This window comes from Ischnura elegans, assembly GCF_921293095.1.
Source record: "Ischnura elegans chromosome 13 unlocalized genomic scaffold, ioIscEleg1.1 SUPER_13_unloc_4, whole genome shotgun sequence".
NCBI classification, from domain to species: Eukaryota; Metazoa; Arthropoda; class Insecta; order Odonata; family Coenagrionidae; genus Ischnura; species Ischnura elegans.
Window position 1 is genome coordinate 2418532 of NW_025791660.1, and position 70542 is coordinate 2489073.

The window sequence follows — 70542 nt, forward strand, 5'->3', positions numbered from 1 at the left end:
GAAGAGGAAGGCATCGTTGTCTCGCCAAATCTCGAACGAGGAACAAGTCGTCGACGGACGCATGTGGTGCAGAGTTCGGCGGGAGCCAAGGCAAGGCGGGATTCCCTTATATAAAATGAGAACGGCTAATTAATAGGAAAAACTAAACTTATTATGTTTTTCTCTTTCTTTGTTGCATTATACAGCAGTGGCGTGAGGTCTCTCAGACAAGTAATCGATTTCTGTCGGATATGTACAGTAATAAATAATGTTCTATCCGTAGCATACAAAAATATGGGGATGAGGAAATTTATTAAAATTTAAAATTGCAATTTTAAAAGTATTCACATTAAAAAAAACAGCGGTCTATCTGACCGCCAGCCTCCGCCCATGGGTTAAAACTCTGTGAATCAAAATCAAAAATATTCGGCTCATAAGAACTGACTGATGTTGGCCTCCGATTGAGATAGCTAAGTGTGCTCGCAAGGTAATTTGCGCACATTAAGGCTGCAATATGATTATTTCTCGAAGAATAGGAAAATCATGACTCCGAAAGACAGTTTCGGAAGAAATGTCTAGGTCTGTAAACTTTGGAATCAGCATGAGGTATACTGTGGCACAAAAAACATTTTAAAGATATAAAACAAGAAATATTTTCCAGCCATTCTTAGCATATATTACGTTCAAACTCTGTTGATCAATTGTATTATATTAAATCTTGCCTTGATTTAAAGCAAGGCAGTCACGCAATAATGGAACAATCAAGCTAAAGCATATATTAAATGCATTCACAAGTAGGTACTTACCTAGGAAGTAAAGCAGTTTACTTGTAACATATATTATATCCTCCTTTGCCTTTCCTATTCCCAAAAGAGAAAAGGCAACACTAAAACGTAATATAAATTACTTCGGTTGCTGACATGAGAAAAGTATTATTCTAGTATAAAGCAAACCTCGCTCTAACAGAAATCACTATCCAAAATGATGGAAAATACTTCTCAGATAACATGAGATGAGGAAAAAAATGGCGAATCCGTCAGATGCAACTCACACTGAGTCTGCTCGTCCTTCGGCTTAGGAAGGGGCCTTTATACCCACAGAGCTTACGGGCTTACCTTATCTTTTTTGCCATAAAAAGGGGGTTTAGAGATCCACAATTTACGATAATGCCTGCCATCGCTAGGGAAAAACTAATTGCGATTCTCTCAACTGAGTATAATGGATAACAAGGAAGAATTTAACTACTTACGGTTTTAACTTGGGTTTATTTGCTATCCTTAACCGGTTCATGGGGATATGGGATCACGAAATGATGATAAAGATAATAGATTTTCATCTGACTACGCAATCTGGCTGTCTCTGCCTCCCAATAATGTCAGGGAAGCCGTGGCGTAAGAAATGCAATGGTAGGCAAAAGGAGACCTCCACGAAACGAATCTATCACCTATAGGATCAAGGAGGCTTCTCAGTTCGGCGTTGCATCGACGCCACGGCTCGCGAGCCAATCGGAATCCGTCTTTGAAAATTGATGACGTCATATTGCCAGCTCGATGCATTGTCGCAGAAAAATCTGTACGTGAAAAAATAGCCTTATTAGTGTTAACATTAATAAAAGGTAAGACACACATCTGTCTGCATACTATATATTTTATAAAAGGTCTTTATAAATAATCTTTAGTGGATGGGCGCGTGATTTAGTCCACGGATATGAGGAAATTAAACCACGGTTTAATCCGTTATTACCTGATAGCTAAAGTTGGAAATGAAGTCATGCTTTGGCTGTGGCTGGACTCGTCATTTACAGCAAGACATCAAATTGTAACTGTGCAATGCGATGTACTGAAGAGTAATAAGTAATAGTGTATCAAATAGCTTTGCCATGCAATCTCTGTTAGCTGAAATTGATAAAAAAGGAAAGCCTACTCTTTGACCCATTAGAACTACTTTCTATAAATGATTCAAAGCTGAATATTTCATGAATGTGTACGTGACTGAAGACACGATCGTAAAGAAATAAAACAGTTTTTTTCCGTTATCATCAGATGGCTCAATTTGCCATCAATGTTATCTCTGTGATCCATTTCAATTTCTTTGCACGTTTGGTGGGTTACAGAAGTAAGTTGTCACGTACCCAGAATTCTATCGAGAGAAGACGATCGCGAATTTCCGAGAAAGATCAAAAGCTGTTTGAGTGGGAGATAAGAGGTGGACAGCAGGAGAATACAAATAAGATAAGAGATAAACACGATGGAGATAAGCAGAGCGACGGCACATTCTTGAAAGATTGATTCTTGTGAAAGGGGGTCTCCAACACTCCAAGGCAGTGGTGAAGCGACGGTGGAAGGTCGGGGGAGGGTCCGGAACCCCCCTAAATATGAGAACATAATTACTCTCCTTCACAAAAGGAAAAATATTAGGTGGTAGTGCATGAGGTGCGTGGGCAGTTCAGAGAAGGCGTGGCGGCGGACGGGTGATGCCGCAGCACCTGGATGGTATGTAGGGAGCGGAAGCAGTGGGAAAATGGGTCAAGGAATTTTGAGATCCTTCCATGACTCGTGCGTTTGAAAGAAAGTGAACTTCCGAGACGAGATTTTTGTTTGACACAGATTTAATTTGATCCCAAAATTCTTGATATACACAGAAACACATAGGATTCATACTTCTAATGTCAGCGTAAATTAATTAACGAAACTTATCAGAATAATGCGAACAATAGGGTACAAACGAAATAAAAATTGAAATATTTTCTTTCCTATAAGTTTGTTATTGAACTTCATACAAGCTTTCCATGCACTCATAAATCTCCATTGAATAAGTACTCTTTAATTAAACATTGCATGTATTTGACGATAGGAATATTTTAAAAAATAAAAAAAGTACTCTCCCTTTTTTACAATACTACGCAAAATCGTACACACGTTTGCAGTCACACATCACACAAAGAAGGAAAAGGGCAATGAAACGACAAAATAAAAACGGAAAGAACTTTGAAGAATTATGGTTCAAAATGGCGAGTTTTACGGCTTCCTGAGGGATATTTGATTAATCCCATCACTATTCTATAAGTAGCACTGATCCAAAAAAGGAAAATGGTTGAACTTTAAAATTTCTCTTAGCTCGGGGGGCGGGGGGGGTTATCCCCCAAAACCCCCCCTCGCTGCGCCGCTGATTGCCACAGTGGTATCATTTTATCTATTTTTTATTTAGTTTTCATTTGAGTTTGTCTCAACTTGAATTATCACCAAATATTGAACTAAAAGCCTTTGGCGTCAGTGGTTCATATTATCTTATTTAGAAAAGAAATGAATCTGAGACACTGATTGAATGGAAAACGTTCTCCCACAGAATAAATACGATCCCGAATAAGTCATTTTTTCAAGTTGGCAACTTAAAAAACCAAGGAGGAATCGTCTTCTGTGGATAATGATTTCATAGTTGAAGCGAACATCGTCTGCACACTCCGGAGGTAGTGGAAGGAGATGTAAATACACTGACAAGAGGCCAGGGGGCACAGGCTGAACGCCAGGAAAGCGTTTACCCTTCAGCAACCAATGGGCGAGTCTGGTTGTTTAAAATCCTGCTTTTATAAATAAAAATGGCCCCGAAATAATATTAAAGAAGTAGTATGCATTTTCTCGTTCAGAAGTATGTATTCCTGCGCTCGAAGACCTGGAAGAAGTGGTTCCAATGCTTCCAGACCCGAATCCAGAAGAGCAGGAGCCGCAGAGCCAAGACTGATGCACCCCCTCAACTGCTGATGCGTCAGAGACAAACAGCCAGGATGACTGGTACGTAGTAATATGGCGTTGTGTTGTCAAATCTTGGCAATTCACAACGTAAGCCCTAACACATGGCACTCCTTTCGTCTGTCCCGACTAGGTGAGGGAAAAACAACACAAAATGAGAATAATTACCACCACGAGAAACAATTGTATCAAAAAAATACATCTTATGTTAATTATCAACTATTATATGATAGTGAAAAAATTTAACATAACAAGTATTTAGAATGTAGCCATCAACAGCTAATAATCAGAAAAACGAACTTCAATCAATACCAAAAATTAAGTACGAAAGGCGTGTCCGTCTGCACCAAGAGTAAGTTGAGAATCGCCGTTGGAGTAGTTCGAGCGATGATTCTGCGTCTAAGGCTTATATCTACGTCTACATAATGCCCCGCAAGCCGCCTAAAAGGCCTGTGGCAGGGGATGTTAGGACACCAGCTGTATGCACATAAACAATGAAGTGCTCTAACGAAGTTGGGACTAGCGTTTATTTAAGTCCTTAATGGTTCGGGGAAAATAAGAATTCCCATATTTATCCGTTCGGCAATATATCTCTCTTAATTTATCGCTTCTATAGGATTTGGAAATATAGAGTGGCTCTAATATTATGTTCTCTGTGTCGCTCTTACAGATATTCATTCTCAATTGTTCAAGCAATCTTGCGCACCCTCCGAGTCACAAGCGGCTCCCAGCCTAATTTGCTTAACATCTGAGTAACGCAGTCTGTACGCCCGTGGCGGTTTTTGACAATTTGCGCAGCCTTCCTTTGCATTTTATTCATATCTCGTATTAAGTCTTTCTGCACAGGATCCCATACGCTCGTTACATAATGAAGGTGCGGTCGGACGAGTGCGAGATAGAACCTTTCTTTTACTTTCACATCCGAAAATATTTCCACAATGTGCTTGACAAATCCTAACTTCTTCAGGGTTATTCCGAAAATATTCCTTACATATGTTCCCCACGAGAGGTTCGAGATTATCGTAACTCCCGATATGCGAGAGTGAGTTCGGAACGAGACAAAATGCGAGAGTAGATGGGAAAATAGACCAAAGGAGGGAGACTTTTTCGAGGCTGAGGGAAGCCTTCATAAATCCCGGTCGGCCCTGACAGTCCAATTTTCCCTGGAAGCGCCCGTGTTAACAGGAAAACTCTGGAACAGTTCTCGTCGTCCAAGCAGGGGTAACAGCGTAGCACCGGGTTTCCTCTCCTCTATCTTCTGAATGGAGACAAAGCCAAGTGGTGCGATCAACAGGTCAGGCCAGCCAATGTAGTCAAGGAGTGGAAAGACAGGGTAGGATGAGGTATTGGAGGGAGAGAGAGTTTTGATAGGTGAAAAGTGGAGGACTTCTCACTCCAGGCTGCAATTTATGCCTCAGCTCCAACTTCTCCTGGATATCCAGAGGTAGATAGCAGGTATTCATCTGCCATACTTACTATATAAGTCGTGATTTCCTGGTATGGCTAGTTCGGATTGCAGGTTCGGAGAGCGGAGTTCGGAAACAGATTTCAAAGACTGAGAGCCTGCGAGACTTTGAGTCGAAGGCCTTTGTGCAAAAACCCATTGGGCGAAAACCGTTCGAAAAAAAATTTGTGCATAAGTTCGGCCGACGTTTGGAGGATTTCGGAGGAATTTCAGTTCCAGAAATTTCGGAGGAGATAAACTGAAAAACGTCACGTCCTCCTTCACCGGCTATCCCTCATTTTCTTAAATTGAGGTTTGCGGTGTTAAAATTACTCCATTACTTAACTCATGAGGTGGCTGAACAACATGGTGTTCACTACAGGAAATCTGTAAAACTCACATTAATGGAAAACAATTTATAATTAATAAAGCTAAAAAATATTATTTAAATAAGTAAAAAAGGATAAAATGATCCTTGCCATCTTTCTGAATTCTAAACGAATCATTACCGTCAAAAAATTATATAAATCTGTTGCAGAGAATTTAAAATCATTTGAAATCATTAAAAAAAGCAAAACAAGTTACGATCTGAAAATAAATTACAAATAAAATCCTCCTCAACGGGGTCTCTAACTGACACGGCCACCGATTTACCTGCACGTTTGCTCCACTAGGCCACCTCAACTTCTTCCATGATTGGGTTATTAAGTCGTAAAGTTCAAACCAACATTGATAACTGGGGCAAGTGCGCAGTAAAGACACACGAAATAATCATTACATCCTACATAAATCGAAACAAAATGATAAATTTGCAATTGAATTCTCCTTCTGTATACACAAACCTTCGCGCGCAAACGGAGGCATTGCGGGGCGTAGCCAATAACAACAAAAGTAGTAAGGGAAACTAAATTGCCTCGAGAAGCAGAAGTGGTGTCACAAAGTTTGTCTTAAAACTTTTGAATGAGACTTAACGTTCGCCCTAAACTTTGGGTGGTACGGCACAACTCGGAGTTTCATTTCAGATCCATTAACTAATGTGAAAATAAAAAAAACGAACACGGATGGGTTGCTATTGTGATATTAATAATAATAAATATCAAAATTGGCAACAACTGAACTTGTACGGCACGAACGGAACGCACGAGGCAAAAGTCGCAGAAGGAGCGCCTCAAACCACTCGGCCACGCCTCTGTTTGTGATCAGGCGAAGACTCAAGAGAATTCAGGGCACGTGATATATCTAAGTGCGAATATCTCTCGGACAGGGCCTGTGTGGAATATAGCAGCGAAGATTTGACCTCATTGCCTGTATAGTTTCTGAGAATACCATCGTCATTCATATCCGGAACATCACTCTCGCAATTTCTCCTTGATAGTTTTCTTTGCCTCATTTTCGATTTTGTATAATTGTCGCACATTTATAGCATTTTCTATTAGCTAAGACCAGCATTTCTCTCTTTTCTTGAGCTTGCATGTCTCTTTGTCGCTTCGGATCTTTGCGGAAGTTACCATTGTACCATTTCGTATCGGCATTCAAACACTTGAACCTACTTGGTGTCGTATTATTCACGGCCTCTTGCATGGTGTTAACTCATTTGTTTCACGCGTCCAGCCCCAAGGTTAAGAGGGGTGACTTTGAAATTAGTGGTTATAGTATAGTAAGTGGAGGAGGTGACCGACAGCTGAGGTCATTTGCGCCATGAGGAAAGGGTATGGAAGGAAGGGTGGAGAGAAACCCGGCTTTGGCATTCAGGGGCGCAGCTAGGAATGAAGGCTAGGGGCAGTTTAGGTGCAGCTAATACCGGGGTGTGTGAGGGTATGGAATACCTACTAGGATAAGCGGTTGGTGCAAGATTAATAACACTGGACGGCATGAAAATCGGCCCTGACACCATTCCTGCTGATTCTATGTGTTAAATGACCTTCTAAATCCGAATATGAAATCCGTTTTTCTCCATCGCCCACCATTTTCGGGGGAGCTCCCCCTCCAATTTTTAACTATTTTCGGTCATTTGGAGGAATATAAAGGATTATTTTCGCATTAAAATTTTTTCCAGGGGTTTTGAGCGGTGAAAAATCATAAAACAGTAATTTTATTTGGTAAGTATGTAGATTTGGGGTGAATTAGTCTCCGAAAATTGTGTTAAAACGCATTAAAAATTATCAATAATGCCATTTTTCGCAAATTTCCACGTTGTTTTTTTTATTTTACTTTATTTCGCATTTTTTTAAATGTCCAGCTTCCATTTCACATCATCCCCCCGAATGATAAAAAATATGTTACAACAAGAGACAGCAGTAACATATTTCGCTGCATAGCATTGCAACAGTAAATAAAATATGTAGCAATAGCTCGGAAGATTCACTTCACTACGCGGGCCTTCGCAGTACCTCTCTCGCTCAGGCATGGACGGCAATTCTCTTGCTCTCGAAGCTAAAAAAAAATGGAAAAGTAATATTTTCTAATTCCACGAAAAATATTAATTTGAGATTTTATCTTCTCAATCGAGTTAAAACGTATTATTTCTCCTCAATCATGGAATTCCACTAAGAATCAGCGTCTCAAATCAACTATGCATATTGAAGTTGTCGTCATCTTCGATATACCTCTAGCGATCGCAGAGTCAACTCTTTCGGTGTTCTGGACATGGATCCTTATTACCAAGTTATTTAAATTGTACAAAACGGTAATAGTTGTTTTACTCCGGCTGTTTCAAGTGAATGTCAGTATGTGGGCTTGAGTTGTGATCATTACCGTGATTTAATGTGTAATTATGTTGCGCGTGTGTAAAAATCATCCTCATCGCTTTTACTAAGTTTGCGGTGAATTGATTTAAACATCCCCACAATAAACTCTTTCTTCAATTCTTAAAACTTGTTATAAATTTTACTCTGGCTGCGAAATTGGCGGTCGCGGCTATGATTAAGCTCCAAGTGTTTGTTGCACCACAGTCAACGCTGAAATTACTTTTTACGTAAGATGAAGGCTTGGTTGTTTACTTTAATCAAATGCATTGTTGATATAAATGATCCTATGTGACCAGAAAAAGGAGACTGTTTATGAATTCGTCAAGGACAAGCTTGAAAGTGGTCCTATTGGTCAATGGGAATGAGTGATCTTCTGCCCAACCTGCATACTCTGCTGATATGAAGGATACGTGCGGAAATATCAGCCGAATCCCTGAAAATACTAATTATCGTGATTATAGTTGGTAAGTTTGAGCTGATCTGAACGTTTTCGCTCTACCCAAGGGATGGCATTCAAGATAAACAAAATACTGCTGCTTTCTTTGTGAATACAACAGCCGCGCCCGAGAAAACATTATATCTTACAGAAATTTTATTTTTCTCTTTGTGGATGCGTGTGTGGTATTAAGAGCACCAGCGTAGACGCGTACCTTCTGAACTGTTGGCTGACATTTCCATTATTTTTTCCATGACTTTTTATCAAGTATTTTTACTATTGCTGATATAAGCTGTTGATATATTTATGATCATTTTGGGATATTTTGGATAGGGGAAGATGAAATGGGAACTGAAATATGAAGAAAATAAGTGATGAAATTGCGAAAAAAGGGAAAGGTTGTTAATTTTTATTGTTTTTTTTAATCATTAACGGAAACTTATCTCCCCAAATCCACATCCTCACCACTAATTATTATTTCTTATAACTTTTCACCTCTCAAAAGCCAAATATGAAGTATAAATGCTAATAAAATCCTTTTCCTGGAAATATTGCAAAAGTGATGAAAATTAGAGGGGGACTTCCCCCCGAAAATGGTGGGTGATGGAGGGAAAAGATGTCGTATTTGGATTCAGGAGGTAATTTTACATATGAATCAGCAGGAATGGTGTCAGTGCTCCAGAAAAAAAAAAATTTTTTGCCGTCCAGTGTGACTGGCAGAATTTTAAGATAAACGGTTCAAAATGGTGAGTTTTACGGCTTTGTGGGGGATATTTTACTAAGCCTTACACCATTCTATTAGTAATATCAATCCAAGTAAGTAAAATGGATTAAACTTAAAAATTTCTCTGAGCTCTGGGGGGGGGGTTTATCCCCCAAAACCCCCCCTCGCTGCGCCACTGGCCACAACCTCAGTATTTAGCAATTTATTTGGCAGTTTTTCTTTAAATGGGAAGAAGTCGGGTAAGTGAAATTTATAATTGATAGATAATGGGATCAATATCATTCGGGACAGAGTTTATCAGGACGGTAATCCGGTGGAAAATAGAACAGTTAATTATTAGTAATATGGGCATGGTTTTGTACTGAGATGTAGACTTTTCTAAATACTAGGTTTTCAAAGTCGAATGTAAAAAAATTCTGAGAAAACATGGCACACTGAGAAATAATAATAACAAAGATTATTGGATAAATTTACAGGTGACGGCCGCGTTGATTCCTTTTAGCGGACAAAATGAACCAAGTGGCCTTAACCTGGAAAAAAATTATCCATTGCATCACCGTGGAAGACTCCGTGCCAATAAAGATATTTAACGGAATGAGAGTCTGTCTTTTACTATAATTTAGAATACAAACTTATTCTTTAACATTATTCCGGGGCCATTTTTATTTATAAAAGCGGGATTTTAAACAACCAGACTCACCCATTGGTTGCTGAAGGGTAAACGCTTTCCTGGCGTTCAGCCTGTGCCCCCTGGCCTCTTGTCAGTGTATTTACAGCTCCATCCACTACCTCCGGAGTGTGCAGAGGATGTTCGCTTCAACTATGAAATCATTATCCACAGAAGATGATTCCTCCTTGATTTTTGAAGTTGCCAACTTGAAAAATGACTTATTCGGGATCGTATTTACCCTGTGGGAGAAAGTTTTTCATTCAATCAGTGTCTCAGATTCATTTCTTTTCTAAATAAGATAATATGAGCCACTGCCGCCCAAGACTTATTGTTCGATATTTGGTGATAATTCAAGTTGAGACAAACTCCAACGAAAAATAAATGAATAATAGATAAAATAATCACACTGTGGCAATAACGAAAAGTGAGTGGAACTTTCAACATGATATTTACAAATCTCAAGCTCTTTTCTTTAATAATCCACTGCACTTCTTTCATGAACTAAGAGAGGCTAGTATTCTATATTAAAGAGTGTGGTAGAAACCAATCAGATTACCAAAGGTAGATGAAAGTTGAAAGCTCTGCTTGTAAGAATGATATTCTCCTAGTATGAAATAATATATAGGATGAAATAAAATGTCGGACCGTGCTGAGAAGTAGCCATTGGTCAAAATATGTAACAATGTGTCCGGGCCTGCTCTCCGGCTGTGCGCACGATTTGGACTGCTTGTGGCATCATATGCTCTGCAGTCCAGCAACACCTTGTCCGGTGTATCCGCAAGGGAGATTGATGCCTCGGTAGCGTAACTGGCTGAAGCACTCGACCGGAAGATACGGGTTCGAATCCCGGTGAAGGCGGATGATTTTTTCCATTGTGGATCTTTCGCAGCTTATATCGGATTCTTCCTCGAGATAAGCATCTACAATGTCCCCTATTAGCTTCGGCCACACCTATCCCACGAACAGTATTTCTATTGGCTACGCTGCATGACTTGTGTACCACATGATTGTCTCGTGACCAATGATAAGGGAATCAGAACAAGCAATTATCTTGTGGAATAAGTAGCCAAATGTTTACCATAATGGTGGAACAAGTCAATAATTTTGATACCGTTTATTAACTAAATCTTGGGCAGAATCAATAGAGAATTTCCATGTATATTTCACAACGAAACAAATTATATCATTCCCCTGAAAGTTGAGGAGTAAGTATACAAGGAAGGGTATAATTAATAGCGGTGGCGCAGCGAGGGGGGGATAAAACCCCCCCAGAGCTCAGAGAACTTTTTAAGTTTAATCCCTTTTACTTCATTGGATTGATATTACCAATAGAATAGTGTAAGGATTAATAAAATATCCCTCAGAAAGCCAACACATACATAAAAATCACCATTTTGAACCATTCATCTTAAAAATCCGCAATTTATTAATCTCACACATACCGCTTATCCTGGTGGGTACACTATACCCCCCACACACCCCGGTATTTAGTTGCACCTAAACCCCACCCTCCCCGTCTGAATTCGCAGCTGCGCCCCGGATTATTAGCACCGTGAAAACATTGCTATGGTGGATGAATAATGCTAATAATATAAGCACAGTAATAACAATAATAATATATTTATTTATTTTCTGTGGCAAAGCCACCTTAGAAAAACAATACATTTACATTATAATATATCAGTCGGCACTAGTAAATACAAATAATAATATTATAGATGTGCACATTTACATTACAAATGATATTAATTTATAGTGTTCAAGAATATACAAAGGTGGGAGAGACTTTTACAAAGACAAAGTTTTATAAAGATATTTCCAGTATTTATATTTAAAATATTCTAATGATTTCACTTGGGTTAAGTTCGTTGGTAGAGAATGCCATAGTTTTATTGCACTTACAACAAAAGATTTTCCATATACATAACTTTTGTGTGGTGGAAAGTAAAAATAAACTTGTCGTCTAATTTTTAATGAGGATTCAGTAGTCTGTCTTATGGGAAACATATCATACAGATAAGCTGGCATATGATTACGTATTAATTTAAAAATGAACAATCCCAGGAAATATTTTCTCCTAAGAGTAACTGGTAGCAATCCAAGTTCCCGAAGGTGGGGACTGATGTATTCAAACTTCCGTTTACCATAAATAAATCTGGCACATGAATGCATTAGCCGTTGGAGCTTAAGGTTTAGTTCCTCAGTAAGGTCATAATATCTAACGATTTGATCGTTGGATTATTCTTCCTCATAGAATAATCCCCTAAGGTCGTTAGAATATCAATTGCGTACGCATGGTTTCGCTGATGGTAGGACCTGCCCGCCTTGTGACGGTGCAGGATTCCTCGTCCCTTCCTTCCTTCCCCGTCCTTTCCTTGGAGGCGTCATCGGGCTCCTATCGCGGTGGCGCCTCCTTTCCTTGTTCTTTCCCGTCCTTCCCCTTCTGGGGGCAGAGGAGAAAAGCTAATCGCTTATAGTCCTCGCCCCAGGAGTGTATCCAGCGAACCCGACCCAAGGGTTTCGTTTCCATAGTAAGGTCATAATACACTAAGCAGCAATAATCTAGATGAGGAAATATCAACGTGGAAAAAATTTTCTTTCTGGTGTCCATAGCAAGTAAATGTTTATATATTTTCAACTTATATAGTGTGGAATTTATTCTGTTTGAAATTTGGGATACGTTATCTTTCCAGGAAATATTATTACTAATAGTGACACCAAGATTAGGAGCATTCTGGGAATAAATAATTTCATGATTATCAACCTTTGTTTTTGGTATTTGGTCCAAATCAATACGCTGAAGCATACGTGTGCCTCCCATAATTAGGGCTTTAGTTTTGGCACCATTTAAAATGATATTATTTGATGCAGCCCATGAATGCAGTTTTAGCACGTCAGAATTCACTTTGCTTACGGCCTCTGCAATTTCTTGGGGTTTACAGTGGTAGTAAATCTGTAAGTCGTCTGCATAAAGCATATATCTACAATATTTCAGTTGCTGAGGCAAATCTAGAATGTAAATTGAGAAAAGAAGAGGCCCAAGTACCGAACCCTGGGGAACTTTAAGTATGACAGAATTCCATTCTGACAATTTCCCGTCATGTCCCTTGACTGCTTGTTTCCTACCATGAAGGTAAGACAGAAAAGAGTTCAGCACGCTACAAGATAATTTCAGTGACTTAAGTTTTAAAAGAAGCTTAGTATGATCGACACGATCGAAGGCCTTGCTGAAGTCAAACAAAACAATAATATTGACCATTTTGTTTTCAATTGCTAGTCTAATATCATCAGTTACTTAAAGCAGTGCGATTTGCAGTACGTCCACTTGCAGCCATTGCTGGGAAAGTTGAGGAAAAAGTCGTGGAATAAGCCACAGCTCATAGAGGAGAGAAAGTTGGCTGCTTGACGCAGATGTAGTCAGGTGTACATCTGCGTCTAACAGGTTGGGAGCGGAAATCGGGGTATGTATATCGCCAGCATAAACGTCAAAAGAAAACTATACACCTGCGAATGGATTGAATGTATAACAAGCGCTGGTTAGTGAACACTTTACGATCATGTTGACGATTCATGCGTACTGTTTTGCGGGAATATTCATCGTTTTTCCTCATTTTTATATCCTATTTTAATCGATATAGCTATAATATTGCGCTCAGATCACGACAGATCATGATTTATTAATGCCTAGAGATGCGTAAATATCGCAACTGCGATAGAGATGCGATGTGCGCAAATTAATGCGACATAGATGCGATGACTGGGCTTTTATGATATTTTTACCCAAATTTGCTTTTTTACGGCAAAATTCGTACATTTTGTGCCGAGCGCAGTTTAAATGCTCCACCGACACTCACCGCTTAAAGCATGTGAGCGACTGGCAGGCTGCTAGTTGGCTGGGACTCTACGTGGCCGTGAACTACAAGTGGGCGCGGGCAAGCTACACCTCCGCCACTATATGTCTTATTCCTTAATTTATTATTGTTCTACAACATAATTATTGAAAAAATTCTGTGTATTTTGTCGTATAACTGTGTTTCAATAAATTTTATCGTCACCTACCTCATTATGAAAATAAAAAAATAGACGCTACAAAATGCGATAAACTGTTATTGAAAGTGCGAAAAAATAAAAATGAAAGGACGATTTTCACGTATCTCTACTAATGCCCAATTTCTCCTCGCAAAAACATTTCAGTCTTCGTGCATGCCAACAACTTTGTAAAACGCAGAGTCCATCTTTCAATGTTACCAAGGGAACTTTTCTATCCTCTTATTTAATGGCACATAAATAAGCTGAAATGAAGGAACATTAAGGTATCACAAAATTCGCTTAGTATCGGAAGTATACTCACAGTGATATTGGACCTCGCAAATGTAAAGGCAGGCTTATTCAAAAGTTGTCTTCCAGCTTGGTCTATTCACGGAGTGTCTTAACGGCGTCTTCTACGCCCTGAAAAGGAGCGCAGGATTATATCACACTCTTTTCTGATACTTCGTATTATCTGCTATTTATCTATATATACTGCGAGTAAGGGCGATCGCAGATAGATGGCATGACATTCACACGATATCAATATGGCACCAGACGAGAAATTCGATATTGGCGTCTTTTCTGGCAGTGGGTCTAAGATTGCCGAACATAAGGAAGACTTCTTGGAAGAGATGTGGACTCAGCAACTACAGATAATTGGCGTCTCCTTTCGGGAGGTTTTATTAGAATCAAAAAATAATGAGTGAAGTTATGAAAAAATATTTGATGAAATGCAAGTTTGAGATGACTTTGAGACTATATAGCGATTTGATCGTTGGATTATTCTTCCTCGTAGAATAATCCTCCAAGTTTGATAGAACATTAATTGCTTATGCTTGGTTTCGCTAATAGTAGGACCCGCCCGCCTTTGTGACGGTGCGGGATTCCTCGTCCCCTCCCTTCCTTTCCTTTCCTACCCTTGGAGGTGTCGTCGGGCTCTCTTCGCGGCGATGCCTCCCATCCTTATCCTTCCTCTGTCCTTCCCCTCTCGAGGTGGCTTGGGCGGATAAGTCTCGGACTTGGTTCCCGGCCCTGGAGAGCGTATGCTATGCGGGGCCGGTCCTGGGTTCCCACTGACTATGAGACTTCCTACGATTTTAACTCTAAAAATGAACTGCCGTGAGTGAGAAAGGATGGTTCGGAACAAAAGTATTGGAGATATATCTTGATAAAGACCAATTTTCAGCACGAAGTGAATCTATTGAAATTAGGAATGGGCGATAGAGACACTTTATTCGAGGACAAGATTTTTTCTGCCAGGAAGGCCAATGCAATCGAACAAGAAAAGATTCAAGATGCGATATTTGAGGGATTTATTGATAACAGCATGTCTAAAGCGAAAGACATGTGGTCAAGGAATAGCCAGGAGATGTGTCCGTACAGCCCAATTCCTCCCTGGAAAACTCGTGGAATCTATGTCCGTGCCAACACCTTTGTGACAAGTGGAGATTCATCTTTTTCCGATTTTCTAAAACATTGTGAAATCACTATTCTGGCCTCTTAATCAGAGACATGGGAAGTAACTCAAAGACGGGAAAATGAACATATTGATACATTCACTCAGGTTTAAATTTAGGCTTAGAAAATGTACTCACACATAAAGTGGACCTCACAAACTCAATGGCAGTCTTATTGAGAAGTTATCTTCGTACAGCGTCTGAACACGGTCGGCTTTGATGTGACACGAACGCACGGCTTTATCTCCCGCCCATTTCGATAACTCCGTTTTATCTTCTTTTTATCTATAGGTACCGCAAATACGGCGACAAAAGAAAGCATCTGATTCACTCGATCTGAGATGTGAGATCGACCTGAAGACGCCGGTTGGAATACCGAAGAAACTGTCGTCATAAAGAAAACTCCACGCGGTGAAGCCCAGAAACATGGACACATCATGTGATTCACCCGTTATCGGCCTGGCTATCCCACACGAGGAAGGCCACGACTCTCTTGAAAATTTCTTTCGTGCAAACCTACGCCACATGCCCCATCCACCAGCTTCATAACCCGACTGACCGAGCTTGTCTTAACCAAGAATGCCTTTCAGTTTGAAAAACAGTACCCATTTGCAATGCCGAGGAGCACATGAATGGCCCCACTTTATGCCAATTTATTCATGGGTTACCTTGAAACAACTTTCTTTAATGCCTACCCTGTTAAAAATTCCCAATTGAAAACACCCATTAAAATTCCTTAAAGGGAATTGGCAATGGGGACTGCCATTCCCTATAGGGACACCTATTCCCTACAGGGACTGCTATTCCCTATAGGGACTGTAATTCCTTATAAGGACTGTAATTCCCTAATAAAACAGAATGAATACAAACAATTGTTCTATTGATATGAATTTAATACTAAATTAAACATTTTTACATTATATAATATAATTTTGTCGACAGGCTTGCTACGCTTTACGTAATTCGCTACTTTTCAGTAGCTTCTTCCTTCGGTATTTAGCCATGTCACAACTTTTGGTGGCAAATGCCTTGGTGATAACTTGCTTAAGTCTTAGGTATATCCTTTTTCAGGTTGTAATCCTGACTCCAGGCTCTCTCCATTATCCCTGCAAATAAACGTGGAATATTAGTAATAAAAACAATTTTATACCATTTGCTATGTACTATCATTTTCAAAAGTCTTGCAACTAATCGAGCGGCGCCACTTTCGCTCCATTGTCGATTTCTGGCCACCATTAAGTTTGAATGATCACTATCTAGGTATAAATCTTCATGGTACCTCGGGAACGACTCACGAATGGGTCATCGTGAGACGTAGGAAATCATTACGATGTTCAGTTATATAAACGAGCGTAGATGTTGTTAAGTCGTCGCGGCGTTTGAAATTATTTTTGTACCCGTAGTTGACTGGAGTAGATAATTGAAAATATTTACCAGTTAAGAGAGTGGGTACCTATGACGCCTGGCTTCCAATGGTAAACCCCATAAGGCCGGCTGGGGGCACGATTTCGCCATTAGGAACACGGAAATCAACTCGCTCGTAACCCTTTTTTTGGGATTCAACGTCGTTCAGGAGACTTTATGTTAAGTTGTTGAAATATTTGTTCGATATAGAAGAATAAATAAATGAAAAAAATTATCTGGCAATTTTCCGGAAAAAACACGACTCTGTCGTCTCCACCATATTTAATTGATTGGCATTAAATAGTTCTTTACGTAGGTTGAAGCTGATAAAGATAGCAGCATAAGCTTTCTTCTTCATTAATTATCAATTTGCTAATTGGATAAATATATTTACACCGATGGAAATATTTCTTCGGGAAAAAATGGAATTTTGACTGCCAAAAACAATCGCTAGGCCTCATCGTTGCTAGTAAAATGTGTCTCTATTTTTACTGTTTACATATCTAGGAGAGGCTTAAATTTTTACGATAGCACTAACATATTTAGTGATCATGTCGCAGTAATCTTCTTTTTGTCATAATAAATTAGTTATTGTTTCGATTTTATATTTCAGCCATTATTATATTATTAACGACAACCAACTTTTAGAGTGACTTAATAGTACGACTTTTCCCTATCCATGAATGCCTCCATTGGTAAGGTTTCCAATAACAACAACGGACAGAGATTAACACTTAATGTAGGATTGACTTTGAGGTCTTAAGTAGGAGTGGAATGTGAGGAAGTCAGTAATGGGTCAAAAGTGGTGAGCTGCATTAAGAGATTAATTATTAGTTGATAACGTAAGTCATTGAATCATATGTATTGTTAAAGAAAGATATTTTTCGGAAATTTCGCATGTGCTTCATTAATACTGCACCTGTAATGAAATACCAGGCATCATTATTAACTTTGTCTCACCATTCTGACGTAAAATATGACCTAAACCTCGAATTTCACTATTTACCTATTAATTTGATTTAAAAGGTTCGATAAGAAATGCATGTAGAAGATGTTCATTATTAATACCTGCAGATCTTTCTTCTTTCGCATATTTAAATTAGTGATAACGGTAACATATAGTTAAGACAGGTACCATAGGAAGGAAAAATAAACACACGTTCTCAATCTTGCATTCGAGGTTTGTTTTTCAAGTGATTAATTGTGAATTTCGAAAAAAGAACATATAAATGCGTGAACTTTAGCGTTTCTTGCTTACTGTCCCCTTGACGACCATCAGTATCATTTATGTTGTTCTACGTCTCTTTCTAAGTTAACTCAAAAAATAAATCCCTTATTCTATGTATTATTATAGAAAGGTCTTTTCTGTCACTCTGCATGTGTTCCGTTAATACTGCACATATAGTGATATATGACGTATCACTTTAAACTTTGAATCACCGGGGTCAGATGAAAAACACAATCTTAATCTTAACACATTGAGTGCCGGCTGCTAAATTAAAAGCCCTACTGAAAAATCTAGCCATTTTTACTATAATCGTAATTTTTTTCAAAACATTAGCATCAAAAATATATTTATATCGATGTGCATTTCAATAAAAATGGACTTGGCTCTTATAGATGAATGAGTTGAATAACATTTAATACTAATTTTTAAATATATAACTAAACAATGAAAACCTAATGTTTTTGAAAAATAAAAAAGTTGCAACCGCCATATCATGCAAAATAATTTTTAATACGCTCAATTTGAACTATTTAAAACATGGAAATCTTAAAAAAGCAAAGTTTTATAAATCCTGGATGACAAAAATAGTCAATGCACCCTCAACGAACGGTCCATTGGCCCACAGAATTTTCACACGAAGTGGCCAAAGATGAGGATGCCGGTGGCTACAGAGGGCTTTTCGTCCTCAAGACATAAAGTGAACTCTTTTTCTATCGAGCAGCTGATTTTTGAAAAAAAATAGAACCACTAAGCAGTAAACTGGGAAAGTACCACGGGGGAAATATAACGGCTTCACGCATACAAAGCCAATTAAATGGAAAGACGTAATATTACGTCCATGGCAATCCTCAGAAGGATTAGCAGGACGTAATATTACGTCCATGGTACGCAAAGTGTTAAATTGCACTATTTACCTTTTAATGTCACTTGAAATGTTCCATTATTTTCATATAAAAGCATATCGACTCCACACATTTTTCTATTCTAAACTTCAATAAAAAGTTAAAAAACCCACGAAGCACATTACTAAACCAAAGAAAGGAAACTTAACATAAGCACGCAAAAATATTAAAAATAAAACCTAAGAAGTATGAAAAATGTTAAACAACAATGATACTTCTAGTATTATCTTTAAAAAAGTTTTGTGAATTGCGTGCCATTATCCATTAACAGATGCCATTAACAATTCTAGTGGTACAAAACTCTCATGTCTGTAATGTATTCATATATTTTGTGTATTTTTGCAAAAGAAAAAGTACGGAGAAAGTACTTTTAAAGTATGTTACAATTTGTCTCTCTTTGAAACCCAACTATACCGTTTCCTTAACTTACTGATTCCGTGATACGTACCTTGAAAGTGCGGAAATTTTGCTCTTATTATCGAGTATTATTTATTTTCCCTCGATGCAATATGGCCGGCTTGCACCAAACAAAAGGGGTCGCTGCTTTGACTTTTCATTTTCCTGTGCGCCAGACTGCGCGGCGATACAATAGTGAATTTGTGTGCTGCATATACGGCAGGATGCAAATACATACTATTAACACTCGAGCTATGTAGCTTGTCGGCGAATAAAGTTCACCAGTCTTCGAAAACCAAGGATTTTATCATTGTACTTACATTCTGGTATAAATTAGCCTCGTTTATTCCTATATTTTACTTTAACTGTCTAGAGTGTGATTTTTCAAAGCTCGAAGTATTGTAGCAGATTTTTTTACGATCGACCATAGGAACTCAACACCTATGGCATATAAATTATGCCGCACAACCGGCTGTGTATCAAATCTGTACCGACATATCAGTCTCAACTATGAATGTACCAGCTTGAAGTAATTTCTACAAAGAAAGATAAATTTTAACAAAAATCGAGCGTTATCATATAAAATCGTGCTTAAAGTACGCCAAAGGCCCAGCCATGTAAAAATATCATGCTTGCCTGCATGAGGTTTAACGTACAGTACAGTCTCATGACCATGACACTTGGACAATATCTGGATGGATTGTACATTACACCCAGGTACTACGTTTTTCACTAAAAATATACCAATACTCTGAATATTCTCAGGAATTTCTCCATACACAGTCTCAAAAAGATAAATCCAAGTTTTCAATAGAGTCACTATCACAATCAGGCAGGGATGGGCAAAGCAACAGACTTATTTTCAACTTTGATTAGAGAAGTTGCGATCGCTCGAGAACAGACATTTTTGGCTCATGTTTGCTCTTGAACTTCATTCAAATTTTCCCCCTTTTCTGTAGAAGTGAAGGTCTCATTTGTGTTGGAAAGAATGCGGTCCTCTTGCATCAATCGATTCGAATTATGCATCTTCATCAGCCTCCTCGTTACCGTTTCCGGGGATAGCATGCTCCATTTGCACGTCCTCGGGCTACATTCTTCATTCTCCTCCAGGAGCTCCAGAATTTTCCTCTTCCTAATCACGGGGCGATTTGGAGATAATGTGATCTCCTGATCCGTGTATTCTATTACCATTATTCCCAAAGGGTCTTGCATCATTTTCCAGCTCATGTACTGTCTGTAAAAAAGCAAGATACCCGAGTTTGAGGAGCTGTAGCGTCTAAACGAATCAATCAACTTCAATATAACAAAGATCATACGAAAGAGAATTCATTTCTGTGTCGGCTTGTTACAAAAAATCTTCGGCGTCATGGTATTTCCAGTTCTTAATATTTTTCCCCCAAAAGTACCCGTTTTATGCGCGTAAAATCAAGTTTCCCTAATTTGAGCGCTTGACATTACCGTAGTTTTCGTTCCTATAACTACAATCTTGATATGAAGAAGCCACATCTATCACTAGTAGTTAGCCGAAAAAAAGCTGTTTTTACCACTAAACTTAACGGATGTGTTGTATACAACGCAAACCTCCGCTAACTTCCACACCAATTCAATTGGTTTCACAACCCAACACAACACAAGTCAACAACCACAGGGGGGTCAATTGAAAATTGATATGTACAGTTTTCTTCCGTTGAATGTTAGTAATACATATACGTAGATCATACACGTTAAATGTCAGCGGTAAAACAAAAGTAATAAACAGGCAGCGAACCGAGAGCGCAGTCCCCCACCTGTCTACTGGCTGTGGTCCAACAAGTAAGGAGCAGAAAACCCGCTTCCGCAACAGGGAGAGAACAGTCCAAGTAATATTAGCCTCTTGGTGCAGCTTGGCTTCCGACTTGCCCTCAGCGCCGATTCTTCTTTGAACGATAGTTTCGCCAGCGTTGCTGCAGGCGTCTTCAGGTTTGAAATGACGGATGCAGATGTTTCGCAGTCTTATATAAGGCTTGATTATGGTAATATGCGGCAAGCTTTGACAATTGGCTGGTTTGGGGAAGAGTTTCTTCGAGGCGTTGGAGAGCGAGTAGCTGTCCTCCCTGTTGAAACTTGGTGTTTTGGCTATTTCGATAGCCTCTTTAGTCAGCCGGGGAAATTATTGCTTCTGTTTGGTGATGAGTTATCGAAGTACACGATGTGCATTGGCCTTCCCCATACATGCTCGGCGATGGCGGATAAACGAAATAATCTATTGTTGGCAGCTCTTTGGTGATCTTTCATTCTGCATTTCAAGGCTCGTGATGTTTGGCACATGCATGAGTCTCCGCAAAAGCACTCGACTCGGTATATTCGTCTTTATATCTGAATGGCACTAGGCCTTTCATTTGGGGTCGTCTGTCTCCTTGCCACAGGATTCTTGCAGAACACGACAAAGTCACAAAAGTGTCACTATGCCGTGTTTTGCCAGAACCCTCGCACCTTTTTCCGATGTCTCGGATGCATACATCCTTGAAATGCACAATGGAAACGAACTAAAGGCCCACCAAAATAGACAATTTCGTATATACGCCATCGCGAGGCACGCCCAAGATTGACTATGGAAACGCTAGGAAATTTTGGAAGACAAATGGTTCCCGAACTGGCCGCTTTCAGACGCTGATGAGCTGTGCGTCAATTTTTTCCCCCACTATACCTATCTTCAAAACTTCATCGCAGGAGACTATTAAAACCTCTCGGGCAGTCTCTTCCCGGAGATCAGAATGGGGGACTACTTTTACCTCCGGAATGTTTTACCCAAGGTAATTTCATCGTGAGTGATAATTTAACGTTGGAGAGACGGCGACTCCTCGGGATAATAATGTGGTTGTTTCCCCTTGCCTTCCTCATCGCAGTATTACAGCCGTTCACGTAAATGTTCTCACGCCTGCAGTGAAATGAGTGTCGCTGTACTGACCGCCGTGGCCCCTGCCTTTACTCATATGAAGATGACCCGCTGCCTTCTCCTCCAGATGATGCGAGGCATATTTAGAAGCCTCCCATCGCCAAATCGCGGCTTTGTGTATTATTTAGTTGGCCTATCTTGCCCAGGGATAGGCTCATATCTGCTCGAATTACTGCTGCCTTTTCTCCATGACTGCTTATTCGACATATAAACTTGCTTATGTCGCAGCTTAACTTAATGATTAAATGTTGACACAACATCTTCATCTTCGGCGGACGCAGCCGGTAGCTTTAAACCTTAAACTGCGGGAGTGTCAACATTTTTCTGCCACTGTGTGCGGGACCTGAGCGGGAAAGATATTTATTCGTGGACCCCGGGCGTGTGTCTGGCAGGTGATAAACCCTATTAATTCGGGATTGCCCACCCTACCCCCTGACGACAGACCGTATATGTAATATGTCCTTGGTAATTACGCGGGGACGAAAGACTCACCGCCGATAGTACAAGAAGGAGAGACCAATGCATTCAAATAAGTTTCCCTGGCTAATGTACAAGAGCAACATAAATTAATTCCTAGGAAATGGTAGGAATCGTTGGAATTGTTTTCATCGTGAATGCGCCGCGGAAAGTAGGGAGCTCTTTCCCTCTCGGAGAAGGGAAAATCCGGGCAGCGCTCCCCGTGATGAGGGTATCCAGTCCCCGAAAGACACCTTTGTGCTCTCTGCCACTATACCCTTTTTCCGAACTGATGGCGGCTGGGTGGAAAATAGACCATCAGAAGCGCTACCCCTTCCACTTCTCCTTTCTCCTCCATTCCCTTCCCTTTTTCCCTCCATCCGGTCGACCGGCGTTGCCAGCCTTGGGAATAACGGTACTTTCGGGAGCGGCGGAAGGTTCTAGGACGAACGCTGTGCGGTTCCAATGGATTAGATTTGGCAACACTGCGAGCTGGAGAGGGATCAGCACTGCACGGAGCTCGGAGAGAGACTGCGGGCTCCTACACACTTTCTTCTGTCGCACTTCTGTAATTGGCTAGAAGAGTGGGTGGGTTTCGAGCAAGCTCACGGTCAGCCGCCGTCAGTTCAGAAAAAAGGGTATAGGTTTGGCCGAGTTCAAGCGACCGCAGAAAGGACGGCGTTGAAATCTTAAGATATGGCTGCCAGTGGCGAGAAAATTGGTCAAATGTTAACACACGTTCTCCCCGCAATCACAATGCAGACCATTTAAAAACTTTTCCGCAGCCTAAGGTATAACCCATTAGTGCATAGCGTCCGATTCGTCGAACCTCCGTATATAACTTTTTTCTGGGCTCCAATTGACGTGCGCTACATAGTGATACTCTATTAAGTTGACGTGGATGTCTGACTTTACTGCGCTGCTAATATTTCTGCTGACTACTTGAATGTATCGACTTAAGAATGATTTATGTAAGATATGGCATTCAAAGAACTTTCAGTCGTCCCACAGGGTAATTAAATTATTTTTATTGAATTTTTTCTCAATATGTTAATAACTTTTACCTTATCCGATATATCAGACGCCATACACGGGGGTCAGTTCTCGTTGCTTATCTAAAGATGGCTGATCTAATATTTTGGCCACAAACTCTTATGCAAGTATAGTTTATTTAATTTTAAAATTACGTTTATTTTATTTTCCAGTGGAATGTAAGCATAATGTAAGTAACTATCCATAAAAAGATTGTTGGCCTTGGCAATAAATAAATATAAACACCCAATGGCATCTGTGGAGGTGACAAATTATGCAAGGTTACCCTCTAATGTAACATCTTGTAATCTTTGTGAGTGGAGAAAGGGGAAACCTCTAGTTAACCTAAAATGCATATCTTCATTCTGAAAAGGTATTGAAATTTGAAAGTAGACTGGACGTTTTCATCATTTTCCTCAGATAAGTTGTTTAACCACATTTGTATACAAAGTAGCATAAATTCTAATTATAAAAATGTGAACCTAGCTTTTGAGAAGGAGGAACGTGTGGCATTCCTCGGCGATAAGATAATGTAAGGATACGCTTAATCTTTCTTATAAGTAATCTTTAATACATGTTTATCTGTCCGCTATGTGTTTCCAGACGGCTGAACGGATTGCGGCCAAAGTTTGTACATATATGAATCCCTCACTCACTCACTCCGTAGTACTACTTTAGGCTGAGTCCGACGTGTCCTCTGAATCATTTTCTCATTACCAAACCCTGCAAGTGCGCTCAGCTCCACCTAGCATCCACTCCCCACCCTCTGCTTACTCTCCCACCCTCCGATAACATCCCCATGCACTCTGCCAATGTTTGTACATCTTCCACCTCCATTGCTGCCTTTTCTCGCAACTTCACCATTCTAAAGTAAATGGCCCACGATTATCCTTGCTGTCCTATTGACGGTGCATTCCGACAAATCGTGTCCAATCGCTCAGCCGCGAGTGAAAACAGAGAAATAGGAATAAAATTGCATATTTTTTAACAATGAAAATAAATAACATGCTGAATTCATCAAATTAATAAACTCGGCCATAAGCCTTTTATTGTGCACTGATAACACATTATTTAGAAAATGTGGACAAGAATAATTATTTATACAAAGAATATTCAAAGAACACATGATTAATTCTGAGAAAATTCGGAACCAAATAGAAGATGCCAATTAAGACTGGACTTAAGGCCACAAACATTGGAGTGAATACTGTGGACGTGTTTAAACAAAAATGTGTAGTGTAGGCTGCTTCATCCTAATCTGATAGCCTGGGTGTGCCCTTTTCCGCAACTACTCTTGTTTTATATTCATTACGAAAATCCAGTAACACATTACTGGGCACGCATTTCATAGAAACATGTAGATGGCCCATTGACACAATATCATCATTCATTTCTCGTTGTGCAGGCGAAAATTAACTATTACACTCCTCCGTGCAGCTTTGCATGAGGTTTAATTCAAACATTTGTAACATTTATTTAAATTATCCTGTCCGCAAGAAAGTGTTGCATGCGTAAACGTGACTTATCAGAGTGAAACCACGCAACATGAAGAGAGTATCTCACTTATGAACGCATGTGGAAGTTAAAAGAGAAATAACAGTGAAAGACTTAGTGCGAAATACGCAATAATAATAATAATACATCACAATTGTACGCTTACACATGTGGTGGTCAGGGCCACTGTTTGCAGTGATGGACGTGATGCGGACTATGCATAAACAAGGCTGCGCTCACACGTGTGAGCATGTATGTATATCTGTCAAGGTAACCACTCACTGCAAAACACTTCCAACAAATGCTACACTGACAAGGTTTATCTACTGTGTGTACGAATGGGTTACTAGGTCGCATCATGGCGTAACAGACTTGCTGCAGACGTCGCAGAAATAAAGCAAACCCCGTTTTTTTGTACAAATGTACTAAGAGGCTCTTTGTCGAGAGGGACACTCTAATTCGCCGCACGAGAAGGGTTTCTCCTACGTGTTGTTTCGCATGTGACTCTTAAGTGAACGACTCTGAGTGAAAGATAATTTTGGCGGATTCTGCGTAAAAAAGGTGCGTGCGTTTGCATGTGTCCCACCACATAGCTTCTTCTGTAAAAAGAATTTTCGCAGATTCTGCACGACAAAGGCTTCTCTCTCGAGTGTATACGAAAATGTGTCATTAATGGTTCTCATTCGAGAAAGACTTTTCACACTCGTGTCATGATTTAAGGCCTCTCTCTGTCGTATGCAAACGCATGTGAGTGTCGAGATAACGCCTCTTTGTGAAACACTTGCAGCAAATGCTACAAGAATACGGTTTATCCCCCGTATGCGTACGAATATGTCTAACTAAGTCGCCCTTACCCGTGAAAGACTTTTCACACTCGTTGCATGAAAAAGGCTTCTCTCCCGAGTGTTGTCGTAAGTGACGGTTGAGATGACCACTCTGAGTGAAATACTGGCGGCAAATGCTACAAGAATACGGTTTATCCCCCGTGTGGGTACGAATATGTCTAACTAAGCTACTCATATCCGAGAAAGACTTTTCACACACGTTGCATGAAAAAGGCTTCTCTCCCGTGTGTGTTCGCAAGTGACTGTCAAGAATACTCTTCTGAGTGAAACACTTGCGGCAAATGCTACAAGAATACGGTTTATCCCCCGTGTGCGTACAAATATGTCTAACTAAGTTGCTCTTAATCGGGAAAGACTTTTCACACTCGTTGCATGAAAAAGGCTTCTCTCCCGTATGTGTTCGCATGTGACTGTCGAGATGACCTCTCCGAGCGAAAGACTTGCAGCAAGTGCTACAAGAATACGTTTTCCCTCCTGCGTGTGTAAGTTTGTGTACGGTGAGGTCCCTTTTCTGAGTGAAGGACTCAGTGCACTCGCTGCAAGAATATAGTCTCTTTTCCTCTCTCGAACCCACGTGATTGCGTAGATTTCTAGTGCTAGATGACTTTGAAGATGAACTTTGTGAATTTGTTTTCTCTTCTAGAGTATTACTTCTCGTCAATCGTCTTATATTTTTCTCGTCCCCTTTTCCTCCACTGGTTTCCTTAATAAGCACATTTTCTTTTTGCATAGGCTTAAGTCTTTTCCTTTCCAGCCTACTTAAACCCTTTGAGATGGTAGGCTCGCAAGAACTGATACGTCCGCTTGATGTAAGTGCTTCCAGAGACACATCTACGATTGATGATTCTGCTACAGCATCAAAATTATGAGCAACAAAATGAATTTTCATGTGTTTCATTAGCTCCTTTTTGTTGTTGAACACATCTCTGCAGTTGAAGCAATTATATGAATCTTCGTTTGAACTGTAACTGTTCCCTGGATTTTCGATCAAGCATTTTAATACCTCGTTGTTGCCTCCCATGATGGTCTCACTGCCACTTCTGTCACTTCTACTTATTCTGATAAACCTAAGGCTACGCGAGGTATTTGGTGCATCACAACCACTTCTCTCCCCAACAACAGCCATTGCGGCTCCACCTCTGCTGCTTTTAAGTGATTCAATGTATTTGGTATTACCTTGTCTGTCATCAGGAATTGAGCAACTTGATATCTTATCAGAGTCAGAAGCACCACATTTTTCCAAGTCTCTATCTATCAGATTTTTCTCCATCTCTTCATGGGATATTCCAGCCTTGAAATCAATTTGTGTCACCAAAGATGTGGGACCAATGCATTCATCAATTGAATGATTCCTTAGATATCCTTCTGCATGCAGATATGAAGTTGATGTTGTTTGCTCGGGCATTTCTTCGGCAGCTGGGACCCCTAGAAGAAAATTTCAAATAGCAACTAACACAGTCAAACATGAAATTTAAGACTACAACATCTTCTACTTAAAATCCATTGAATGGATGGAAAAATGCACAAGTCAGGTGGAACAATAGCTGCCCAAGTTGGACTTTAACTTAGAGACTTGATGTAAATGAATGGAGGGTAAAAGAAAACATATCATAAAAATGACGAGGGCAACAAGGGTGTAGTAGAACAAAAAAGACGAAATCATGGGTTAAAATGATACGTACACAAATAATTAAGCACACATACGTATCACACATGGCTTCCAATTGCAGAAAAAGAATAAAATTATACCCCTTTCAGAATTGGTCCTATAAAAAGGGAAAAATATTTTTCCCTCAAATCGAATATTTAATGATCGGTGAATATTTTCTAAATTAAAAAGGTTCCTAACAATGGCAATCACAATAAATTTTGAGGTACTACGGATGAGTATCTAGAAAAATTATTTTGAATTTTCCTGGATTAGTTCTTATAGAGGTAATTAAACATTTAAAGATAAAAGCAATGAACAAACAGCCAAAAAAGAACTCCCTTGAGTGAAATATACCCAACTGTCATGAGATAAGCAATGGTTCGGAGGGGCACCAGGGGCAGATATTCCAATTATGGCACGAAAGTCTGAGCTCTTATTTGTGTTGGGACAATAGCATTTCCACTCTTTTTCATTATACGTAGTTTAATCATTTCCCAAGCTATCTTCTGCAGAAAACCACTCCTAATAACTTGAGAAGATATTTAATGAACCTTTAAAATGCCAAGGGCAATGAAAGCAGAAAAAATCAATAATTAGTAAATAAAATGACCAAAGGCTGCCATTTTGTATTACGTCCTGCAGTATAGTTTTTGCCCAGAATTGGTCCACTAGATCAACGTCAATTTTAGTTGTAAGATGTAAGCATTTCAAATTTATTTTGGCTATCCCTTTCAACATCAATGGCAGAATCATAAAGCATTTTAGAAAGAATAAGGACTAATTTATTATTTTGGGTCAGTATGACATTATCGTCAATTCTTCTGGAAACTAAAGAGAGATGAATTCCCTGCTTTGCTTTTGCAAGGGAAAATTTCTCTCCGAATTCACCTCTTATTTCTTCTTTTTGCACCAACGTGTGTAGGCCTTTTTCTTTCAGCAATTATTTTGGCTAAGGGAACAATAGATTTTTTTTCCCTGTTGTTCATTATATACATTGATGAGCTTGGCTCCCGCTTTAGCAGTAAAATACCTTTATTTGCTGAAGACCCTGTCATCTATCGCGAAAATAGTGATCACTCTACAAAATTCTATCATTGGACTGAAACAACGTTCATTTCTTGAGCCAAGAGAGGGAACTTGAACTTAATCTGAGCAAATGCATGATGGTACATTTCTTGCCGAGTTCGTACATCTATACCATGTTTATGCAGTTGATGGTATTAACATAGAGGCAACATAAAAAGTGAAGTACGTGGGAGTTACGATAACCTCGAACCTATTGCGGGGAACACACATAAGAAATATTTGTGGCATAGCCCTGAAGAAATTATGATTTGTCAAGCGTATTGTGGGAAGATTTTCAGATGAGAAAGTAAAAGAAAGGTGCTATTTTGCACTCGTCCGACGGCACCTCGATAATGCAACGAGCGTACGGGATCCATCGAAGAAAGATTTAATCAGTAAACAGAAAAAATACTAAAGAAGGCTTTGTGGTTCGCCAAAAACTGCTATCTTTGGACAGAAAGCATTACCCAGATGTTATGTGAATTGGACTGGGAGCCACTGGAGACTCGAAGGCTGCACGCTAGACTTAGATTTCTTGAACAGTTGAGGATAAATTTCTTTAAAAGCGACACGGAGGACAAAATACTAGAGCCCCACTATATTTCCAGGTCCGATAGAAGCGATAAATTAAAAGAGTTGTTTTGCAGAACGGGTAGATATGGGAATTCGTTTTTCCCCCGAGCCGTAAAGGATTTTAATAAATGCTAGTCCTAATTCCCATAGAGCATCTCCTTTTTATGTAAGAACAGCGGAAGTCCTAACACCCCCTACCACACGCCTTTCAGGGTATTAAACAGATTGAATGTAGAATTATTTGATTGATATCAAGAATTCGGCTGTTTCTTAGCCATACTGATTTCATTTCTAGAGCATACCTATAAATTTAATATTGTCAACCATATTTTCTCCTCCAAGGAAGCTTCATGCCTAGTAGTTAGTAAAACCTAACAAAGCACCATTGCTAATCCCAAGGACAAAAGGGTGAATACGAATGCACTCATTGAAAAGATTTTCGCTAATTTTACCACGAATTCAAATTGGTCCAAAAGCTAAGCCAATTTTTGCCCTCATTTGACCAAGTTCCATGTTTACATTGTCAATGAACCCTGAAATTTACTTTTCATACTCAATTCTCAAACAAAATGCTCCATTCTGGCTTTTTGGGTATATAATTTTGAGGATTCGCACCGCTTTTCACCGGCATTTCTGGAAAAAAGGTGCGTGGCTACTACGAGTAAATGTTTTTCTTTCAATAAACTAGTCTCCAAGCATGGTTGAAGCAAGGCAGCATTCTTTTCATTCATTTGATGTGACTCTTTAACTGTCAAAAATGCCAAATAGAGAAAATGAAGAAAAAATTCTTAGCTATAAATAAAAATTCTTAAAATTAAAAAACTAAATTTCAGTAACATACTCAACAGTTTCAGTGAAACAAAAATATTATGTAAGGGAAGACCATTAAAAACGATACAGATTACTACAAAAAAAGTAAGTAAATATAACACTTCTCCCCTATTCAATTAACATTTAAAATAACGACAACAGGAAATATGTATGGATGACTAATTCAGGCTCTTCATCCTTCTAAATCAGTCACAATAAGGCCGATTTCAGAAGAGACGACTTTTCAAATTCCTACATTCTCCGCATGGCACAAGGAAATCCAGAGTTTTTTCATCTGAAAGCTGATTGGTAGGGACATTAGATTATATTAAAGCACAGCACCGTGCCATCTGAAAGTGACCTAAGCCTTACTTGTATGCAACTATTTGAGGCCCTTAAAAGCACTCATCCATGGCTTCCATTGTGGACTTATGGGACACTGTCAAATTTTCAATAATTGCTTAAGTCATAGTAAAAGTTGGCTAAATAAAAGCATTTACTTGTAAATCTTCCACATTAACATCAATCCCTCCAAGTATAGAGTTATTTGCAACCCGTAAGAGTACTCACCAAATGCAGACTCATGGGCCGTAGTTGAACTCTCAAATGGGTCCCCATCCTCACTTAAAGTAGGCTGGAAGTAATCATCAAGATATTAATCATGCATGAATAGAGATTAAGGACTTTTTTTGAAAGGATTGATTTGAACTTTTTTATAAACCACATTACAACCAAATATAGAATTCCTCACAAATTTTTCCTTACAAAACAAATATATTTTCAACACTTCAGGGAATTAAATATTATTCCATTTTTTTTCAACATGTAAATCGTCTTTGATTTATGTTCCGCCTGCATTGTAATATTATCTTCATTAGATAACTCTGTAATGGATGTAATTTAGTTCATGTGATACCATGTAATAATTAAGATTTCTTTGGCAATGAGTAAACCGAAATAACTAGGAAACTAGGCATCTGTGTAAAAAAAATGGGATAAAATCTGATGGTGCTATATTGCAGAAAAAGATTTCCACACAGAAAACTAAATTCTTCAGTGAAAATCATGGAACTAATGATGAACAGCAGGCTTTTGTACAACTTTGTAAAGTGAAAAGTAGAAACCAATTATTAAAAAAGTGCTGCATGCTAATGTGGAACCTAGGACCTCCAGATAGTAGCCAAACACCATAACCACCACACTACCACTGCTACTTGAAAGGAGACCATTTCTAGGGGAACATATTAGGTATATAAATATTGAACTGCATTCCACTTTTAAAACCATAAGTTATATAACCCAATATGGGAGGATATTTGTGGACAGGTCCCTATGAACTACAACACTACAGAGTTTGATTGAAATGTGAGACCTGATTTTCTTAATGAGCTATGAATTATCAGTCCTAGGATTTCATGTTGTAAAAAAAGTCTTCATGAGGCATGATTTATTGGTGCAGGATATTTTATAGTAAAATAAATATCATATTGATACTTGCATTTTCGGTACCAAGATTTAACATAGAAAAATACAAGGCAAGAAAAATATAAGGCAAGAAATCTACAACAATTAAATTAAAATAAAGAGGAAAAAATAACTTATTTTGAGATAAGAATATGTACTCTTTTCAGTTATAAGTAACTTTGAATCAAGTAGGTAAGACTGCCTGTAAATACTCGTACGTAAGCCTAACTAACAAGGGGAGACCACGAACCTTGCAATGACTTTTTCAATGCCGTATTTTTTATGGCCTTCGGAATGGTAAACACATCTCTGAAATTGCAGTGGTTCTGTTGTATGGGCCTTAGTTTGGCTGCAATTAATTAATTTTCATGCGGTACTTACACAAGCCGCCTATAGATCCATAATATCTCACCTCTTAGCAGACAGGTCAGGTGGGTTAGTGGTAGCATTTCAGGCTACCACACAGGGGACCAGAGCTTCATCATGGCCATGTATTTTGTTGTCTCCATTGTGATCATACGTCGCCACCTTTTTCAATAATTTTAATAGGGTGGTTAACCTCAAACGAAAATATCCATTTAAGTAGATGCTAACGGTGAGCTTTGGCTGATAATTCACATCGGTGAAAAAATTTCTGCAACAGGTGCTTTACATTTTCTTTTGTGCTCCGTTGAAATTTGTGCGCTTTTGAAACAGTCAGTTTCGGCAGTCAGGCTCGATTGGCTCTGACGTCACACACGGCTACTTTGCTGACTGCATGCTTTCATTGAATGCCGTTATCCAAGCCGTGCTTGAATTTGTGGATGCCGTAGTGAGAAATGCCTTCCGATTGTGGTTTTGTGAGGGCTAATTCTAATACTGTGCCTTAAATGAGATAAGTGCCTGATGCTCATTTTTCATTTTCAAGTTTTTTCAGTAAATAGTGGTCAAGGCAAGAAAAAATCTAAATACACAGAAAATAAATCTAATAATGACATTTTTAGCGCTCTGGAAATTCAAGGAGTCAAGCGTGCAAGGTAAGAGTTAATGCATATTTACTATGATAACACTGTAAAATATGTTAAATGCACTTATGAGTATATTTTGTATCAAAGCCTTAATTTTGTTACCATTTACTTGGCCTTGGCTGGCTTCCATTTTTATTTGAATTATACCCTAGTAAACGCCGAAATGGTTCTCGAGGGATACATTTCATATTACATCAACAATCCGTGTTACACAGTGCTCGTTTTTTAAGTTTGAAAGGCTTTTGATAATTTCTCGCCTATAAAAACTATGGTGACTAAAGGGACCTAATATTGTAAAATAAGCAATTATGTTCCTCTCAGATTCGTCCGCATCGTAACATAGAATTGCGAATTGTTGTCAATATTTATTCTTGTGAAGATTACAGAAAGGCCTCTTGCACACGCACCGATTTTGGATAGCAAATAATATACCAGCCATCACCATGCCTTCGGCAACCATCGCATGCTTTCGGAACGTTTGAGCCAACCCTGGTATTCCACACTTTTCGCTTAGCTTTTTAAGGGTTAAATTTTTTGGTAGAACAGCGCTGAAACTGCCGTCAGTATCCCCTCCATGTGTACTTTTATTTAAGACCGTAAAAAAAATAGGTGAACAACCCTATTGCAACAAGCATAGACATGAGACTATTTTTTTATCATCATAATGGTGTTTAGGTATTTAAGCAGTGTCATTTTAAACAAGGAGATGCGAGGACAACAATAGCAAGGGTTGGTGTGTGCCAAAGTTATAATTTTTTCATTGCTTATACTGATCGACTTCCACATTAAAAATAAAAACCACCCTTGCGAGAGCACATGCAATTACAAGCTCGTAGTGATCAACAACATGCGTACAGACATAATTAATAAGAACACAAAAGGATTATAAAATGCCATATTTCTCAAATATTTATTATTCACTTTACTCCAAAGGGAGTTTACTAACACAGTACCTTTGTGCTAAAAGAACCATTCCCAAATATAATTTCAACTAATTAACAGGGTGAAATAAAAGTTGATGGCCCTGGACCGGGCGTGCTGGCATATAAAATACGTCACTCCTCGAAAACCAAGGATTTCAACATTGTACGTATGTATATTCTGGGCTAGAATGGTCTCGCGTATTCCTACAATGTACTTTGACTGTCAAAATTGTGAGTTTTTAAAGTTTGAGGTATTGTACCTAATTTTTTAAGACCAGGAAGAGGAACCCATCACACGTGGCGTATAAATTACGCCGCGTGACCAGCCGTGTACCACCTGTGTACCTTTATATCTGTATCACCTATAAATGTACAAGATTTAACTACTTTATAGAAATAAAGATTAATTGAAACAAAAATCGAGTGTTATCATGTATGCACATAACGTGGGCAAAGTACGCCATTTGCCCAGTTGTGTAGAAATAACAGTCGCACCCGCTAAAAGGTTAAAAGCAACAATTACACCAAATGTGTCTTGTGCTCGCCGCTTCCCTAAATCTTCTGTAGCCCTTCCATTATAATAACAAGAAGCACACCAACAAATGTCATATCTTCAAAAAAAAAGCCACTGTTATAGCTCCCCATTAATCTTTCGGTATGTTTTTGAGGAGAGTAACAAGTGGAGCCTTCACATCTCCACGTTGGAAATGACACTGCTTAAATACCTAAACGCCATTATGATGATAAAAAAAAGTCTCAAGTCTATGTTCGTCGCAATTAGTAATTAATGAAAAAGTTGAAGCCGTATGAGAACAATGAAGACAACAAAATATATAGCCATGACAAAGCCCCGAACCCTGGTCCCCTGGCAGGTAGCCATAATCGCTACCACTACCCCACCTGACCCGTATGCTGAGTAGTAGGATATTATGGAAGTATACGTGGCTTGTGAAAAGTACTCCTTGAAAATTAATTAAGTACAGCCAATCAAATGCCCATTCAACAAAACCACTACTAGTTCAGGGATGTGTTCACCATTACAAAGGCCATAAAAAATACGGCATTGAAAAAGGCAGAGCAAGTTTCATTATCTCCCCTTGTAAGATGAATGGAATTGGATGATGGGTCACTATACTTCCAATAAACAAAACCACTGGGAATCCAGGCTCCTGCATTGCCAGAATACAGCTCTTTATTATCCACCACAGGGAAAAAAGTGGAGCTTGGTCACTTGTAAAGTTACAGCATTAGATCATTTGCATCTCACCCCCCTCCCTTGTGATGAAGGCAAACAAGTAGGCCACTTGCTGAGGTACCAATAAAAGTAGCATATACGTGCCAACCAATTCTAACTTGTGGCCCACTTTCCCACTTTCTTTAGCTATTGAATGCTAACCAGTTACTAACAAGTATCTATGAAAGGCATTTGACACCAAAATAATGGTTAGCTTCTGAAAATCACAGGTATTTTATGTCATCACATGAATAACAGCACACGCATGAAACACTTTGGACCACCGAGGTGCCCCACGTCCCCACTAGAGGGCTAATAAGGTCAACTTTATCGGTCCCAGGATTATATATAGTAATGTATAAGGCAAAAAATCTACTACACAAATGAACAACATAAAGAGGAAAAAACAGATTTTTTATGATGAGAAAACTTATTTGAGTAATTAGTAACTTTGAATCAAATGGGTTACCTTTAATGCTGAGAAAAAATAAAAATGTCCTAGCATTTTCCATGATTAACATTTTTTACCCACTATCTCCTTCAACAGTTAATTAAATTCCATACATACCTGGGCACTCTCCTCAGGAGATGGTTCCTCCTTTGCCCCGACCAGCGTCCAGTCCAGGAAGTTGTTTCAGGTGGAAAAGGAATATATCCATGATAAAATATAAAAAACAAATATTAACGTCTCCACTTTAAAGTATAAATCCACTACTTAACATGGCTTCAATAATATGCGATTTTCATGTTTCATAACCTTTCAAACTCATATGCTAAGCTACACAAACCAGAGCAACCAGTTCATTGAAAAGCCACGGAAAGTCTAGCTACCATTGATGGAGGAAGCAAGAAAGAAGTAGACATTGGAATAGTAAAGGCACACGGAGCATTCTACAAAAAAGAATGATCTATTCACAGCTGAGAATACAAATACAGAGGTAAGGAAACAATGCATCAGATACTAAGTATGGAACATATTTATAAATGGTGGCTTCAAAAGCTTTGAGTCAAAGCAGACCATTTGTGTTGATGCTATTCATATACAACTCGGCCACCACTCCATTTCTACCGCGTGAATACCAATGACCTCAAAGGCTTTAGCATAGACCCTCTACCTGGAAGTCAATCGCCTGATAACCTATGATGGCAAAAATTACATCTCATACCATATTGCTTAAAAAAAACTCATTTCCACTACCTTCACGCATAATTAATGATCTAAATTAACTATTGTCATTCTGTTAAGGAGAGGAGATATATTACTTCTGTAGGCCGACTATCTAGACCCAATGTCAAGTAATGCTTTTGGCAATTGCACAGCAATGGATTTCGATTAATATGTAAACAAAGAAGATTTGAGGAAAGCAATACTATTAAAATGCGTAATTTGATAGCACTTTTGTGTGTACTGAGCGCAAGTTCACGTGTTGTTATGAGAGCGATAAAGTTTTATGATTAGGCTACACTGCATTACTATGTTTCCCCGAGGAACGAATTTGCGCTACATCGAAATTGCACTATACGAGGTATGGGTGTACATCGATGTGAGCCACAAATTTTCTATGGCAGTGGCAAAATACCAATGGCAACACCATTAGAACAAGAAAAATTCATTTTCCTCGTATTTTTTTGGACACATCATGCACAAAAAAATTGAAAGAAAACGGTGGCGTGGGGAAAAAGCAGACCTTGTGCAACCTGCATCACGTGTCTATCCCACTGTGCAGTTGACGGGAAGGAAAAAAAATGGAAGCTGCACAGGGCGATTTTGAGTTTAACATGGTCAGCATTGAAAGTGTTAACATCACAAACAATTGATATCTTTTGGCAGTCGACTAGCATTGCCTACGTCCAACACTCAATTCAAAAATGGTAAAGAAGGTCTAAAATATCCATCATCCCCACAGTAAATTCCTCTTCACTTTCATCACCAAATCCAAATCTGCAACATTTTGATTCCTATGAACATCAATCTCTCATAAGGAATGCGAGTTATGTAGTTGAATCTAGCTAGCAGCTACATTATGATGTCATGGTCAATCTGTTTCACTGAACGTAAGTCAATAGTATTCAGTTTAACTCTAGATTCCTAACATCCCCCCTTCCACTCCATGGCAAACGGAAATGAAACTGTTTGTGCGATCACATAACAAATGACTGCTCAGTGCTGAGATGATAGAAAGCTTACTTGCTCAGTGAGCAAAGTTGAGCAGCCAGTTTAGCAAAATACACCAAATCTGTTCATTACATTTAATTTAAACGATTCAAACATGAAAGCTCTTCTGTAGTTGTTCATTATTGAACAGGCAAGGCAAAATGCAGTACGTTTCTGCAGAAAGGTCTTAGGAATAATGCAAAATAGAATGACATTGTGCCGTAGAAAAATTAAATTACACTTGGCAAAAGTACACTCACCAGGACATCAGTGGCCAATGGGTCAGAGGCATCACTTAAAATTCCAGCTGGATGTGACATGTCGAGAACAGGAGAGTTCCCTTCACTCAGAGGGTCTTCTTTCTCGTCCTTTACATGAAACTAGGAGAGAACAATGGGCGTCACTCAATAAAAGCAAAACAATAATTCCCTCCCTCGATAATGAAAACTCCTCTTTTAATTGAGACCACTCCAGCTGGCCAAAATACTCATGAGAATCTTGCAACTCACAGATCAAACTCAAGAATATTAATGCTCAACTAGGGAGCAGGGAGCTACGCTGCCAAGAGCACATGATTTTAATGAGAGTATTGGCCACTTACATTAAGGGCACCACAGTGGGAACGATACATCGAGGTTCCACTGAAAATTGATTTGTCTTCATCATTTCTTCACCTAGGCTTATAAAAAGGATCCACAATAGTTTATGCTGGTTCCTCAGTTGAAACAATGGAAGATGATGGCTTGAACAAATAGAGGGCAATCATGAGAGACAGCCTTGCAATAGCCACCACTAATGGCTTGAACAGAGATTTGACAAGGGATTCCGAAATTATACTCCATGGGATAAGAGACATTTCTGTCAACAGATTATCAATGCTGTACAACTGCTGTTGACTTGCATGAAAAAAAATTGTGTGTTTCCACTTCCTGCCTCCTGTGTCACTACTAGAAAGAACAACATCTGAAGGTTGCATTATGCCAGTGACTTCACACCAAAATTCTTAAATTTGTAACAGACACATCCCCATTCCTCATACAACCGAGAAATTTGTAAAACTGAAGGTGATTAGACTCAGTGGGTGCTTTCCATTCATGCGACTCATGAGTCGACTTGTGTCGGCTCGCGGCATTTGTTTATAACTCTCCTATTCCTGTGCGTTACCGTTTGTTGACTTGTGTCACAACAGTCGGCGACACACACCGAATGGAACACAAAAACCGCGACGCAAGTTAACTTGTGTCGACGTGTGTCAATGAATGGAAAGCACCCAGTGTTCACTGTGAATGAGATTATAACTTACCAACTTATCCTCCCTGGGCAATAAGCAGTCTGGCACAGGAATGTACACTTCAGTCATTTGGGCTGAGCATGTGAACTCTGAAGTGTTTTCAATGACATCTTGAATGCAGTCCTTAGTCTCCACAAAAGGCTCCGACTCCTCATCTTCTGTCCCTCCTCCTTCAAAACTCTGAGCAAAAAGTAACAGGGATAAACCTTTATCTCTTTAAAACACATACATGGGGTACTCAAAGCATTACGGAGAAAAATGTTACACGTATTGCCTCTGCTATCATATAAAAATAGCCTGGTCTCTTCATGCCTGTTAATCAAATACTGAAAAGCTACAGCACAAACTAAAAAAAATTAACAGGAAGATCGCTGATATTCCAGGTTCACACAGCGTCTTTTCTAAATATCTTAGGGACCATGGAAGCTGCCCCTTCACAGCAATATACACGACAGAGAATGGAGATTATTCAGATGTAACATTTTTCCATTTTTTCAAATCATGAGAAATCAAATGAGAGACTGAAGATTTATTTTTTGCAGTTAATCAAGTTTCTTATTCTTGCACTCAATTTGCTTCTGCAATTATCATTTTTGTAGTAGTAGCTGTTACCTGGCCAATATCACTATTTATTCTTTTCTCAACAGTAGAGCCAAAGGAAAAAAAACAAGTGGAGATTGTTTTCAATGTTCCTATTATGCTCTTATACCTCCTGTTAATACTCAAATATAAACTCTAGAAGAGAATACAGGGTGTAATATTTATGCAGAAAGAAAACAGACATCAAAATCATCTTCTCTTCCATAACTATTTCATGAAATGGATTTTTAAATTACCCTGTTATTATTATCCTTAAAACATGTGAAACCAATCACAGCGCAATTATGTATAATTCTCGAAACAAAGTTCCTACTGCCTGTCAATAGATGGCTATAGCACTGATTGTTGGTCAACTTTGAACTACCAGAATAATCATGACTCAAGCTTAGACATTAGGTAAACAAACTGCTCAACAACCATGATGAATATGTCACAGCATTAGATCCTTATTGTTGAGAGAAGAGCACCATAAAGTTAACCAAAATACTGCTATAACAGAAACACTGTTACATGATTGGTATCATTGCTTCAAGGACAATCATTTCAATGATGACAACTGTCTATGTAAAGAAAGGCCAAAAACCTCCAGAGAAAATCAATTGGAGGCATTGCTCAAAGATGATCAATGCCATACTCAAGAAGAGACTGCTTTGTATTTGTAGTTGCCCACCAAGCCATTTCCAAGGGAATGCATGCATTAGGAATTTAGTGTCAAGCGAGGAAATTGTGTTCCCAATGATTCAACAGTAATTCCACAGCTAGAAACCTCACATCACAATGCCTAGAACATTAAATATTAAAACCTAACTGGAAACACTCAAATGCAAAGGCTGAATGCACTCACCAAATTCCCCAGACATTGAACCATCTTATTATTATTTGTTGAATTCAATATTACATAGTCTGGCAGATCAGCAGTTGCACTCATGTGAATACATTGAAAAATGGCTTCATTCATGCATAACCTCAAAAGATGAACACTTAAACCATTCCAGTATTCAAGCTTTGCCACAATGATGGGAAAAAACTGCAGCTAGAAATAGACAACATCCTTCCTTTTACACCTCACCCACAAGATATTCTAATACCTACATTTCTATCATGTGGTGGACAGAGCCTCATTAATCAACCACAATTATAAGTTATTAAACACGTCAACCATTAAAATACAAAATAAATACACATCACGAACTAAATCCTTAACTCTACAGTTAGGTGAAAACGTTTCTCACCACAGTAATCTGCATAAATACAAAGGTATTAAAAAAATCAGCAAAAAGCATAAATTACACCTTATGCACAAAGAAAATATTTCTGTCAACACACTCAAAACCCATTGAGCAAAATTGATCCACAAACTAAAACAGCATCCCATTCCAAATATCATGCAATCAGTACACAAAACATTATCAAAACAAATAAAAAAAGGTTTCAAGAGAATAGACCTCAAAATATATTGTAAGAATTAAGCTACTCAGAGTATGAATTTATAGCCCTTATTTACACCGATAGCCCCCAAAAAAATTAAGAATGCAAAAACATTGCCAGGTATGCATATCATAAAAAGAATTATCACAGGTTTTCCCTGTATATAAAATCGTTAAAGTTAACATGGGAATTCCACTGGGTCCGATGTACGAGCTGTCCATCGTCATGAGTGCACCAGGACAACTCATTGAAATAGAAACGCCGGCCATGATGGAGTAGGACAATCTGGCCTGGCGTAACACCTGACTAAGCTTCTGCATGCCATATCCTTTGCAAAGATTATGAAGACTGTTATGAAGGATAAACATCTCAGTGCCTAAAAAATATATATTCTAACACAGGTAACCTTTGAACTTATTTATGCTAAGGTCATATTTAAACTTGCTAACCACAAAATTTATAGAAAACTTTCAAATTTTATAATGTACTTTAACCACTCACCTGGGTATGCCGTATATATTCGTCATGAGAGGTGTAACCCTCAGTGGGTATGCCGTATATATACGCCACGCCGATTTAATGTTCATTTGCAATGGGTTAGTTGTGATATTCCATTACACACCTACTGCAACTCGTAGAAGGCTTCATTGAGGTCACTTTCTGCCCGGTAGATGATACGTAAGACCTTTTTTTAATGTACTTATGCATCTCGTAGCATAGCTCTGTCTCTGCATTGCGGGTTGCATTCAATTGCCCCTTGACGTATTTTTATACCTTAATTTTCTCCGATTTTCTAGCCAATGTATCTATTATTTTCACTCTCCTGCATGTATTTTATTGAAAGATTTGCTATTTGTAAACGCTCCGTGCTGCTTAGGTCATAATTACCGATCCCATTCTCTTCACGCAGCTTCGGTTGATATGATCGAAGGAAGTAACTTTTTTCGCCGCTTGTAGCATACCGTATATCAGGATAAACTACAAAGTGGTATGAACACGATTAGCTGGCAAGTGCAACCATCTGAGAATGAAGTTTTCAAACGGAGAGACTATGTATTGTAATCCAGCCTTCTCTCTAGATAAGTCTCCTCTGCGTCGGTCATAATGACTGAAGCGGCGCCGCAGTGGGTGAATAGGTCGAAAATACGGCGGCAAGGAGCGTGTTAGAGATCTTTTACATTTATACAAATGCTGCCTCTTTCCTTGACAAGTAAATTGTATGCTATGTCGACGGCATAAGCCAAAAGAAAGACTCATTTATTTCGTACTCTTCTCTACTCTGCAGTGTGTTTTTTTCTAAAGGCAATATTGTTTCTTTACCCTTGTACTCCTTCGCAGTCTGCTCGATTATTCTATGTAAGCGGGGTAACTGATTTTGACATTTTTAGCTACCTAAGTTGTCCTCAGTTTTCCTTTGAGCTTCGGAGTGAAAGTTTATCGCGGTTTTGGGGATTTCTTGTGTGAATAATTAGTGAGTTTTTCTATAAATGTTTTGAAGTGCTCTCGCTTTTGGAATAAGAATAATTTCCATAAGGTTTGCTCACATTTTCTAATATGGCTTCATCTAGTAAAAGAAAACGATCTGGACCAAGTGCAGAAGAAATTATAAACATTTTAGAAGAGAGCGAAGATGAAAGTGCCTCTGAGTATTTGGATGACGATTACGTAAACACTGATGTAAGTGATAGCGAGAGTGATGAAGACGACGATCTTTTGGAGGAGGAGGTTACCAATCAACCTGGGTGCGAGAGAAGTTCAGTTTCTCAGGTAAATCTGAATTGAATGTGGATTTTGAGGTTGAGGATGACATCCTAAAATACTTTGAATTATTTGTGGATGAGAATCTGTGCTCGATATCAATGGAGCAGACAAATATTTATGCTCAGCAATTCCTTGCAGCAAATGTTAACCTGAAGCCGCGATCTAGGGCACGGAGTTGGGTTGAGACAACTGTGAATGAAATAAAGAGTGTTGCTAGGAGTTTTTATTCTACAGGGTACTGTACTGAAACCCGATTATGCGATGTATTTTACTAAAAGAGAAAGTTTTTTCTGAAGCTTTAATGAAAAACGGTTCCTTCTCCTTCTAAAATTTTTACATTTTGTGGACAACAAAACTTTCAATGCTGATGTCAGCAATAGAAAAATTTTTAAAATTGAACCAGTGCTACAGTACTTGAAAAATAAATTTTCATCAATTTCCTCGCCCAATCAGGCTATTGTTGTTGATGAATCTCTTCTGATGTGGAAGGGCATGGACGCCGACTTACAAAAAATATTGGGGGGGCCCAAACCGGATATCTTGCCCCGGGAAATTTTATAAGTAGTGAGTTATAAGTTCTTGAAGCATTTTAGAAGAGTCATATGATCAACATTAGAACCCTGATAACTTATATCTCGATATCGGGACACTCCGGGGAAAATCGACAAGTCTGACATATTTTTTCCTCACACCCGCAAAGAATTTTGGGGGGGCTCGGGCCCCCTCAGCCACCATGAAGTCGGTGCCACTGTGGAAGGGTAGACTCTATTGGAAGCGGTACATTCCATCGAAGCGGAGTAAATTTGGTATAAAATTTTTTGTGCTTTGTGTAAGTGAGTCAGGCTACATATGGAATTTTTTTATTTATACGGGAAAGGACACAATGTATTCCGACAAATATGAAGGAGAAAATATCACCGCCAGGATCGTACTTGATTTATCCGATGATCTTCTAGGTAAGGGGCATACTATGTATTTAGACAATTGGTACACTAGCCCTAGATTAGTGGACAAGTTATCCGAGAATAGAACGGATGTGGTTGGGACGATGGTGTCAAATAGGAAGGAGTTTCCTCAATCCGTAAAATCTGCCAAATTGAAGAAAGGAGACATGGTGGCGGCATTTCGTCGGAAACAGATGGTGATGAAATGGAAAGACAAAAGAGACGTGATAATGGTGAGCACGTTTCATGGAACTGAAATGTCCGAAACTGAAAAATGGGGTAAAAAAGTGGTGAAACCAATTGCGGTACAAGACTATAACAAAAATATGGGAGGCGTTGATAGAAGCGATGGACTCATGAATATGTACAAAATTGCCAGAAATCGACCAAAGAAATACTATCAAAAAAATTTTCGGCACTTGTTGGACATGGCAATGTTGAATGCCTATGCGATTTACAAAAAGAACAAGGGAAAATTGAGTCGAAAAGATTTTCTAATCTCGCTTGCTGAAATACTAATTGCAAAGTATGCACTAGATGCCCAAGCACCCCAGGGAAGGCCATCTAAATCCCCTAAGCCTTCTCGCCTTACCGAGAGACATTTTCCGGACGCTGTTCCCCCAACAACCAAAAAGTGCCCCACAAAAAGATGTGTTGTGTGCTTCAAAGAGGGGAAAAGGAAGGAAACAAAATATTGGTGTCCAGATTGTTCTGTTGGCTTGTACCCTGCTCCATGCTTCAGATTATATCATGTTCAAAATGATTTATAAAAATATATGTTCATTGAATTTTTAAATAAATGTTCTTTTGTAAGACAGATGCACTATACAAATAGCTACGGAGCTAATTTGAAGCAATGGTCATGATTTACCGCACCATTTATTTATAATTTCATTTTTCTTTGTTTATACTTCAAACAATTTCATTTGTTGTAGCGTTTATTTGATGTTAATGTAAAGTGTGAAGTGTTTTTGAGTAGAGATGAAGCATTGTAATCATTGAAAAATTTTTACCATAGAAGAGGAAAAAGTAAAAAAAATATATGTGTAAGGTGTGGTTGTCTACATTGACCCTTGATATGAAAAATTTTCGAACATTATAATTTACTTGTTGACATTCTTCTAAACATTCTGCTACCCCTAAGTTTACAAAAATTGTTAATATTCATTCTATGCGAATGTATTCATCACTTGTACGAATAATTCAGTTGTTCTCCTTTGTAACTTTAAAAAAAAATAATGTTTATCATTAAAATTAACTTTTAATCTACAACTGTTCAACATTTCAAACGAATACTGAAAATATTAATTTTATAGCGAAAAAAATTATGAAAAGTTTGTGCATAATCTTCTTACTGCAAAAAAAGAACTTACGGTTCAGTGTAAAATTAAATACCCACTGCAGGTTGGATATGGGAAAATTAAACACCCAGATGAGTGGTTAAATTGAAAGTAAAAATTTGGTTTATATTAATGAGAAAGTCAGTCATATTTATAAATAATAATATAAATAAATATAGAGTACCCATTATTCAATTTGCCCTCCCTCCCATGCAAGTAATAATTGAATTCACTTGACAATCCATCTAGTAAAAATGTCCTCAAGCATAATCGGGGTAATTTTACTGAATAATAATAAACATTTTACACATGTTCATGGTGTTCATTTTACATTCAATGTCTTTATACGTGTTTTCACATTGAGCATTTTGCCACCAATGTGCTTGTTGCTTTGGAAATAATGCAGAGGTCGCTAACATTTTTATTTCTCTCTGGTTGTCTGTTTGAACTTGAGAGTAGCTAGTTATGCCAATCGGGAGATGAGAGACAGAGGTCCTCCTGATTTTCAACCAATTACATTGTTGGTGTGTATTTTTACGAGGTGTGGAAGGAGGAGTTGTTGGCTGATCTTCACCCTGCCTATCGTGGCCACACTTGCCTTTTCATAATCAATCGCTAGTGTTCCACATGTGATTGATTTGGATTCTCCATGGATAGACCCGAGATTTACCGGCACATAATGGTGGGAGACAGCCATTTTGTGTGGTAGGCATCTCTTTTGGGGTACCACCTTGAGAGAGGCAGGAGAATTTTTTCTCTTGTCAACGAATCCTAATGCAACTTGTTTTCTATACTAAATGCTTCATTTACTCATAGGTTGTCCTGCTGCCGTTGGACTTTGCATATCGGACCAGAGCACAACGAAATTGCGGAAAGTTTTGCTGGATGTTGGATGCTTTTATTCTCCAATTATATTATGAATAGGATCCAATGACTTGGGGAGGGACGTAAGAATTCACCAGCTGATGAGTAATTTCCATTGGATACTTCTCAGGACTCATTGCTTGACCTTGAGGGTGGTTGTATTAAGCACGATCCCCACTCCAGCTCAATGGGGAAACATAATACATGGGCATCATTTAGTAGCCATCAACTGATGGACACTAAAAAGGGTGAGTAAGACAATGTTTTCCACTCACTTGATACATAATTATGTCAATTATTCATTTGTGTTACAGTTGCAATTGCATTCATGCATTAACATGATACTCATTCTGGTGATTTCATTTCCTTTTCTAGTTATTTCCTATTTGGTGATTTCAAATCTCTTAGGTGATTTCAGTTTATTGACTTCATTACACCTTTTCTTAGGGATTGTAGGGTGAGGGAGGAGTATTTTGAATTGTAAGCTCACAAATGTCGTACTAATATATTTATATATATGCTATATCTTCACCTATTGGGCATATGTTCTTACATACATAACCTCCGTAATTTATAGTTGGATGGGATGCAGAGACTGCAGGGGGCCAGACAATATCCACTTTAACCAGGAAGGTACGGGCTTTCTCATAAATATTTTACGGAGGAATGAAAACACATGATTTTTAACAGTTTCATAGTAAGCATGTAAAAGGGGGTTTCTTTTCCGTTGGTGTAATTCCCTGGATAAGATCAGGAAGCATTTGCCTGGTAACCTCGATAGGTAATGTGGAATAACCAGGGAATAGGTGGTAACATATGCTGTTGGTAGTCGAGGGAAGTGAATCTACATTTTTTTAAACTATATATGTTATTATACAGGGTTTTGCAACATGAAGTACCATAAACACATGCAAAGGCAGTGTTCACAATATTTTCGAAACTTCTTTCCTATTAAATGAACTGCTGATTTCCTTTGAAGCTAGAGGAAATATGTTGGCATCAATGTGTTCGTTGTATTTGGAATCAAAAGCATTTAGACTAATTTCATTTTGATACATTGATTCAGGAATACAATATATTCCTTTATTCAGCCATGTAAGGGTGCTTCAATAAATTGTGTCACTAAGCGACCTGTACTCCATAACCATTATTTTCATACCAATTTTAAAAGCTTACATTTAAATGATTTTATTGTCCTTCCATAACACATCGTTATACCAATTAAGCATTTACATTTCCTTATGTGGTTATTTTAACTCAGGATGTGATGGATATTACTGTACATTACGATTCTTAAAAACATTTTCCTTATCCACGGTGTTTCGTTTTTGGTCAATGTCACCATAGCTGTTTCCTTATCAAAGACAGTGAAAACATTTAGGCTTTACTGAGTAAGTGGCGTTGAAAATATTGTAGAAGTCGCTATTATAATTTAACTTGCACTCTGACAGCAGTTTAATTAAACCCATTGTAGCATATGAAGCTGCTCTCGATTTCAATAGCCGGTGCATGAGAGGAAGAAGTATTTTATTCTTGAATAAACATATTGTAATACTGTTCTTTTGCGGTTCGTGTTGATTAGCTGAGCTTCCCTTCGGGTATTGTTGTTGCACTTTCATTTTCCATGTCAAAGACTTACGTAGCTGTAACTGTTTGTCCTACAATCTTCTTGAGAGGCTATTTTCAATTCCTTACTGCAGATTTCACTATATTTTATTGTTTGCTGATAATCAATTGTCGACTGCCAAGTTTGACGTCCATATTGACAACTCACCATGTCATCTCAACAGCCGGGCCCATCCGTTACGAGTTAATTCTTCTCTCAACTGAAAAGCATGGTTGTTTTTGCATTTAAAGTCATGTGTGCGCACGAAACGCGAGTGTTACGTGATAATGTGTTTATTGGTATAAGTGCTATAGTGGGAACGGATATTTAACTAACTGATCAACATTACAAAATAGATTTATTTTAGTTTAATAGTGGCAATTCATTTGCCTTCATGAGAGGCACCTTGCATGATATATTAATGCATGAGCTCCAAAAAGAAGGTTCTTTGGAGAATGCTATTTTACAATTTATTCACGTCATATCAACTTACCCTGATCCCTTAAATGAGTTATTTGATATCATTTTGGCATTAGTTGAAATTCATGGCAGTACTGCATGGCTGTTGGGGAATGTTTTGTTCAGGACTATGAATCACTAGTACTTAATGCATGTAATAAAAAAAATTAAAAATTATAACGGCAAGAAAGATATTTTTTTAATTTTAGCTTAGCAAATATATCATTACATGACATGCTGCCAGTGTGTGCTGTAATAAGAAGCATATTGCATCATGTATCAATACATGGGCTCTTGTAGGAGGTGTGTTGGAGTACACTAGTATAGCCTATCTATCCATTCCAGCAATTTTTTACACAGGAATGTGGAACTCTGTTGTCCCATGGTGGGAATCCAACGATTTGATCGTTGGATTATTCTTCCTCATAGAATAATCCTCCAAGGTCGTTAGTATATTAATTGCGTTTGCTTTGTTTCACTTATAGTAGGGCCCGCCCGCCTTGTGACGGTGCAGGAATCCTTGTCCCTTCCCTTCCTTCCCTGTCCTTTCCCTGGAGGCGTCGTCGGGCTCCTATCGCGGCGGCGCCTCCTTTCCTTGTTTCTTCCCGTCCTTCACCTTCTGAGTGCAGAGGAGAAAAGCTAGCGCTTACAGTCCCTGCCCCAGGAGAGTATCCCGCGAGCCCGCCCTAAGGGTTTCGTTCCACCTGTCCCATGGAGGGGTGGAAGATTCTCCTTCAATCTTTGATTTCAGGTTTCTGTGTTATCGTGAATAATAACGGGAAAAGTATTTTTTAGGGGAATGGGGCCTTTTTAGAAGGGGTCTTGAGTTTTGGTGACATTAGGGCATCCATGATTGGGGATCCTGCCAGTTGGTGAAACTGAAGGGATCTGCTGGCATTTACCCAGTTCAATTGGATCTTTAAATGAAATGCACTCATGTTCAAAAGCCTCAAGTGGTAAATTCATCTCCTTATTTTTAACTCTAATATGTTTACGTGTTGTATGCGTAACCCACCAAATTTTTTTATCAAATGTATTAAATTTTTGTTATATTTTATGCATTTGTTTGATCATGACTGGTTGATAATTCATAGTATTGTCTCTCACTTAAGTGGGGATAGTCTCTTTTAATATTTCTCTGTTTTAATTCATCAATAATGTATGCATGGTAGTAAGGTTCTATGTACATAAAAATTGAATCTCTTTGTCAGCACATTTCATTCTCCATCCCGCAGCTGCCGTAATTCCACCAACCATCTTGTAGATGAAATGATTCTCTCAGCAATGGCTTCATATTCTAAGGTGGTATTTTTTTGCAAGTCACCATTTTTATCTGCAAATTTGATGCATATCCTTCAGCACAACATGGTGCTTTAGAGATTTACTTTGGTTAATAGTTTTTTGGCAGCTGCATTGGTGTACCAGGGCTTTGGTCATAAGTAGTATGTTCTCGTTTTCTGCAATGCTCCACAGATGTACTGGAGAATGCATATATGGTATATACTGAAGTGGTGTTGCTGCATTAGAATTTGACCTATGCAACCTCTGGTATAATCTCTACCCTCAGTAGGCCTGAACAGTCTCTTGTTCATCCTCTTCCCTTCCTACTGCTCCCATTAATAAGAGGCTGCAAAATGCTGTAACATCTCTAGGCAATGGCTAGAAGTGGTTAGTGGTTATGTAGTCTCATCAGTGCCAGCTGTGGTATTGCCTCTAGGGTCTCATATATTTATTACTGTGGTATACCCACATTATAAAAATATTAAATTTCCTAATATGCTTAATAGGTATTATTATCTTAATCATCATTTCTAATACATATAATTTTATGCAGCAGTTTTTAAGTTTATCCAGTTTGTTTTTCCAATTCTTCTAATGTAGGTATTCTTTACTTGACTGTTCCAGATGAATTTCTTAAGATATGTAAAGGGCAGAGCAGAGGCGAACTAGGACAACAGGAAATCTCTTCCCTCTGTCTATCCAAACAACATTTGGATACTCTGAAGAGAGCCATGCCTCAAGAGTCCCAGAGGCTCAGCTCAAGGCTGTGAAGTGATGTATGGATGTTAACCCAGAATTACTTAAGTATGAGACATTCATCTTAATCCAGGCACAGAAGAGACTGGTTTTAATGGCAAAAAAGCAGTCCGGATCTGCCCTGCACACAACTAAGCATCAAGAGGTGAAACCCATGGTGTCCACCTGTGCATTTCACTGTTCAAGTATCTTACCTAACAAATCTCACCTCGGGAATAGGAAAGCAATGAATGAAATAGCTGTTGAAAAAAATAAAGTGGCCTGAATTTGAACTATTTTACCTGAAACACTAAAAAATGTGAAACAACCTCTGGTAAATTTTGCTGACAAAATTTCGATTGATTGTGATAAATAAAGATAAATCTCTCCTTTGTTTCTGCTTGCGCCAAATAATCTTTTTATCCTTAAATTGCTCATAACTGAGTTGCAATACTTACATGTATGTCAACTACTTGATTTTACTTGATGACTTCTGCCAAAGTAACTTTCAGTAAGTATTACCCCAGAAATTTCAAGGTATACAGTTAAGAATTTTATTAATTTGTAGAATGTCATTTAAATTAGGTTGTTGATGTGATCATGTCATGGTCTTCGATTGTGAAAGTGTATATTCTCTATACTTGCACCACAGTGGGCCATCAAATAAGTATCCTTAAAACGTTAATTTTGTACAATCTGCATATACTGGAATACCTTTACTTCTACATTGCAGTCACACTTATTCTCCTAACTCTGGAAGAGAATATCTGCAATTCATGTGGAACGTTACTTTCAGTTGTAATAAAAATGTTGATTGTGAATTAGCAACTTCATATTATTTTTTTTTTTCAAAGTTTCACAATCAAAGACCTAGGCTGCTTATGTATTATTCTTAAAAAAACATCGGAATTACTCTTCAGTTTAACAAGCATTTAATAGTAGCTGTTTAGGAAAGCATTCCCTGCGGAGAGGGGATTTGAGAATACCTCCGCAGCATCCCTGCTTGTCGTAAGAGGCGACTAAAAGGGTTGGAATCACAATAACTGTGAAAGTTATGGTTCCTTAGTAATAAAATTGGAAATAATAATTTATTATATCCTGGAGGCATTAAAAGAATGTCATTTGAAGGTCAGATTAAAACTAAAAGAAGTTATCCTACATACTCTAAAAAAACTTTGACTATAGGAATGACAATATGACTGACTATATGAATGACTGGCATTTTATTACAGACATTGTTGGAGTGTTTTTTGATGCACCGGAAGGTCATTGCACAGTTTAATACACAACTCTGGGTCCCTCCTAGAAGAGACTTCACAATTCTGTTGAAGATATGGATCAGTTACCTGTCTAGTATTCTGTTCTTGGTAGCACATGTTTTTCAGAAACAAAGAAAAATTTTCCCTTGTAAAAACCCATGCACATAAAATATAAATACATGGTACAACAAGCAATTCTAACTTCTTAAAAAGAGGGTGGCCATGGCTCCTGAACTTATAATAATGCATAGATCTTACTACCTTCTCTTGAATTTTAAAAGTAAAAAAAAATGAAATGGATCATAGTCATAGAAACAGGAAATACAAGAAAACAGTTAACTAAATAACTCACTGCTAACATGCAGTGTGGAACTGAATTACAGTATGAAGAGATAGTATATACTTAAGTAAGCCGGGCCCTCGTGTATCTCAAGCAACCCATATTTTTTGTGCTGGCTCATGAAGTAAATAATGCAAACAAAAACTTAATTTTACCTCTTACTGTTGCATTACTCTATCATGGCAAGAATGTACAATCTATTAGTCAAAATTATTTGCTAAAGTTAAGTGTTCCTGTATGTCTTTTGAATGAATTTATTGGCTTACACATCAATATCGCCATCCTGATATCCATCCACAAAAGTTAAGAAGTGTCTGCAATTTCAATCCATTATTATTCAATTACAGAAGTCTTTCAGCATGTTAAATGAAAACAGATTGCTCTAAGTAACTTCTAGATGCCTGATGGCAGTAGTTTTGTCTGTTTTTTGAGCTGATGGTGTGGGCAATTGCAAAACCTGAACATCTTGGTATCACATGGGAAAACTCAAGGTGATAGCTTTTTTTGCATTATGAAATTAAATATCATTACTCTCGATGAAATAAAACCAAGAATCTGATGAATATCTATACCATAACAGTTATTTTTAATTTTCGATGCTTTCGCCTAGATCTGAGAAAAATCATTTCCTCACTTTCTCTGTCCCACACCTCATTGTCTTTGTTGCAGTGTAGTTCATTCGCAATGCAACATTTTTTAAGCCTTATCAATGCCATCACTGATTCGGAATTCATCGTGGGCAGTAGCAAGTTTTTTTTAGTGATGAAGGTATTCTTGGTTCAAGTGGAGTGCTGATGGTGGTTGAAGTTTGTGGAGGGAATATGCATTACTAAGACGTAGCATTGCGTGACACAAATGAGTTAAATGATTGGATCCAGTGCTTTGGAGATGGGTCTTCTAGGCTGTCTGGTGGATGCTGTAGCAATGGTTGAACTACCATTACAACTTAGTGGCACAGCTACGGAATATACCCTGTAATCTTTGAATTGTTAATTAAATAGCTATTGGGTTTACACTGCTTCTCCTACCCTCCTTTAGGAACATAAGTTTTTTACTCGGCTTTTGCTTCTGACAAAACATTTTGGTATTCAGTATGCCACTTAGTGAATATTTTTTGACATTGGGTATTGCATGGATTGCAAATAAGCAAACATGATGAAAGCACAATAGACTTAGTTCTGATTGTTGCAAGTTCTTGGTCATTCTCATTAGGAAAGCATTACCTGGGAATGGGGGACTAGAAAGTCAAACAGTATCCCTGCTTGTCGCAGAAGGCGACTAAAAGGGTGACCGTGCAACAAAGGGATGGCCAGCTCGATGTCTTACTTTCTCTGAGGCATCCTTTTACAGTTGGTTCCTATGTGTTGTGTTCACAAAATACTCACACGGGTGTTTTATGATTGCAACGGATTTATTTCGTACTTTTGGTTACATTCGGGTGTGGCCAGGGATGCGTCAGAGCATCCTGAATGAGGTAGTTGTCTGGCGTGCTGAATTCCCAAAAAATGGCCGCTGCTCACAAAACACTCGAGCAGCGAAAATACACAACTCCTCCCTCCTTAGTTACACAACTCACAAAAAAACTAACAATAGAAGGAAATTATGGAAGAATCACAAAAACAAAATGATGAATAAAAATCAATTTTAAAAATGAATGGCACCGGCAAACAAAGTCTGAAAGCACTGGTCACTTTAGTCACATTTTAGTCCTGTAAATAACCCGGCAACTTTCTGATTAATATTTATTAGCCAAAATTTACAACACTATTTTATACATTTATCATACAGGCATTTTCATTTACAAATTATAAAATATAAAAATTTATCACAGAAAAAGTATTTTTTTTACCAAATATTAGCTCTTTTTATCCTTCTTCTTTTTAGAAAACATCAGAATTCTTTTGGTGATTCGAGGGGAAACTCTTAACAGATTGATCACTACCGTCTCCGCTGGGGGTACTGCTGGTACACAATGACTGGGCTGACTCTGGACCAGAGTCCCCTGTGGCATGCTCCGCCGCATTGCGGCTCCAGTAGTTCAATTGCCTGAGCGTTGATCGTCTGTAAAATCATACCACTTGTCCCCATGCCTTGTCACCATAGGGGTGTTAGATGGCTGCCCCTCTGTTCTGCGGATCACCTGATCCACATGCCGACTTGCCAGAGCGCCATCCTCGCCTTCTATATCCACGTTGCGTGGCCCCATGATTGCTGTGATCCTTCCTGGCAGCCATCGTCTGCTTCCTCCGTAGGCTCTGAAAAAAACTGAATCGTCAACTGTAAATGTTCTGTTATTCGTGGGGCATGCAACACTATTACCAACAATATATCCTCTCGCTTAAAGGACTCCGGGACAGCTGCTGGATGCAACTTTGCCAGCATTGTCTGCAGACATCGTCCCGTCAGCATTTTGGCTGGTGATCTGTTTGTTGTGGCATGTGGGGTCGTTCTCAATGCCAGAAGAACCTCCGGAAGCTCAGCCTTCCACTGGTGGGGTGTCAGTCTTTTTAAACTTCTCTTCGGTGTTTGTACCATTCTTTCTGCCTGTCCATTAGATGAGGGATTGTAAGGGGCAATACGCACGTGGGGAATTGACAACTTCCTTAAAAAATATGCAAATTCCGAAGACTAGAAGGCTGGCTCATTGTCTGAGACCACTTGGTCTGGAATTCCATGAACAGAAAACCACTTCCTCATGCACTCAATAACTATTGCAGAAGGCTTAGAACCTCTGGTTTCCTCTACTTCAACCCACTTCGAGTATGCATCTACCAACACAAAAAAATTAAGTCCATTAGTGGGGCCAGCAAAATCAACATGCAACCTAGACCACGGCTTCTGAGGAACACTCCATGGAATGACAGGAGAGCGTGGACCGATATTCAACACAGGCGGAGCATGAGGGAACCATCTGCTCAATGTCCTTATCTATGCCTGGCCACCAGACGTAGCTCTTAGCAGTGACCTTAGATTTGACAATGCCCTGGTGACCCTTATGCAAGGTTTTTAGAACGTCACTCCTCAATGAAAGGGGTATGACTACCCTATTTCCTCGGAGTACACATCCTCTTTGAATGGTGAGGGAACCAGGGGGATCCTTCGAGAATAACTGTGCTGCTGGGGACAGCTGCCTGTCGTTCCAACCATGAAGGAGTGACTCCCGCACTTCAGCCAAAACCTTATCCCTGGTAGTTATGCAGCTGCTACAGTATCAGCTGAGAGTGGTGAATCCCTTGGTGCTACCTCCAGCAGGAGGACACCTGCAGGCTCTGTTGTTGCAACTGACTCGGTCTCAGCAAGCTCTGATGGAAAACGGCTAAAAAAATCTGCATTGGTGTGCCACTTCCCAGGGCGATGAGTGAGTTTATAGCCATAGTTGCTAAGAAGCAGTGCCCAATGCAGCATGCGTGGACTCAAAACATCTGACACCTGTTTTTTTTGCTTAAATATACCTAAAAGGGGCTTGTGGTTGGTCATTATTTCAAAATTTTTGCCAATCAGGAACATTTTAAACTTCTGGACCCCAAACACAATAGATGGTGCCTCTCTATCAATCTAGGCTCTCTCAATCAATTCTTTCACTCCCTCTGGGTACGCGTGAGGCAAATGCAATTGGATGCTCTTGATCATCGCGTCCTAATTGTGACAGCACAGCACCAACACCATGAGGTGAAGCATCACACTGAAGGATTATAGGCAAAGTGGGATCAGAACATTTCAGCACTATACCAGAAGACATGGCCGCCTTAATATAGGAGACGCAAGCTGCCTCTCTCTCAGTCCATCTCCATGGAGCATTACTACACAACAACTGATAAAAGGGAGCAAAAACAGTAGCTTTGTGAGGAAAAAATCGATCTATTAATTTACCAATCCAAGGTACCCTTGTAACTCGGACACGTTGGTTGGTGATAGGTCATTTAGCAAAACTTTTAATTTTGTCATTTGTGGGCCTGATTCCATTTGCGGAAATGGAATACCCCAGGAAATCAAAATCTCTCACAGCAAACTGACACTTATCCAACTTCAATTTAAACCCTGCATCTTTCAACCCTTTAAGTGCTAGCTGTATCCTTTGCCACAAGAGTTTCTCAGTGGGTGCATAACAGAAAATGTCATCAATATACGCAAGAAAACCCTCCAATCCTGCAAGAGTAGTCTCCAAATTCCTTGGAAAATTGCTGGGGCAGAGCATAAGCGAGGTGGGAGGCGAAGCATACGATACAATCCTCTGTGGGTATTCAACGTCAGCACGTGCGAAGCGTCTTCTATCACCGTGACTTGCAAAAAGGCATCTAATAGGTCAATTTTAGCAAAATAACCACCAACCGGAGAGTTAAATTAGCAAGTCATCAATACTTTGCAGGGGATATATATCTCACGCGTACATAGAGGGTTCACAGATCCACTATAATCACCACATATTCTAATACTACCATCCTTTTTCACTACATTAACAGTTGGAGTATCCCACTCAGAATATTTTATTGGCTCAAATATTTTTTGCTCCACCATTCGATCTAGTTCATCACTCACTCTTTGGGCCAAGGCAAGGGGAACTGGACGGCTTCTACGGAATACAGGCTTGGTATCTCGTTTGAGGGCAACTCTAGCTGAGGGACCCACATATTCTCCGAGACCAGGCTCAAATACTTCCCTAAAACATGCGGGAAATCAGTCATACCAAAGGAGTGAATACCCTGAACAGATATGCCCAAGGAGTGAAACCAATTCCGCCCCAAATGGCTGGGCCCCTCACCTGACATAACCACCAAAGGAAGTTTGGCCTTGCAGTGTGAAAATGACACATTCACAAAAATTATTCCTGACAGAGGCAGTTGCTCTTTGGATAGTAGCCAATCGTCGGAAATACCGGATGAAAAATTTGGCAAGTTTCCCATTGTTCCCACGACAGACACGGAATTATCAGCCATTTTCACGCCAATAGTCTATTCATGCCTTCAAAAATATACGTCCGCACACAAAAAAGATCAAAACTCGACTCCGCCAACTTCGTCGCCATGCGGTCACAGTTCACACAAAAATAAATAACCACAATAGTCACTCAATGTTCGCCGGGAAAATTATTAACACTTGGTTAATCCCATTCTCGTCGCCAGATGTTGTGTTTACAAAATACACGGGTGATTTGTGATTGCAACGGATTTTTTAGTACTTTCGGTTACAATCGGGTGTGGCGAGGGTTGCGTCCGAGCATCCCGGATGAAGGTAGTTGACTGACGTGCTGAGTTCCCAAAAAATGGCCGCTGCTCACAAAACACTAGAGCAGCGAAAATACACAACAAATACCTGATCCAATGTACTTAAATATCCTACCAAATAACAAGGCCAAGTGAGATATGAACCACAATAATTTACTCCCGCACGCCAAGAGGAAGTACTCCATCCATCGGATTGAAGTACCCCACTCGCTATTTTCAAAGGCTGCTGAATATAGGTCTAGTTATGTCCTTTGGAATTACCTTATTTATAGGTGAAAAAATACCTAAGCCTTGCTAAATGTGTAATATGCCACCAACATGGCCTATAAGAGGATATGGATGCTGATGTTACATATTCGCCATTATTAACAACGTTAACAGCTCCAACAGTAATGTACAAGGAAATAATTCCAGGCTCCATTAACGCTTTAATTCCAAAGCTTCAGGAAAAACGGTAGGGCAGACTAATTGCTCATGAGGCAAACACAGCTTAAACTAATGGTGATATCAAATAATATAAGAGAAAAAATGGGATTCAGCAACAAAGTAATGGAAATCAATCATGATAAATTAAGATTTATTATACAACAATCACTACACATAACTCCACTCCACATTCTCAGCATCATCAATTATGTTCTGGCCACTTTCCTCTGTAATTAATTCTCTGGGCACTTTGACTGGAACCCAGTTGAACTGTCCTGCCTCTGGCATTTTGCAACCACTTCTTCATTTCCCCATCCAGGGCACTGGGGTCGTAATCCACCGCAGCACAGCGTCCTGCCTTGGCTGCCACTGAAAAGAAATCAGTTCAGAAAAATGATCATTCCAGAAACATTGGATATAATTTAACAGAAAAGGCAAGATTCATAGCTGTTCGCCACAACGTTTTAATTAATTAAATTTCGATTTATGTACAAAAAATGCCTGAAAAAAAACATAAGCTACAAAAGTGACAAAATGCAACAAAACCATGAAATCCTTCAATTATCCTCTGAATTGTCCCCCTCAATGGCAGCTTCTCCTGCTTCCCCGACCAGTTGAAAAGTCTTGCGAGGTCATTCGTGATGACTCTTTCTAATTTCTTCCTCGTCCATTTTAGTAGGTCTTTCGCTCATGATTAAAAAAAAACTCAATCTTGTCAAGAAGAAAAAAGAAAATGTAATTTTATCCTCATGTCAATGAAATCAAACTAGGAAAGCAAAACTTAGTAATACCTATCAGTTACCCAAGTAGCAAAATCTTATGTAAAAGTTATTTTAAAATATATTGCAAGATTATTTTAAAACGGTTTTAAAATAATTTTGAAAACATATTTGCTTTCTCTGTTTCAATGTTACAAATATTTTTTTCGTTATTTTAAAATGATTTTAACATTAGTTTAAAATATGTTTAATTCTTGAAGAAGTTTTTAATTATAACTTTAAAATCATTTTAAAATATTTCAGCATACTTTTAAAATAATTTTAACAAAGGCATAAAACATGTTTAACCCTTGAAGAAGCTATGAATTTTTACTTTAAAATTGTCTCAATTTCAGCATATTTTAAAAATAATTTTTACATTAGTTTAAAATGTTAAAGCATTGAAGAAAATATGAACTATCATTTCAAAATTTGTTTTAAACATGCTATAAATATTTTGCAGCTTTGTAAAAGGGAATGGGGGAGATGGACTGGAATAAGTCAATCTTCAAGAAATTTTCCAGGCAAAAATCATTTTTTATTTACTTTGCTTTGAGTCTGGGCAAACAAGCAAGAAATACACAATTCCAATTTACTGCTTAAGTCAGGTACCATACCCCTCCACTTCTTTTTAACCGCACCTGGAAGCAACCAAAGAAGCCATGATTTACTATTACATTTTAAATACAATGCAAATTTACAAATTCAGTAAATGAATCATGTTTGAAAATCCAGAAATGTGAATATCAGAATAAATGAAGAGTATCTATATTAACAGAAGGTACTGATTTTTTACTTACTCATCACAGCCGAGCAGATGGCCAAATTATGGAATGCCACTTTTGATGTTGTATGATCTTTGCGGCTCTGGCCCTTTCAATTGAAGTTGAAAATTATTTAATTGGAAATAATGTATCGAAGGATACTCGTAGTAGTCCTCGTATAACTCGATTTCTGTGACTTAGAGAGGAGAGCTAAAACGTTTAACAAATGGCATACTATTAGATTATGAATAGATGAAAATAGTTCAAGATAAAGATAAATTACCCCATAAAAATGGTGTTTATATGCCAGTTTTATCCTACTAATGGAAATCATCCTCCTTTTAGGTTTTCTCAATGATTGCAACGATGCACTAATTCATTTTATCTTTAACTTTATGAGCAGGGTTAAAAGGACCACAATGACAATTGCCATACGGCCACATTTCAGTTTTAAGTCTTTTTAGCACATCAGCACTTTTTAGCTATTAATGTGCAAGCTGCGCTTGTGTAAGGCCTTGTCACAATGCTCAAGATTTGCAGTTATATAATTTTTGTTTGAATTGGGAAAAGTAAAAGTTGAATTACGTTTGGAAAATACTTGCGGTAGAGTTTCTGAATTCACTTTCATTCTTCAATCGTTCTTCAAATTTATTGAAGTCTTCCATTGTTTTCAGTAGGAAATGGTTAAGTATCTCAAATATCTTGTCGTCCAGCAAATCAACATCACTTCCCTCCATGGGAAGGTCTTCCTTCACCTCAACTTCTTTTGATTTCCTCTGCTCTTTTAGCTGCTCTTAGACATCCCTCACTTCACTTTGCAATCCTAATATGGCTCCTGAAAGTGAAAGCAGGCGTTAAAAAAGTAGTTAGCAAAATCTGAGAAAACTGCTTAGTGAAAGGTCGGAGTTTGTAAATTTTTTTGAGTGTGATGTTATGAATTTAACTTACTAGACATAGAGTATAACTGCTTCGCTATGGAAGTATTTATAGTTTCCCCGTGTGTGAAAGTGCAGACATGATGCCTGCTCTTGGGCAAGGGACATAGGGTCTTAGCTGCTTTATGTGTCACTTAATTTGATAGATCGAGGATGAGGATTGTCTCCTGGAATTAAGGGACTCTGCACTTTTATTTCTATTGTTTTGCCCTGCAGGACTTGCATCAATGGAAATGCTGCCTCTTCGCTCGTCAATATCACTCTCTGATGAGTGCTCATCAGAGTGGACTCTCCTTCTTTTCTCCCTTTTGCCTTTCCCCCTTTCCTCATTCTCGGAACTAGTTATGGACCGTTTTCCGGTTTCCAACCGCACCACATCGGAGAATGCCCTCTCAAAAACATCTGTAAAACAATGAAAATAGCATGTCAAGTTCAAGTAATGTTGGTTCCTCATTAACGCTAATTATTCATTACTGAGAGACAGAATTCACATCACTGAAGCTGCAGTAATAAAGTTTACCAACTTTTGCTGTGAATGACTTACCAAAATCACGTTTAACAATAGATATGGCAATTTCATCCCAATCATCTTCAGGAGGAGCACACTCTTTTGCCATTCTTTTTATCGTGGCCTTACTCTTGTCAGGGTAAAGACATTTGTTAGCTGTCACTAACCACACATTTGGTACACAGTCATGCTATTTCACATCATGTTTTAAAATAATAGTCCACGTGATAATTGAATAATCTAGAAAAAAATAAAAAGACACTTTAAATTTTACACATACAAGTGATACATATATAGTAACAGCAAATGTGAGTAAACCATTCAGCACAGTCAGTTTTCTCAAATTCATTCACTCTTTCCATCCACTGTTGTGCAACATGCCACAGTCACAATTCTTAAAATATTTCCCTTCATGGTAACATAGATAAATTATATAAGATGAGGAAGTTATCTTGCAATAATCTAAATGCATATTCACGCACAACCTTGTTAATCTATGCCCTCAAAGTATCATTCCCTTATGTTTTAAATCTCCAATCAGAAAGCCGCCAAATATTTACTGCATCCCCATTAACATATTAAGATAAGATTTTCATCCATTCACGCATAACCTCGTTAATCTATGCCTTCAAAGTATCGTTCCCTGATATCTTTAAATCTCCACTCAAAAATCCGCCAAACATTTACTGCATTCCTATTGATACATTAACTCTTAACATTTATATCCACTCACACATAACCTTATTAATCTATGGTGGGCACATACCTGCTCACAATCAAGATGTCTAAAAATTGGGTGCACAATCGCCTCTATACCGCGAAACCGCTTCCAGCCAGAACCACACGTGGTCACAAGACCGCTCACATCAACAGCTAAGAAGGAAAGAAAGAAACTGAAGAAAACCAAAGTATGCGAGGGCAATGCGATAAACGTTACTCATTTGTTTTATCCTATTACGAGGCGCGTCGTTCAAGGACAGGAAAGTTTCACGAAACACCTGGTATTCAACCGGTTATAGACAGTTGCAAGTTGAAAGAGGGAATTCCATATTATTTCTTTTTCTTTGGTATATATATTTTATAACCAACCATTGAGCAATAAATTTAATTAGTACTTACTGCTATTATTACCTACCTTTTTTAAAAGTTTCCTCCCACCATTTACCAATGTCATTTCCTATTGCAGGGTGGTTTAGTATTTCTTTTATTTTTTGATGTATTCGTGTGTGTGCCTCTTTGTTGTCAAGAATGCTTTCATCGAATTTCCAGTTTCTTTTCTGTGCCCCTTTGTGTGTGTGTGCGTCTATATTTATGTTTATGGCTATTGCATTGTGGCCTGATAATGACATCGGGAGGTTTTGAAATAAATTTACGTGTTTTTTCAAGGCTGTTGAAACGAAGAGGTAATCCAGTCTATTGCTTGTGTGTAAACCAATTCTTGTGCAAAGTTGTGTCTTGTTCCCTATTGCTAAACCGGTGTCTGTTGCTTGTATGCTGTTTATTAATAACTGATAGGATTTTGAGATTGGATATTTTATCGAGTTTTGGTTCGCATTACTATCATGTTTTCGGTATATGGTATTAAAGTCGCCACCCAATATTGCCTTCGTATGGAAACAGTTAACATATGGGATGATGGTCTCATTAAATAGCACATCTGTTTCCCTCCTAAACAGTGCTCCTGAGGGGGCATATATATTTATAACATTTATATCCTCTACTTTTAATGATATTATTCTGGCCGACTCATGCCGGCGACAATTGCTAGTATTCAGATTCTTTCTCGTACAAATTGCAATTCCGAGGTTTCCCTCTGCAAAGTTATCAAAGATTTTATAGTTTGGATGTGCCCAGTTTGAATCTTTGTGTACTTCCTGTAACAATATTATGTCCGCTTTTATTTCCTGGAAAATTCCCCAAACTGTAGCAATTTTTATCTATATATATATATACCTGCTGTGTTAAAAGTTATTACTTTCATAATGTGTGTAAAACATTTGTTCAATACATTGTCCAAAATACCTTTGTATACACATCTGCTTAATGTTAAAAAAAATGAAAAAAAAATCTTTGGAACCTGTTGGGTTCGATTTCCCATTAGTGGTGAGGCTCAAGCGCCCAAACTCCACCACCTTATCACTACACCAATTGTGATTGAGTAAGAACATAGTAAAACTCGAATTCAAAAACCCTTCACCCTGAGCATGTATCCACCCTCCAAAAGTATTACAGAAGCATACAATAAACAAATGAAATTTAACAATTTTCAATTCGCCTGGCCAGACGATGTTTTCAGCATTCTTAACCCATTAATGCCCAGACGTATCTTTAGATACGTCACACTTTAAAAATTCCTAAATACTCTGTGGTTTGTTGTTAATGCGATTTCTTTACGTAATACGACAGAATAAAGTCTTCAAATGGTATACAAGTGATTTAGATTATTTAAGCCAATATTTGCAATTTTTATGCTTACTTACACATGGCTGGTCATGAACTACTCAGAAATCGCTACGCTATGGTCATGTGAAAATTAAATTTTCACATAAACCATTGAGTTATCTGAATCCAGTTTTTACCTGTTTTATTTTAAATGTATAAGGAATATTATCTTTTTAAAGATATTCGTTTTTCTTTCAAGCTCATCACAAAACTAATCAGTAAAGTTTTGACGTATCTAAAGATACGTCTGGGCACTTGTGGTACTAAAAATTCAAGTTTTGATTTATAGGTATGTTTCATTCTATTTATTGATTAGATGAATAAGTAATAATTTTATAAACCTAATTATGTGATAGATCGAAGACAGTTTTATATTCCTGCCATTTCATGAAGTATAATATTAAACAATTAGGTAAATACAGCAAAACAGGAATTTTCTCAGAATTGTTGTGCATCATCATTTGAATTGTGATAAAGTACCTTCATTGGAAGCAGATCGCAATATCAAGTTGCCTATCCTGGCACAGTAGCGGATACAGAAAAGAATTCAAGGGGGGCACAAAAGATATCTTGAGCTATCTTTACTTGTATCGTAATGAAAAATAATCAAGTCACGTGCAAAGTTTAGGAAAGTTTTATTTAAAATGATTATAAACAAGGCATTATTATTATATACAAGGCAATGCCATCTTATGATATGAAAGAGTTACAATTGTAGTTCTGCCCTGTTTGGCAATGTGGGCGGCCACGCTCCCCCTTCGCCCCCCATATGTATCTGCCACTGTCATGGCATTACTTGTATTCTGTTTCGCCGACGGTGGAATGGATTGATTACTTTGTTTCTCGTTCAACTTTCCCCTGGCAATAATATCCAATTTGCAAGCCGGAAATCAGTGTACGAAATAAGCAACTTTGGTGAACATTGATAAAGAAACTTTGTACTACGCTCCATCACCAAAAACTCTGTACTTTGTATTCAAATTCGAGTCTCCGAAAGATATACCTGACATAAGGAGGAATCTGCTCTTTAAAGACTTTTCAACCGTCTCTTCTGTAAATACTTTTTTGTTACTTTTGTTGCACACCGCTTGCTATAAAAGTCAAGAAAACAGCATAGGGGCTCCCATTTACCGCTGAGAAGAGAAGACGTACCTTAGTGATGGAACAGAGGTGAAACAAATCCGAAATAGCTCTAACATCAGTGCTGTCAGCAGATAAAATTCAAGACAAATTTTATGAACAATTGTTAAAAAATGTTAGTACATTCTTAGTACGTACAAATCGAAGTGATTTATGAAGTGTTTGGAATATTGATTCTCTCTGGTCACCGTCTACTTTGTTGATGGCTTTATCGGAGGTCATCTCCAGACTGCACCATCGAAATAGTTTCTCACTCAATGCGAAGGAACAGGTTTGAAGAAATGTTAAGGTTTCTGCATCTGGCAGATAATTATTATAATGGGAAGAATGATGGCAAGGATAGGCTATATAAAGTTCAACCTTAGTTTGAGGTTTTGAACTAGACTTTCAAAACTGTAAGCGCTGGAGAATACTGTTTGGTGGATGAATCATCCAACCTCTACTATGGTCTATATGGCTGCAAGCAATGTATTAGAGGGAAACGAGTAAGATTATGGTTAAAATTATGGTGTATTTTCGAATCAAATCAACCTTTATCATGATGTAGCCAACCTTCAGAGAACAGATCTTGGTCAAGGAGATGTACTTTTAGGACTAGTGGATGAGTGAAAATTACCACCAGGTACAAACATATTTGCTGACAACTTATTCATATCAGAATTGATTACTATTAGCATACATAAAAAAATGAAAACTCCTGTGTGTTATTCTGTTTCCGAAATGCCAGTGGCGATCGCGGACTACGATTCTCACATGGGTGGAGTGGATCTGTGTGATCAATTCCTGGCAAATTACCGGACAACAATTAGGAATAAAAATGGTGGTTCAAATATTTCAGATGAGACTTAGATGTGTCAGTTGTACAGGGATGGATACGGTATAAAAAACTCGGATACAATATCAGACTGCTGTAAAATTTCAAAATGCAAATGTAAATTGTTCACGTTATAATACTATAATAATACTCAAAATTATATTCTTTGATGCATAATAATTCAAATTCAAGTATTAAAAACTACTGATGAAGGCATGGGTAATGAATTATATAGCAAAAACGTGCATAAACACAATTAAATGATAATGTGCATTTTTGACCCCTTAAGTGCCCAGATGTATCTTAAGATACGTGTAGGATTAAGTACTATGGAAATGTTAGAGATTTTTTAAAATATTTTTTCCCGCATCAGGTATGATGCCTAATCATAATTTAAGCAAAAAAAGTAAAATTTTTAGAAAAAAATCTTCTGGGCATTAATGGGTTAATTACACAGTAATTAGGCGAAATTATTATTGCTATGACCATCTTGCAAAATTGCGAAATGGTGGCTCCTGGGTTTGAACCCCAGACCGTCGCCATTGTTATTCTCCCAAACTCCGACGCTCTACCACTGAGCCATATGATTCACAAGGTTTTATTAGTCATAATTCACAGAGTACAACAAATTTCAAAACACTTTAGAAAATGAAAGAAAAGCAATAGAAAATAAAATAAAAAGGCATCTCTGGCCAAAGAAAATACAAAGAAATTGAGAAAGTTATTTGAAAGGACATAAAAAATAAATGGGCAAACTTGCTATGAACCCCAAACGGCACTGGGGTGCTTAATGTGAGGACAAAAAGTCAAAAACATATCAGGCCCATATCTTCTAGGATGAAAAAGTCAATGTCATTTCACTTGTTTATTATATTTTTTTTTTCTGGAATGGGGTAGAAACTCACACACTTTTTATTTTTTTTTTTGTTGGCAGCCTAGCCGGGGTCGAACTCAACAACTTCCAGAAATATTTCCTTAAGGAAATTCCGGAAGTGCGGTGGAGCGCCCGCAAACGACGCCGTAGTGACGAAGCCCAAAAGGCCTTTACCCACTGGCTTTTTATTAAGAAGAAGAAAGATGAATTTACTTATTATGGCCGAAAGAACATAGTTTTTGAAGGAAGGAAAGAGTTTAAAATTAAGCGTCATTAGATTAAAATCATCCAGCCGGGCACAACTTCCAAAGGAATCTAAAAAAAAATAAAATCGATTTAATTGCCTTCCATGCCCTCGGACTATCTCCACAGCCGAGGACATGGTGTGGCAGGTCGTCCATGTGGTTACATGCAGGGCAGAGAGGCGAGGTGGCAACCTTCATATTAAATAGATTAACCCTTGTGGGCAGAAGGCCCGCAATCACGCCGAACATCGCGCTTGCCACCCTCTCTTCCACCCCACATGCCGCCCAGTTCCTCCACGAGTTGGCGGAGGGGGGCGCAGGGCCTCCCTCCCCTTCCCCTAAAACCCTCGCGTACAAACGCTTGACTTGGAATGCCTCGCCCGGGCGAACAAGATCGGCGATCGCCCGCGCTGATGCGAGCGATCTTTTAAACTCGTGCGAGGCGGCGCTGCCGGCGGCCCAAGCGGCCTTCAACAACGCACTCCTCTCCGGCGAGTCCCCACCCAGAACCCTGAAAGTTATCTTACAAAAGATAACCCGCGATTTTAAGTCGGCATTAATTAGGTCAAGCCCCCCCTTACTCCGAGTAAGATACAACTGTTGCCGTCTAACTTTACGCGGCATTTTATGCCATATCATATTGTTTGTGTGTTTAATCAGTTGTGCGTGGTGTATTCGTGTCAATGGGAAAGTGTGTGCCACATACCAAATCTTGGGATAAATCAAAGTATTTATGATTCTAACCCTCGCCGTCAGGGGCAGGGAAACACAAGTATATTTACCCACATTAAATCTTATGGTCTTAAGGACCTCTCCCCAATTACGGTCGAGCATGGCGGGAACTGATTTCTCCCACCATATACCTAGGATCTTGACTGGGTCCTGCGTCACCTCCCAGCAGGGATTAGGCGGGGGTGTCCCCTGCAAGACTATCGCCTTGCTCTTGGCGTGGTTAATAACCACTCCCCCCGCCGTGTACTCCTCAATTACTTCACGAGCAGTTTCCATCTGTTCGTGTCTGTCGATGAAAAGAGTAATGTCATCGGCGTACACAATCCCGGTATAAGTCGAGCCGAAGCGCTCAACTCCAATCCCCGCCAGCTGTAATCCTCTAATTAGAGGGTCCATGGCCATCGCGAAGAGGACCATGGACAGGGGGCACCCCTGACGGACTGAATTCCTTATTGGAAAGGGCCCAGAAAACCCTCCCCCAACCCGAAGACAGGCAGTGGCGTCAGTGTACAATAAATTAATAGTTTGAATAAAAACCTCCGGAAAAGCCATCCGTTTCAAGACAGTTAAAATAAACTCGATTCTAATAAAATCAAAGGCTTTGCTGAGATCAATAGCTAAAACTGCAAAAAAACGGTCATGGGTTGGCGTGATTAAAAGATCTCGTAACAAAGCCGTTGCATCCAGGATGCTTCTTAAACTAGATACCGCATACTGGGATTTGTGTAAAATCAAATCGGCAACGGCCGAGATTCTAGATTTTAAAATGCGAGTAAAAATTTTAACATCACAGTTAAGGAGGGCGATCGGCCGCAGATCGTTACACGACTTAGGCCGATCAGTCTTTGGCAACAAAGTAATCACGGCGGTCCGCTGACTTGGAGCCAACTCGCCGCCGGACAGATAAAAAACATTAAAAATCCGCGTCAACACGGGTGATAAAATATCCCAGCATGCAGAATAAAACTCATACGGCAAGCCGTCCGAGCCGGGTGACTTACCCTTGGGGAGGGAGCGAAGAACCAGCTCCACCTCCTCCCCTTGGATCGCGCTCTCGAGCTCGAGAGAGTCTCTTTCTGTGAGGGTGGGCAGGACAGGGAGTGGGGGGCAAAGCTCCTCACTCCAGGCAGGGTAGCGGTCGTAGGTGCGTTTAAAATGGTTCTCTGCCTCAGGCAGAAGTCGCTTAATAGAGGCAGTGGCGGCTCTGTTTTTGATTTTAATGACTCGTTTCAACTCAGAAAGAGTGAGAGGGCCCCACCCATCTCGCTCCAACTCCCTCTGCCACAAGCGAGGGGAGTAGCGCTCAAGCTCGTGATTTAGAATGATTTTCTTTAGTTCACGCAGCATAGCATAGAAATTACTGGGCCTCTGGTCAGTAAGGATCAACTCCTTGAGTGCCTGACGATAAAAAGTAATCGTCCTTTGTTTGGCCTTTAGCCACTGCCTCGTGATGTTGCGCAGCATTAAAATAACTTTGGGCTTAAAAACATCCTCCCACCATTTCACAACATCACTATCCGGGTCGAAGGCGTCAGCCAGCTGAGCGACCTTCGCCCGGATTTCCTCGCGACACTCGCTCACCTCCAGGAGACGAGTGTCGAAGTACCAAGAACGGGAGGTGGCGGTGACGGGGTTAGGGGGGGGGGAGGGGAAGGGAGAGGTCAAGGGAAAGGGCACAGTGGTCCGAAATGGACAACGGCAATAAATTAGGGGTTCTGGGAAGGGATTTCAGGGCTTTAGATAAAAACAGAAAGTCTATTCTCGATCTCGAGGTTGGGCCCGTGCGTGTAAAAGGCACGGTGGCGGAATTAAAATCTAAAAAAGTATCCGTTAAACACACGGAATCAATAAGAACTTTAAAAGCCCGGCTCGGAGGCTCCACCCTCCCCCGGGAAGACTCGCGATCCTCCCCGCGATAAATACAATTAAAATCCCCCGCGAGGATGGCTTTCCCTGTAAAAACATGCAAATATGGCAACAGTGTTTCATTTAAAAATATATCCCTGTCCACCCTCCGCTCAACATGTGCGGGAGCGTAGACGTTTACCACATGGACATCTAAAACACGCAGGGAAGTAATTCTCCCTGAGGGGTGGAATCTTACACTACTAACCGGAATGCCGGTCTTAACTAAAATAGTTGTGCCACGGCCCGGCCCATCACAATTGGTGAAGGACCGGTAGAGGGGGTCAGGCCAGATCACCCCCTCCATGGTTTCCTGTAAACATGCAACGTCAACATTATGAAATTTTAAAAAATTTATAATGACGCTTATCTTAAGGGGGTTAAGGACCCCCGCAATATTTAGAGTTAAAAAGATCATTGTGGAAGCCAGTGGGCAAGTACACTTACGAACTGTCAACAGGCATGCTGCGGAGCGCGATCGTCATTTTCTTTCGCCGCGATCTTCTTTTTGCGGACCCCGATCGCGAGCGGCTGCGGCGTGAGGAAGTCTCCGCTGCGTCGCTTGTCGGCTCGTCACTCCCGCTGTGTTCAGGCGTCGTCTCCGCCTCGCTGCCACTTACCCCCCCGCTGGGAGGGTCGGCCGCCTTGGAAGTGGAAGGGGCGGTCTCGTCGGCCACCGTCGTCCCATCCTGGGTGGTGAGGGTGGGGGAAGGGATGGGGGCACTCTCGCTGATGTGGGAGAGGTCTGAGAGGGAGGGGTGGGGGGAAAGGGAAGCCACGGACGAGGTTGGGGAAGAAACCAGGCTTATTTCAATTGGTTCACTTGCCATTTGAGAAGGGCTGTCCTTGATGGCGTAGTCGGTGTCGTCTACGGCCGTGGCAGCGGAAATTTCCACTGCCTCGTCGTCCGAGGCGGATTCTTCGGGGGGGGACCACGGTCACGGAAGCCACAATGTGCTGCCTTTCTTCCCTGGCCGGGGCCTTCACGCGTTGGGGGAGGGGGGGGGAACTTTCCGGCTAGTGCCGAATAGATCCCGTCGCCAGTGCCGTCGTGCGTCTTTTGTTTCTTAGCAAAATCAGCGGCACTCTCGGGGACAATAGCAGAGGGGGAAGGGGGTCGTTTGGAGGGCAGGGCACCGGAAACAGCCGGGTCATCCTCCATGAGGGCCAGCTGGCCGGCAATGTCGGCAACTAGTTCCTCGTCCTCGGCAGGGGCGGCAGTTGCGGCTCCCGCGACGTCCGCAAAACGGCGGCCGATGTCATTTCGCGGGCAATTGCGCCGGAGATGTCCTTCTTCGTGGCACCGGGCGCACGTCTTCTTTTGTCCTTCGTATAATACGAGGGCCCGGTGCCCACGGATGCCTAAGTAAGACGGGATGTTCGTCTTTACAGCGACCTTAGCGAAAAATGTGCCTGTTTTTGTGCCCGAAAGGACATCCTTTCCCCGCCATACTCCCTCCCAGCAGGCCTTTACGTCACCAAATCTCTTTAATTCCTCGATAACCGCCGAGATAGGCATTTCAAGCGGGAGGCACATTACCTTCACTAGGACCGGTGCCTCCTCCGCCGAGTCAATTGTGGCGTCCATGACGCGCGCCGCGTTCGTAGGGAAGGGCAGCGTCCTGGTTCTCTTCTTCAGAATTCTTTTGAGGGTTGCGTCATCCTTCAACTTCAAGTAAATAATCCTTCGATTAAAGGCGATTTGTACGCCGACGACTTCTTCAGCCGCGAGGCCCAATGTACTCCTCACGAAGAGGTGGACCTCTAGCGGCGTTGGAAAGCGACTCTTGTCATCGGTAGCGATGACAAGGGTGTTGACTCTTTGCACCTCCATGGTGCGTATGGAACTTTGGGGGGGGCAGAAACACTTGTAGAAAACACAGGTGCGGTCAGTAGCCCTGCCCGGCGCAAACTGCGCGCAGGCAGGAAGAGTGGCACCCTCTGCCACTCTCCGAGCACGTGAAAAAAGAAACACACTTCTTGTGGAAATAGCACAAAAAAGGAAAAAACAGTCACACGAAACGTCCGTCAGCACCTCGACACAAAAACACAACGCCAAAATCACATGTTGAAGAGTTCGTCAAAACACGTTCGGAAAAAAACAAGTGCCGATCGCCGGCGAACCGAGATCTGCGGTCGGAGCGGCCTTATCGGCCGGGAGAGTTCAGGCGATCGGGCTTCCCGGGAGCGCAGCCAAAACACGTCCGCTCTCGAGGGATGGCCGTTGGAATCGATCCAACAACCTTTACTATGACGACGTCGCATTAACTCCATTACGCCACCACGACGTCTGACGTTGAGGTCTTAATAATGCATAATATCGGACCAGCAGTGAAAACCGTAGCAAGAACACACAGTATGCACACGAAATTAATCATTAAATCCATCAAAGATCGAAACAAAACGATAAATTTAGCAAGTAACATCACCCTCTTTGTTCATATATCTTCACATGGAAGCAAAATATTTGCAGTGCGTGAGCAAGGAAAACAAATGGAGTAAGGGAAACTAAATTTTCTTGAGAAGCAGAAGTGGCGCCACAAACTTTGTACTAAAACTTTTGAAAGTGACTGTACGTTCTTTGCCACAGAGAGCCTGCGTAAAAAATGCAACAAGATGCCTCCAGCCTCCTCCAGGTGCCTCCAGTGTTTAGTGGCTGGGATGAGAACCCGGGTCCCCGAGGGGAAAAGGTGTCAACTCAGGGACCCGGGTTCGCACCCGGCCACTGAACACTGGAGGCACCTGAGACTACCTAACCGACATACGTTCTGATCGACCTGACTCTAACGACCCCAATCTTAACGCCCTAATTTTTCGCATTTTTTCCGACGGCCGCGGCCGGGAATCGAACGCGGGACCCGCGCGTGGGAATCCAACACGCTAACCACTAGTCTACCGCCCCCCGTTCAAAACGTCTGATAATTAACGTGGTCTTTTCAAACGCGGAACCCCTGTGGTGACTTTCCATAACTGCAGGTGATGATAATAAGAACTTAATACGCAAAACAATCATTTATCGAGAAAGAAGTGATTAGGGTTATTCGAATATACTCTCGACGCGTT

At 39.5% G+C, this 70542-nt stretch overlaps 1 protein-coding gene and 2 long non-coding RNA genes across 3 annotated transcripts; 1 reads left to right on the forward strand and 2 right to left on the reverse strand.

Moving 5' to 3' along the window:
- Positions 1-24598: 24598 nt before the first annotated feature.
- On the reverse strand, positions 24599-35271 carry LOC124173095 (gastrula zinc finger protein XlCGF57.1-like). Its single transcript, XM_046552603.1, has 3 exons — positions 35220-35271; positions 30594-30657; positions 24599-27349 (listed from the first exon to the last, which is right to left on the reverse strand). Exon 3 carries the CDS (start codon positions 27327-27329, stop codon positions 25788-25790), a length of 1542 nt encoding a protein of 513 aa, XP_046408559.1. The 5' UTR covers positions 27330-27349; positions 30594-30657; positions 35220-35271; the 3' UTR covers positions 24599-25787.
- Positions 35272-44167: 8896 nt separating this feature from the next.
- LOC124173108 lies at positions 44168-49946 on the forward strand. Its single transcript, XR_006868388.1, has 2 exons — positions 44168-45282; positions 49005-49946. It is a non-coding gene; the product is annotated as an uncharacterized LOC124173108 (long non-coding RNA).
- An 8736-nt stretch (positions 49947-58682) lies between these two features.
- LOC124173106 lies at positions 58683-60338 on the reverse strand. The gene is made up of 4 exons (XR_006868386.1): positions 60094-60338; positions 59364-59567; positions 58833-59221; positions 58683-58719 (listed from the first exon to the last, which is right to left on the reverse strand). It is a non-coding gene; the product is annotated as an uncharacterized LOC124173106 (long non-coding RNA).
- Positions 60339-70542: the final 10204 nt, after the last annotated feature.

Coding starts and splice junctions, on each gene's coding strand:
- LOC124173095 (XM_046552603.1), bottom strand. CDS start 27,329: ATGCCCGAGCAAACAACATCAACTTCATATCTGCATGCAGAAGGATAT.